The 67877-nt window shown below is 34.9% G+C and overlaps 3 protein-coding genes and 3 pseudogenes across 6 annotated transcripts; 5 read left to right on the top strand and 1 right to left on the bottom strand.

Annotated features, from left to right (window-relative positions):
• Positions 1-7957: 7957 nt before the first annotated feature.
• Positions 7958-46674, top strand: OR6C76 (olfactory receptor family 6 subfamily C member 76). Of its 4 annotated transcripts, XM_070270280.1 has the most exons (5): positions 7958-8153; positions 8793-8886; positions 13884-14034; positions 36637-36697; positions 38634-46674. In XM_070270280.1, the coding sequence occupies exon 5, from the start codon at positions 45195-45197 to the stop codon at positions 46134-46136; it is 942 nt and encodes a 313-aa protein (XP_070126381.1). In that variant the 5' UTR covers positions 7958-8153; positions 8793-8886; positions 13884-14034; positions 36637-36697; positions 38634-45194; the 3' UTR covers positions 46137-46674. The 4 variants fall into 4 exon arrangements, with proteins under 4 accessions (XP_070126381.1, XP_070126380.1, XP_070126382.1 ...); XM_070270281.1 differs by lacking the exon at positions 8793-8886 and having other exon boundaries at positions 7987-8153; XM_070270282.1 differs by lacking the exon at positions 13884-14034 and having other exon boundaries at positions 7987-8153.
• On the top strand, positions 9117-10036 carry OR6C352P (olfactory receptor family 6 subfamily C member 352, pseudogene; annotated as a pseudogene).
• OR6C71 (olfactory receptor family 6 subfamily C member 71) lies at positions 18513-19469 on the bottom strand. The gene has a single exon (XM_001489686.4). It carries the CDS (start codon positions 19467-19469, stop codon positions 18513-18515), a length of 957 nt encoding a protein of 318 aa, XP_001489736.4.
• OR6C339P (olfactory receptor family 6 subfamily C member 339, pseudogene) lies at positions 29129-30062 on the top strand (annotated as a pseudogene).
• On the top strand, positions 38805-39548 carry OR6C358P (olfactory receptor family 6 subfamily C member 358, pseudogene; annotated as a pseudogene).
• An 18693-nt stretch (positions 46675-65367) lies between the features above and the next one.
• OR6C2 (olfactory receptor family 6 subfamily C member 2) lies at positions 65368-66318 on the top strand. Its single transcript, NM_001390933.1, is given in 1 exon segment — positions 65368-66318. A coding segment is annotated over 1 exon segment (951 nt).
• The last annotated feature ends 1559 nt before the right edge of the window (positions 66319-67877 follow it).

Genomic DNA, 67877 nt, shown 5'->3' with positions numbered 1-67877 from the left:
TCTTCCTGAAATGTGGAAATTGTTTTTATTTTTAGGAATAATAAAAATAATAGTATCCACTCTCTGAGAGTACATACTATAAAATTTTCGTATAATTTTACTTTTAATTTAAATTAACCCTCATAATAATTCATTTTTTAAAATGAAAAACTCTAAAACTCAGAGAAAATTGCATTTTTAATCCCTTTCTCTTTAAATGCAAAGCCCACAGGTTGTCCCTATAATCTCACACATTGTAAATTAACATTGTCTGATGTCATACTTCTTATGAGAATTCCTTTTCTTTTTAAAGTTAAAAATTATCTTCAAATATAGATACTAGTTAACAAACTAAGACAATTAGGGTATAAGTAGAACATCTCTATAAAAATCTACAGATTTTGAGATTGATTTAAGTACTCTTTTTCCTTCATGATTCCTATTCATGCTGGTTGGTGCTTTTGTCTGACTTGATCTAACTTGCCTTTCTATTGGGAAAAAAAAAGAATTCCCTTTTTTTTCAGAGGACTCAGGGAAACAGAATTGTGAACCAATTTTAGGAATATTCTAAGGCAGTCCTAAACTAATAATCTAAAAAAAAAAAGTTGTCCCAATTAAATACCGAGGAGGTCAGCTATTGCTGGAAGTTCATTGAGTACTATTTCCTTCCTCGTAATGGAACTATAATTTCTACACTAAATTGGAAAAATTTGAAAATATTAAAGTTTACACTTGATTGATAATTGTTGGTTCTTAATCACTCTAGAAATATGTATCATAAAGATCAGATACTTGTAGATCTGGGAATTAAAAGAATTGTAAAGTTATTACAAAAGATATGAGGAAGTCTATGCTCGTATTATTGGATGACTCAGCTCTCCCTATAACTCTATACCAACTTCTTAGTGGCTATTATAAATGTTTGGAATCTGTATGAGCATTTTGATCACCATTATCAGAGGTCAACAAACTTTCTCTGTAAAGAGGGATATAATAATAATTTAGACTCTACAGGCCATAGAGTCTCTCAGGCAGCTACTCAGCTCTCCCTGTTGTATGAAAACAGCCATAAACCATGTGGAAACGAATGGGCTTGGCTGTCTTCCAATAAAACATTTTTTAAAAAATTGATGATGGGCCAAATTTGGCCTTGGAAGCATAATTTGCCCACCCCTGTCTTAGATTTTTCCATAAACATTGACCCACTTATTATTTCACATTGACTATAAGATTACTTGACTAAAATGTGAAAAATCAATAATAGATATGATTTTAAAATTTAACTCCAACTTTTATTTTTTTATTCTGAATATGAATGAGAATAATCTTATAACACATTTCCAGAGAAAAAGAAGAGGTAAGCCTTTCTAACTAATTTTGTGGACTTTGATATCATCCTTGATATCAAAAGACAATACAAGGAATGAAAAATCACCAGCAATTTGATTCATAAACTAGAAGATAGAATTTTAAAAGAAATCAATAAACCTACTACTTCATGTTACACATGATTTTATTCCAAAAGTAATCTATGATTAGAAAATCCATTTGTGGGGTTTACCACAATAATAGATTAAAGATGAAAGAAAAGTAAAATAAAAAGGAAAACACATTCTCTGACAAAATGCAGTGGCTATTTATGATTTTTAAAAATGTTTTAGTTTAATAGAGAGAACAGAACATTATTAACCTGATAAAGGTTATCTACCAAATCAGTAGCGTAAAATACCTGTGCAGATATCACAACCAGATATGCTGTATGCTGCTTGTTTGCCTCTAATTTGAACAAGTCAACTATGAAGTGATATTTTGGAGGCAATTACAGGTCATACAAGTATGGGCAAGGTATTAAATGATAACCAAAGATTTTTTTGTTAATTTTTCCAGCTGTGTAAATTACATTGTGGTTAAGCAAGAAAACAAGCACACATTTTAGAAATTCACACTGAAAGTATATAGGAGTGATAAGGTACAATGTTTAGGTTTTTGTTTAAAATACATTGGCAAAGGGAAAGAAACTAAAAAAGATAAAGCAAATATGAAAAATCTTCAATTATTCAAAATATTTATTGAGTCTGCTTGATCTGTACATGGGATTTTTTTCCAGTTCTCTATCCTTGTGCGTATTTGATAATATTCATAATTAAAAAGTACAGCAGACACCATGCTTAAATTTTGAAACAATAGCAGCATCCTTTGTAAAATCAGTTACGAGACGAAAACGCCCACTGGCACTGCTTTCATTCAGTACTCTGTTGGAAGTTCCATCTGGGGCAACAGCACAAAAACACAAATGTATTTTAAAATATTGGAAAGGAAGAAGAATCAGTCTTTATTTGCAAGTAACATGATTTTCCACCCAAGACCTTAGTGCATTTACACTAAATGTTTCTTAAACCTGAAATTCTGCTCTTCCAGGTAACGGCATGGCTAACACCCTCAACTCCTTCAGCTCTCTGTCTAGATGTCACCTCAGTAAGGCCTATCCAATGACACTTTCCAAAATTATAGTAGCTCCCCAATTCCAAGTTTTTAAAATTTTCTCCTCCTTTACAAAATACTTATTATCTTATAAGATACTATATAATTTACCTATCAATTAAATGCATTGTTAATTGTCTGTATTCTCTCACATCCCTCACCACATGAAACCAGGGATCTATGTCTACTTTGTAGACAAAATTATGTGCTCTCAGCTGTGGTGTGTGGAGCCTGCCTGTATCACTTCCCAAGAGCCAACTGTGCGTGTCTCTCCTCAATTCTTTATTCAGTGAGGTCTTTTTAGCAGCTTGAAATCTGCCATCGTGGGAGACTTTACATCATAGAAATTAACAAACTCTACACCTCTACCCCTCACTTCTATCCCCTGAGAGGCAGTTGTTTGACATTTACCAGAAGACACCAATCCTCTTCATTTAGAACATGCGTCTGCCATGTGGTGGGTCTTCAATACATATTTTTAAAATAAATAAATAAGTTTAAATAATTTAGAATGGTTCCAGGGTGACAGCAATCAAAAGCATTGACTAAATATTTTATCCAACATAAACACTATTTATATAATAATGTATATAACATTGACTTAGCTTTTAAAACAATGTTCAAATAAAATGTGTCTTTCATCATAGCTAGAAATAATTAATTGAATATTTTCTAAGGCATTTGGTGTTCTTTTTACTTGTTTTATTTTCCATTAGGCCGTTTGACAGCTGCTTTTTATTTTGTATGTATTGACTTTTCATGAAGTCAGTAATAGCTCTCACATTTTGAGCATTCTAATGGTACGAATTTCCAAATGGTGCAAATTCATATTTGTTTCATAAAAACAAAACATCTTTTAACTATTTGGGTTACACCTGGTAATAGATGAGATCCAACACCATCTGACAATAAATGCATTTCTGAGATTATAAACTCAATTTATAGAATAAGAATTCAATTAAATGAGGGTCCTCAGTAAATGGTAGGCCAGTCAGGCATCCTGCTGGTAGGCTTGCCTATAAAGGCTAATAATATATCACTGGAATTAATTAGTAACATGTTCTGGAATTCATCAGCAATGTAATGTCTCAGCTCACACCTTAAATAAATGTCCATTTCATGGTAGATTTAAGTCCACATTTTTCACATTTTGTGTTTGTTTTTATGGGTGATTTCATTTCTTAAAATGGTTCTCAAAGGACAGTACTAAATCCCTGAGGCTCTTATGAGCAAAATCACTGGGACGTGATTCACAGAGAAAACACCTGTTAGGTGGGTTTTTTTAAGCATGAGTCCTAGGTCCTTTGGAGGTGAGTTTAATGTTAATGAGTCCACAACGTAGTACATCCAGCAAAAGGACGAGGAGATCCACTGCTCTGTGTGAGGCCTCTCCTGAAAGTGCTGGATAACATCTGCAGCGTGTGACGATGCTGGGGAAAAGATGGAAAGCAGATAAATTCCAGATTCATATGATGGAATAAATTTTTGTTTAAGAAAACATAGTGGCAGCTTTGTTGTGAGGTTGAAAGCCAAAGAAATATATGGTCATGTTACCAACTGTTATGAAAATGTTAAACTCTTCACAACTGCTGCTAGTTGGCTAAAGATTTACAAAAGATGACAAGGTGTGAAAAACGTTAAACTTTCAGGTGAGGCAGAAAAACAAGCTGTGGAAGAGTTTTAAAAGAATCTGCTACATATTATTCAGAAAAAGATTATGTTGAAGAGCAAGTTTTCAATGCTGACGAGACTGATGAGACATTGGCAAGCTAACATATACAGCAAAAATTATGGGAACCATATAATAACAAATGGTTTTGGTTGATGAAAATGTTGTGATGGGGCCTGGCCCCATGGCCTACTGGTTAAGTTGCCAGTTCGCATACTGCGTGCGGACATGGCGCCACTCGTCAGGCCATGCTGAGGCAGCATCCCACATGCCACAACTAGAAAGACCCACAACTAAAATATACAGCTATGTACTGGAGGAATTTGGGGATAAAAAACAGAAACAAAAACTGCAAAAAAAAAAAAAAAACCCTCAAAATGTGATAGAGGCTTGAAGGAATTCAATACTCTATTTGCCTAGGAGCAAGAGTTCAGTATTGCTAATTCTGTGTTTCTGGCAACTTTATGGAACATAACTACCTCAAATAATGAGAATTAACTCTCCCCACAGACACATTGGTATATAAATGTAATAGATATGTGTGCACATGGATTCATGTGCCTGCAAAGATTTCCCATCTCTGTTCACTAATAGATCCTAGGAAGAACTCAAATTTTTTTTTTTTTGGAGAGATTAGCCCTGAGCTAACTACTGCTAATCCTCCTCTTTTTGCTGAGGAAGACTGGCCCTGAGCTAACATTCATGCCCATCTTCCTCTACTTTATATGTGGGACGCCTACCACAGTATGGCTTTTACCAAGTGGTGCCATGTTCGCACCCGGGATCCGAACCGGCAAACCCTGGGCCGCCGAGAAGCAGAACATGTACACTTAACCACTGCGCCACCGGGCCAGCCCCTCAAAGTTTTTTTAAAAAAAAGATAAAGTCAAGTTGAAAGGACTTAGGAGCCAACTTAAAAAGGCGGCCAGTGGCGAAAGCTGAAAAATTTTAAAAATAAAATAAGGAATATACTATTGAATTATAACCCAAAGAAAAGGAATTAATATTCATTAGTGCATATTGTTATGAATAAATGATTAAATAACTAATTAAAAGTGGAAAAAGGTTAACTGTTTCTTACAGAAGAATGCCAAACAAGAAATGTAGAAAAAATGAAGGAAATACAGAATTGCTATCTTAAAAAACACAATAATAATTTCTGCAGCAAATCACTGTAGAATGCTACAATTAGGAAAATTAGAGAAAATATTTCATAAGACTTTTTATCTGGTGGGGGAGAAGACTTTAGGATGTACTAAGGAGCGTTACTTTGTTTACTATAGAAGATAAAATGAAAAAGCAGAAAGGAGTATATTAATATGCAATATACAATTTTCACTCATTTTTTTAAGTTCTCTTTTGTTTCTTTACAGTTTACACATGTCTATTTTATTAGTTTTTATTTTTTAATTTTGTAAAATGAGGGCAAATACCAAATATCGTATATTTATTTATTTTTGTGTGTTAGGAAGATGGCCCTGAACTAACATCTGTGGCCAATCTTCTTCTTTTTACTTGAGGAAGATTGTCACTGAACTAACAACTGTGCCAATCTTCCTCTATTTTATGTGGGATGCCACCACAGTATGGCCTGACAAGCAGTGCTAGGGCTGCACCTGGGATCCGAACCTGCAAACCCCAGACTGTCGAAGCAGAGCACATGAACTTAACCACTATGCCGCTGGGCTGACCCTCATATAGTTCATTTTTTTACTATGCATACTGGATAACTAGCTGATAAATAGCACCACTTCAATCACTGGGGAAAAAATATGGTCTCAGGTGTGAATTTGAAAGTAAAGTCGAGCTAAAATACTATTATATGGATTTTTTGGGGGGGGGGATGAGGAAGATTGACCCTGAGCCAATATCCATGCCAATTTTTCTCTATTGTGTATGTGAGATGTCATCACAGCATGGTTGATGAGCTGTGTGTATGTCCGTGGCCAGGATCCAAACATGCGAACCCCGGGCTTCTGAAGCAGAGCACGGGAACCTAACTACCACTCCACCTGGCCGGCCCCCATACATGGATCTTATCGTTAGTAAACCGATATGACATACCATGGGTTTAAGACAATCTTCAATGGATTTGTTTTTAAAGGGTGCTTTAAAAGATTAAATTGCTTCTTAACTTGTTTATTTATTTATTCTTAATTTAACAGATTTAATGACTTATATTCTGTCAACTTTTATGCACGTTCCATTAATTCATTACAGACAATATTGATAAAAAGCAGATGCTGCTAAAAATTTTGAAAGCACATAAATTGCTATCTGTTATTGTTTAAAATTATTATTAAAACCACTTGCTTTGCATACTGTACTGGTTTACATAGTTCCCTTCAAATATTCACGTCATCCTGGAATCTGGAGATATAAGCTTGTTTGGAAATAAGAGTCTTCACAGATGTAATCAAGTTAAGATGAAGTCATATACATTAGAGCAATTTTCCATGTATCTTTATTAATAACATGTTCTCCATAATGTATAATATTAAATAACACTTTGGCCTACAGATAGACATCATATAAACACTATTGTGATACTGTTTGTAATTAAATATGAGCTTGTTTATGGCACCTTATTCAAGTTCTCAACTTTGAGCAATAATAATATAATAGGTTGAGTTAAAATAGCTGCTGTGTTTTAATAGGCTCTTTCCTCAGTATGCCCTCTGCACTGCTTAATTCACACATCCTGAATAACCTCATTTGTCTCCCAAAGAAACAGTAAAAATCAATTTAGAATCTTTGTTCAGAAAGAGTCTGGCATTTTAAGGTTATTAAATACTCCAGTTTCCATTAAATTAAACTATTTATATGTCTATGGAACTCCTAAATTAAATGTCAAAGTAAATATGTCTCAAATAATGAATATAAGGCAACTATTATAGTTGTCTTTTCAGATCAAAGCAGTGAGTAACAAGATGATGCCAGGGGAGAATATTGCTTGTACTGAACATGAGAAAATGAATCTGAGATTTCAAAAATAATGTAGAATTCTCACACTTTTCCGTAAGAAGTGAAAATTGTGCCAAGAACTATCTTTCTCATCTCTGTATTCTCAGAACCTAAGCTTGATCCCAACACATAAGCATCCAAAAAAGTAGTTATTGAATGAATTAATGATAGTGATTCCAATCAAAATCAGGTTTTTCTATGTCATCATTCAGTGGAGAGACGTAAAACCTTAAAGACAAGCCTGACATCTCCTGTGGTGTAGAATAATGGAGACCTCAGCCCCAGTCTAAAACATCACAATGAATTCTTTTTTTTTAAGTCTGAAATGGTTTTTTTTTTTTAGATTGATGCCTGAGCTAACATCTGTTGCCAATCTTTTTTTTTCCTCCTTCTCCCCAAAGCCCTCTAGTACATAGTGGTATATTCTAGTTGTAGGTTCTTCTGGCTCTGTTAGGTGGGATGCCACCTCAGCATGGCTTGATAAGCGGTGCTAGGTCCACGCCCAGGATCCGAACTGGTGAAACCCCAGGGCCACTGAAGCAGAGCGAACGAACTGAACCACTCGGCCACTGGGCCAGCCCCTACAATGAATTCCTAATATTTTCCTTGAGATTAAAGAAAAATCTACCGTTCACAACTTAGTCTGTTGCCATTTAGAAACTGCTAACCTCTATTACTTTAAGTCTCTTCTCCTTGTGAAGCTATGGATTATTATGAAAATGTCAGTACTCCTCTATATTTTTTGCCTCTGATTTCAGGCCACTATCACCCAAATATCGTATTCTAAACTGTGTACTAATTTGGACTATTGTTTAAGCTTGGTGACTTGAGAACACCTGTCTCCATGGTGCCATTTGTTTGTTCATCAACAAATCCCCCTGAGTCCATTGTAAATGAAGCAGAAAGAATTGTGGCTAGGGCTAGCCGGAATAACATTTCCTCTGCACACAAGATCATATCATCCTGCCCACCAAGCTTAGGAAGACATTACTCAGCCTTCAGTTCAACTATAACTTATTTCATTTCAAGTACCAAGATAATACTTCTTAAGTGGCAACAGGTAAGGTATCCCAGAACCTCAGATCCTTAGAGAAATCTGGGCTGATGTATAGAAATGTAACATACACCCTTTTTGTAAATGTTGTAGAGGAGTTCTTGGAATTATTCTTTATTATCAATATTTTGGATATTTGATTACAAATATAAGATGACAGAAGAGAAATAGATTGCAAAGCTTTTTGAAAAATCCCAAAGCACGTTATTTAAACAAATTAAAGAAGCCATTAGAAATGACTTTGACTAAACCAGTCATATTTACCATAAAAGTAAGTACATCTTTGATAGTTTCTTTGAGGAATATATTTTCTGCTTTAATGGTGTACAGTTATACTTTATACAAGTAACATCAATTATGCACGGCATTATGTATAAATAAAATTAAACTGCACACTTTATACGAAATATATAAACGAAGGAAAGTGATGATTGAGTCATCTCTGAAGATTGTAAAAGTTTGAATGGGGAAGGAGAAAGAAATGCTTATTTAAAATGGAAAAAATAAAAAATGTATATGCAGAAGAAAGTAACAACAGAAAAGTATCTTCAAAAAGTATTATGGTATATTGGGAGTAAACTCTCAGAGTTTTACTTGAGAAGGTTTAATCTCAGGGGTTTTAATCTTTTTTTTCTTGTTTTCTAGAATATATAGAAACATTCAGAAGACAGAGATTTATACTTAAATATGTAAGAATACAATGCAGGAAACATAGAAATAATGAGTTATACGCCATAAGGTATAACAGAGTTTTAAAAAATATTTTGTTTCTATGTACTAGAAAATCATTTTTCTCTAAAAGCAAAAGACAGAAATAATCTTTAAAAAAAATGTATGTCCATGTACAGGCATGAAAGTTTGTGCGTGTGTGAGTTTCTTTGCTGATGTCACAGCTTTCTTATTTCTTCCTCTATTTTATAACTAAAACAGAGTGTATCAGTATAAAAAAAGAAAATAATGAGAACTTACACAGAAGTAACAGAACTTATTCTTCTTGGATTGACAAATGACCACAGTGGCAGGTTGTACTTTTCCTGTTTCTGCTTGCTACTCACATGCTAAGTGTAACTGGGAACCTGATCATTATCATTCTCACCCTTTCAGATCCCCATCTGCAGATTCTGATGAATTCTTCCTTCCAAACTTCTCATTCCTAGAAATATCATTCACATCTGTCTACAATCCCAAATTACTTGTCGCCATTGTGACAAGGGACAGAACCATTTCCTATAATGGTTGTGTGGCTCGGTTATTTTTTCCAACTTCCTGGGGGTAATAGAATTTTACCTTCTGGCCGCCATGTCCTATGACCGCTATGTGGCCATCTGCAAACCTCTACATTACACAACCATAATGAGCAGCAGAGTCTGTATCCTTCTTGTCCTTAGCTCATGGCTTGCAGGATTCCTGATCATCTTTCCACCAATACCCTGCTGCTGCAGTTGGATTTCTGTGCCTCCAATATAATTGGCCATTTTATCTGTGACTCTTCTCCAGTTCTGCAGCTTTCTTGCACGAACACTCGCTTTCTAGAACTCACGGAATTTTTTTAGCTGTGTTAACTCTCATGGTCACCTTAACACTAGCTATTCTCTCCTACACATATATCATCCGGACAATTCTGAGAATTCCTTCCACGAGTCAAAGGAAAAAGCCTTTTCCATGTGTTCTTCCCACCAGATAGTTGTCTCCCCGTCTTGGACAGCTGCATCTTCACGTTCATTAAGCCTTCTGCAAGGGAAAGACTGACTTTAAGCAAAGGGGTAGCTGTGCTCAATACCTCAGTGGCTCCTCTCTTGAATCCTTTCATATACACACTAAGAAATGAACAAGTGAAGCAAGCCTTCAAGACCCTGCTCCAGAGAATGGTCTTTTCTTCAAATAAATGAATGTGATTATGTGAAAAATGTGCCCCTGAAAACAAAGCTGAAGGAAACTCAATGCTCCTCTCTATGCGCATTCTGTCAACACTTCATTTCATTGTTTCAGTTAGGCATATTTATATATCATCAATGCCTCTTGTTATTAGCCTAAAAACGAGGTTCTAACTATTTTAAGTTATATAGAAAATGGTCAATCTCTCACCTGTGTAATCAAATTTTATATGTCAATAATTTCCATTGTTTCTCATATAAAAGTGAGGTAGATTGTGAATTCATCCAGAAAAAACAAATTGCTAAAACATAAGAAGCTTGAAACTTGAGGATATTATGCTAAGTGAACTAAGACAGAGAAAGACAAATACTGCTTGATCTCACTTATATGTGGAATCAAAAAAAATTAAATTAAATAAAAATAAATTTAAAACCCAAACTCATAGTATAAAAGATCACACTTGTGATTATTAGAAAGTGGTGGACAGGAACGATTGGATGAAGATGCTCAAAAAGTACCCACTTCCAGTCATAAGATGAATAAGTACTAGGGATGTAATGGACAACCTGATGACTATAGTTAACACTGCTGTATGATATATAGGAAAGTTGTTCAGAGAGTAGATCCGAAGAGTACTCATCACAAGGAGAAAAACGTTGTTTTTCTTTTTTTGTATCTATATGAGATGAAGAAGTTTAACTAAACTCTTGCGGTAATCATTTCATGATATATGTAAGCTGAACAACGTAATTGAAATGAACTATGGGTATCTCAATTAAAATATAAAAAGCATTGCCTTGTAAATAGTGAACATGCTTTATTTATATTAACAAAAAAACATAAAACTATTCAGAAAATTTCTAAGTATATTGTTGAGAGACGACTATACAAATTTTTGAAAATTAAAGATACGTTAATTTCAGAGTTGACATTTATTTATTTAACAAACATAATTGAGCGACACTGTACCACACAGTGCCGTAGGCTTTGAGAACAGTATGTTGAACTAATTATAGCCCCTATTTTCACTAAGTTTACATTCCATGTGTGAAAAGATTCTTAACTATTGAATAATTGATATTTGTATGTGTATTTATACGTGTAGGTATATTTGTATGTATGTGTATCCAGGTAGTTGTAGTTTTCTGTAAAGAAAAATTAAGATAAAGTGAGAATGATGAAGTTGCTATTTAAGAAATTACATTTTAAACAATAAAATGCTATGTTTTCTTCATCACATTGTCTAACTGAATATGTATTTATAAATATATATGCCTTTTGTTGATGACGTAGAGACCCATGAACTCACACGTATTAGATGAAAAGTGGTGGCTTAAGAGAAATTGGCCTCTCAATAAAGATAGAAGAACATTAATAATTATTCTGAGCATGGCATTTGGAATATAAAGAAAAGAATTCCAGAGGCTGGAAAGAGTATGTATAAAGACAGACTAGTGAGAGGAAATATGACACACTGCAAGATGGAAAACAGTTCCGTATCAGTTAATATACATGTGTGTTTTGTTTTTGGGGGGAAGATTAGCCCTGAGCTAACATCCACCACCAATCCTCCTCTTTTTGCTAAGGCAAATGGCCCTGAGCTAACGTCTCTGCCCATCTTCCTCTGTTTTATATGTAGGACACCTGCCACAGCATGGCTTGATAAGCAGTGCGTGGGTGTGCAAACTTAATCACTGCACCACAGGGCTGGCCCCAATATATATATTTTGAAAGTCTCAAACGTACAATTGAGTGGTCTCCTAGAGTTTTACAGAACCAGTCTTTGCCTACTAGGATGCCTTTCCAAAGTTTTTCAGACAGCTGTCATTTATCCTCAAATTTCCAAGTTAATCAATGCCATTACATTCACATGGAAAGTCAATATTTTCCCAGGTGTTTTTGCATAAGATTTGAATTTTAAAACCTAGACACAAATTTAAAATCTAACATTTGTTTGCTGTTTGACACTAGGATAATCTACCTAGGCTCTTTAAATTAAATTCCAATATAAAGCCTGCTTTTCTAATTGAAAAAAGCCTTCTTTGATATACCATAGAATAGAGATGTGGAGATATTTTTTAAGTATCATCATCAAACTTGAACATGAATACTTCTATTTAGGTTCACTATTATGTTTCTGAAAACATCACATATTTAGTTAAATATTTCCTAGAGAGTTATAAAACCAAATTAATAATTTTAGACTTCACAGGTGATCTATATTCTGGGCAGATATGTTAGAAAAACATAGCGGTATTACGTTTCCAAAATGAATTCATAGTGGAATGTTTTGAAGATGAACAAATCAGAGAAATAAATTAAAAAATGAAGTGAATCTAGCCATGCATAAGAGAACATCACAGATTGAAATTATATGATTAAAATGATAAAATTTTAGCAATAGATTAAGTATCTATTTGTGGGTGACTTCAATCACTGTCATAACATAAAAATAGAGAAATGAATATGAAGAAAGGGTAGCTGATATGGGCTGTAGTTTTCAATAGGCTTTAGTGGTATTCTTTTATAAAAACCAAAGGTAATATTTTAAAGTAGTAAAGATGCATTTTTTTTTTTTTTTTTTTTTGCTGTATCCTTCAGGGCTTGTCTTGTTTATTTCTTAGAGTATATATAAAAGGGCTTAATGCAAGTGTAACTGAAGTACTGAGTACTGATACCCCCTTGTTTAAAGCTACCCTTTCCTCTGCAGAAGATTTAATAAACATAAGAATACAACTACCATAAGAGACAGAGACAACAATCATGTGGGAGGAACAGCTAGGAAAAGCCGCTTTCTTCTGCTGGGCAGAAGGGATCTTCAGATTTGTTCTTATGATATTTGCATAGAAAACCATTACCAGTGCCAGGAGTGTGACAGTGGCAAAAAATAGTCACAATTTTATGCTTATTTTGTCCAATTCCAGCACTCTTCGTTTCTTCGTATAGATCCAAGTTCTGACTAATATCATATTCCTCCTGTCTGAAGAATTTTCCTTAGCATTTCTTGTGGATTATGTCTTTGGTTAGTAAATTACTCAATTTTTATTCGCATGAGAAATTCTTTATTTCTCTTTCTCTTCTAAAGCATATTTTTGCTATGCAGAGATATCTTGGTTGACTTTTTTTTCTTTCAGAACTTACAGATGTCATTACATTGTCCTTTCAGTTTCAAGGTTTTGTATGAGTCTGCTCCAATTCCTATTCTTCTTCTTCTGAAACAATCCTGCCTCTCGCAGCCTTCTCAATTTTCTCTTTGTCTTTGGTGCTTGGTAATATGAATATAATACGCCTAGGTTTGTTTTTCTTCATAATTCTCCAGCTTGGTATTCTATAAACATTTTGGATTGGTGATTTCATATCTGTCACCAATTTTGGAAAATTCTTAGCCATTAATTCTTTAAGTATTTCTCCAAGAAATTTTGTATTCAGCTAGTCAAGAGTTGAGCTCTGTTTTAAGTTTGTTGTGGCTATGAGGTCCTTCAGTCATCACGGATTTCAGATCCCTCCAGTGACACTTATGTTTATTGTGCGGGCTATTTTACCAGAGTGTTTTCTGAATATGTGTCCTCACTTGGCTTGGGTGCTCCTGTGTGATTTTGGCTGTTTTCTTTGCACCGTTCACAGAGAATCTGTCTTTTGCAGCTCTTCTAGCTGTATTTGCTGTTACGATTACTCAAGTGTTTGTTAGCGTTGGATGAGGTGGGATGCAGAGGAAGGTCACATTCTCTGATGTTCTAATTGAGCCTGAGTCTTAGGGAGATAATGAGAACCTGGATTTTGAGCATTTTGCCTTCACAAGTGTTTCTTTTCATTATCCTCATTTAATGCTGGATCTCTCACACATTTCTACCCTTTTGCCAGGACACAGATTTTTTTCCCCTGTTCCTCTTTGACAACTCCATGGATTGCCATCAGGCCATCAGGATACAATTTTGTGGCTCTACTCCCAGAAGTTTGAGGTGTTTTTTCCTTAATGGATATGTGGGAGATAAGTCTTGTCTGAATTTCACAGGTAATTGACGTTCCTCTCTCATAGCAGGGGCCCTTAGATTACATTTTTTTTCCCCTCCCTTGAAGATTTGGTTTTTGTCTCATAGACGATTTAGGGCAATAAGTCGGAGGGGAGTTTCAGCAGCGGTGGCTGCTCCACTCCCCAACCCACAGCACCATGGGGAGTGCTTGCTCAAGATTCTCCCTCGTGGGCTTCCTAGGGGAAACATGTGGAAGAGAGTTCAAATCTCCCTCTGTTGGCAACTTCTACTGGCTCTACATTCTCCTGCCAGCCACACTTAGCGTTTAATTCGTTAAAAGTTTCTAGCTGCATACTCAAATATTTGCAGGCTTACGTGATGTTTGCTTTATTTCTGGCACAGAAAAGCAAATATTTGGACTCTCTTTCTGCCTTAGGGTGCATATCTGTCTTTAGAGTTAGGATTAATTGTTTGATTAAAATCTTCAGTTCTTTCATGAGTTTAGAAAAGTCATTAATTTGTAGTTTATCAATTTTTTATATTGCTGTGAGAGTGGGAAATTTTTTTCAACCTTTTTACTGCTATGAGCTAAAGTAGAGTCCCTTGATTATCTTTTAATCACTCTTAGTTGTCTTAAGTAATGTCTCCAGAGGCCACCTAGTTAAAAATGTTTCTGTCTAAATATAGTGTGAATTCCATAGTGTTTTCTCTCTCTTAGGATTTTTTTCTTTGATTTCCCTGAAAATAAATTCCCCATGTTCATTTAAAGTTATTCAAATGAAATATATGTGATTTTATCGTTGAATCAAGCTTTTCCCCAGAAAAATCACAGAAATGATTAGAGATAATAGTCTTCAGATAATCTTCTCAGTAATTTGTAGAGAAATAAATTCGTAGATTGTTTATTATATTGTACCATATATCTTAAATCATTGTTTTCTAATATGATAGACATCAATAATCCTGCAATTTCTGTCAAACCATCCCCCCTCATGATTACTCAGGTACACAAATTTGACAAAATTAATAAAGCTGTATGATCAAAAGAGTGTGTCTTATACTATGTCTTTTTATCTTACTTAAAATAATTATAATATTAAAAATTGGGAAGGGGCATTTTAATCACACGATCAAGTGGTTGGCTATAAGATAACACCAGAACATAATCTATTATGTTATACTTTTTCTTTCATAAAGTAAGCAGTGATTTCTGCATATAACTTCAAAGTGTATTTTCAGATCCTAAAACAAACACTAATTTCTAGTGTGAAACATATTTAATGATTAAATACATCATTTAATTTTATGCTAACACAAAGTTAACTCATTTTCCCTGAATAAATATCATGTTAGTGGAAGCTGTCGAGGGTGAATATAGACTTTGACTTGATTTGTTTCATTTTTATTAAGATTAAATTAGGATTCGTCATTTCATATAACATTCCCTATGATGTGTCTACCAAATATAGTCTGAGTTTTATTATGTTTATTTATGTCTAATTAAGTGTGAAGGATTGGCGTTTTCTCTGAGTGCCAGTAAGAAATTAATTATTTTTGAATTGCATAAGAAACTGTGGGAGGTGAGGGATTTTACAATTTTAGTGTTTTTTTTTTTAAATAACTTCTGTAGTAAAACACAAATAAAGTAGGAAAATTCCTTTTAGGGCTTCAGAAATATTACTTTCATCCTTCATTGACAAATATAATATATGTGTATCTAAACACTGTAGATTTAACTTTTGAAAACAGAAGTAACTACTGTAATATTGTTTCTGTTTATCTTTAAATTCATTTAAGTGAGTAATAACTAATATCCTCAGACTTCTTTGTAAAACAAGTAATGTTTTATTTCCACTTCTATAATTTCTCTACTCAAACAGACCCTCTACATTCCAACTCACGCAGGACAAGTGTCAACTTAGGCGTTTAGAGTGGCCCTGGTAATGAGAAAATATCCAGAAATTGCGTCTCGTACCTTTAAATACACAGCTTGCTTTATTAGATCCCCAGTGTAAATAGAAGGGGAATTGATCACAGAAATAGAAAATTAGAAACTTTTACTTAAACATCACAAATATACATTGTTCACTATTTCCTCTCCTTCTGAAAATCCATAGTAAAATATTGTAAATTGTGAAAAGCATACATTAATTGAAGAAGAGAGCATTAATGGGGCCAATATTGGGTAAAATCTTTCGGTAACTTTTGGAAGGTGGAAAGATGAAGAATTGTGGATTGATATAGTTAAGTAGAAGAAGCTAGAGCTTTCTAGATTTAAAAAAGAACCTGGTTAAAATTTTCCTCTGACCCCTATATTCTGTTTCCTTTTTTTTTTTTATTTATTTTTTTTTTTGAAGATGATTAGCCCTGAGCTAACTACTGCCAGTCCTCCTCTTTTTGCTGAGAAAGCCTGGTCCTGAGTTAACATCATGCCCATCTTCCTCTACTTTATATGTGGGATGCCTACCACAGTATGGCGTGCCAAGCGGTGTCATGTCCGCACCCGGGATCAAAACTGGCAAACCCGGGCCGCCAGGAAGCGGAATGTGCAAACTTAACCGCAGCGCCACCAGGCCGGCCCAACCCCTGTAAGTTCTGAAGTGTGAAATAGTCAAAGTGATGTTTTAGTACATAATCATGTATCTCTAGTAGATAGATATGGCCACACTCTTAAAGCGTGAAAGAAGTGCGTACTGTGTGGTGAGCAGTGGTGGTCACTCAGTGGATTTTCAAAAGTATTCACACACAAATACAAGCTTTATTGGGAAAAGTGTTGGGCATAAACCATGTTGATAAGACTTTTTTCTTGATTGATTCCTTTAACCCAAAGGATCAAATAAATAGGCAGAGGAAATAGTAAAATGAGTCATACACAAAAAATTAGTAATGGGAGTTGTATACAACACACTGTCTTACAAGGCTGTACCTTTAAATATTTGACTGTGACAAGAGAGGAGAAGAAGAAAAAAAATAGAGCAAAAAATTAGTAGATCTATGAAAAAATAAGAAGAGAAAGAAAATATATGGAAAATAACTGTCATCCAACACAATCAAAAAATAAGAAAGGAAATAAGAGCGGAAATAGAAAGAAAGAGAGGGAAGAGAAGAGAGGAGAAAAGGAGAAAAGAAATTGAAAAGGAAAACAAGAAAAAGAAAAGGTAAAACATATTTCTGAAAAATCACAAATCCAGAAGAATATTTGAAAGACTGCTTAGTAAGTTCAATACCTTAAAAGAACATAAGATTAAATTAAAGGATAAATAGGGACCGGCCCCGTGGCTGAGTGGCTAAGTTTGCGCGCTCTGCTGCAGGCAGCCCAGTGTTTCGTCAGTTCAAATCCCGAGTGCGGACATGGCACAGCTCATCGAGCAACACTGAGGCGGCATCCCACATGCCACAACTAGGAGGACCCACAACTAAGAATATACAACTATGTACCGGGGGGCTTTGGGGAGAAAAAGGAAAAAAATAAAATAAAATCTTTAAAAAAAAATAATTAAAGGATAAATAGAAAGCCACACAAAAAGAACAATCTAATTATAGTAATAGTAACAAAAATTAAAAGGAAACAAGAGTATAAGAGAAGGTTTAAAAGAAAGATTGATAATATAAGAAAGTTCTACAAAGATGTAAACTAAAGTGGAATCACAAGTCAAATGTATAAAAAACCAAAAATCTAATGTTGCATCAGTTGAACGTTGTGATTAATAGAACAAACATAACAAAGCTCTATCAAAATTCAGAACATGCTTTAAAATGACAAAAAATAATTTAATAGATGTGTAAAAAAATAATGGAGATTCTAAAATGTGGTACTTTAGCATTATTGCTGGAGGGAAAATTAGCAATGGAAAGGAAGAGAAAAGACAGATAAATACCTAAGAGAACGGATTATAAAAGCAAAATATAATCACTTATGTTAAACTATGATGAACAATGTGTCTCATAGTTATTAAACACAAAAATTAAAGATAAATATCATTAGATTGAGCTGAAAAGGTAATTAAAATGAACAATCAGTAACCTCAATTAAAATATAAAAATCTTTGCCCTGTAAATAGTGATATGGAAATCTTTTAGGTATTATCTTTAATTTGAACATGAATACTTCTATTTAGGTTCATTATTATGTTTCTGTAACATCACATATTTAGTAAAACATTTCCTAAAGGGTAATAAAATCAAATTAATAATTATAGAGTTCACAAGTGATCTTTGCTGTGGGCACACAGACATTTTGCTATGTTAGAAACATAGAGGTGTTAGCTTTCTAAAGTGAATTCATAGTGGAATATTTTGAAGATGAACAAATCAGAGTAGTAAATTAAAGAGTGAAGTGAGTCTAGCAATGCTTAAGAGAACATTATATATACGGATTATATGATTAAAGGATAAAGATTTAGCAATATTTTAAAACCTTATTTGTCAGTGACTTCAACTACCATAACATAAAACTAAAAGAATACGTTAAAAGAGTGTCTGAGATTGGCTGTAATTTTCAATAAGCTGTAATGGTATTCTATATCAAAGCCAAAGCTAATATTCTAAAGTAGTAAAGATGCATTTTTTTTACTGTATCCTTCAGGGCTTGTTTCACTTGTTTATTTCTTAGAGTATAAATAAAAGGATTTAATACAGGTGCAACTGAGGTAGTGAGTACTGCTACCCCCTTGTTTAAAGCTACCCTTTCCTCTGCAGAAGGTTTAATATACATAAAAATACAGCTGCCATAAGAGATAGAGACAACAATCATGTGGGAGGAACAGGTAGAGAAAGCCTTCTTCTGCTGGGCACAAGGGATCTTCAGAATTGTTCTCATGATATTTGCATAGGAGAGCAATACCAGTGCCAATGTAATCAGGAGTGTGACAGTGGCTAAAATAAAACTTAACAGTTCTATGACTTGGGTGTCTGTGCAGGAGAGTTTGAGGACAGGAGAATAGTCACAGAAAAAGTGGTCAATAGCATTGGCATCACAGAATTCCAACCTCAGGCCCATGATAAGTCCAGGAGAGACTGTTAATAACCCAGCCAACCAAGAGGTAACAACCAGTTGGGTGCAGACTCTGTTGCTTATAATGGTTGCATAATGAAGGGGTTTGCAGATGGCCACATAGCGGTCATAGGACATGGCAGCCAACAGGAAAAACTCTGAAACACCCAAAAAGATGGTAAAAAACAACTGTGTCACACAAGCATCATAGGAAATTGTTTTATCCATAGTCACTATGCTGACCAGGAATCTAGGGATGCAGACAGATGTCAAGGATAATTCTAAGAAGGAAAAATTCTGAAGGAAGAAATACATGGGTGTGTTGAGGTGGGAATGCAGCAGAGTGAGGAGGATAATGGTCAGATTTCCAGTGACACTCAATAAATATGTCAGAAGTAGAAAAAAGAAAATTATAATTTGCCAGTTTGGGTCATCTGTCAGTCCTAGGAGAATGAATGTTGTCACCATTGTATCGTTTATCATGGTGAAATTCCTTCTAATACCATTAGATCTAGGAAAAAAAATAGATAATCCCATGTTTAAAAATTCTTCACTAAACATAGATTTAAAAGTGATGTGAACAACCAAGTAACACATTTTATCTAGCAGTCAGAACCACAGGCTTAATCCTACTTATTTCATCTCCTTTTCTGGATACCCATTTTCCTAATTCTCTCAGATCTTTACTTTGCAAAAGAATGGCTATATTATCTCCTGTTTTAAGAATCTGCAAGTTTCTCTGGTTTAAACTTTTATCTAAGATACTGAGAAGGAACTTTACTGAATCTTTCTGACATCTTACTGAATCCACAAGAAAACATTCTTTAGGTTGGCTTGGTTAATCTCCTTATTGTTAAAATAATCTTCTGCTCACTTTGTTTTGGCAAGATATATCTTTTCTGTATTCTTTTGCATTTTAAACAGGTAGTCAGGACCAAACTTTCGTAATTAATCTTTTCTTAAATGGTTACTTTCTGACGATATATTTCTGCTTAGTCTTCAGGTTCCTTGGTACTGTCAATTAGAACTTTTTTCAGTGGAAAGAAGTTTTTATGAATTTTAGTATAACATGAATCTCAAAATTGCTATGTAGAAATTAAGGTGAAATTTTACATGGAATTTGAAGTTAATTTATTAATTGTTCAGTGAGCTTCATCTTCATTAATAGTTTTATCAATGTGAGGAATATTTTACATTCAGTCATATTAAAGTACCCAATCATTTACTAAATACGTATCACCCAAATTTTCAATAAAAACTTTTGAGAATTGTTGTTCTTCTAATAGATAAATTCAAACACTCTTTAAAATACATACATTGAATCTTGACTCACGAGTTACATAAATATTTTCTTTGTTCCTCAAATTCTAGATTTAATTGGTTTAAGCTGTGGTCACACATTCCAAATAGAATGGATTATATTGTAATTGCTTTGTACACAAAACAACAAAATACTGAAAATACTTACTTTCCATAAATCCTGCAGGAGTTTTGTTTACTGATGCTTTGTGAAATTTTTTTGTATCATTAACCAAAAATATAATATGAATTATTTCCCCAAAGAGATGTGTATTTCTATCTATCCCATAGTTTTCTTTGCTTCCTCACTCTTCAAGGAGACCTTGTTTACGTTAAAATCTAGGAACGTTTAATAATAAACTTAAATGTGTGTGAACCTCTCTCTTTCTTCCTCTCTCTCTATGTCCCTCCATTCATCATACAAGTGGTGTTTGCAAACACATTTTTCTGATTTCCTGACAAATAAAAATGAATAACATCTGGGTTCAGCCTAACTTAAAATCTGAATATCTAAGTTACTTATCTAGAATCAAAAGAGTAGAGTTTGTGTGTGTGTGTAAAGAGAATGCCGGTCACTCACTAGAGACTCTCAATCTTTCTTGAATACAAATGGTTTTGCCTCCATATAGCTATAGATTTATCTTTGTTCTTTAATAATGAAGAGAGTATTTACTCAGAACTTGTATAGGACCCTGGGGATTCTTGTGGAGAAGGTATTAATTGACTATTTTCATCATTAACTAAAAACAAAATAACAAAGTTAATCAAGAGTTAGTTATGATATCTATATGGAGTCTTAAATGTTGATGTTAAAATAGACTCTAGTGAGGATTAAAAGGACATATAAAGAACTTTACACTTTTCAAAGTGTCTGAGCTGAGACTGACCCAAAGAAAGAAGAAAACTAGAGCTCTCTCACTTTCCATTCCAAATGTAGAATCAAGATAGTAATATTGACATCTCTTTAATGACAACATTGTCTATAACCTCTAATTCACTGAATATTCGTTAATTACATATGTTTTTTCCTTAGGCCAAAAATACGTGTTTGTTATTTTCTGCACACAACCTATTAGCCTTTCAGCCTTAGTAAAACAACCTTTTTTATACCAGTAAATATTAGCATATTTATTATATATTAATGTGGTGACCAGGAAAAAATGGCTTAACTGACTTTTTAGGAAGTAATTAATAATAAAAATGTAATTAAATAAAATCCCTTTAGAAAAAAGTACATCTATATTTTTGTCCATGTGTCCTCTAATCCAAGGAAATGATTTATTCTCTCATGAAATATTATGTAAAATAACAGAAAAATAGGAAAAGTAAATCTTTCATGTTTACATTTTACTAAGAAAACTAGCGAAAAATGTGTAAAACTTGATGAAAAACAACTTGAATTCATAACAGAAGAGGCTAGAGTGATTTTCTGCAGAGAATGATATCAGTAATTGATTATGGTACATATATAGAGTAAGAGATTTTCTTTGGGGAGGATTAATTATATTTTAGAAAATGTCAAAAATTTAAATGCTAAACCAGCGAGGAAAATTTTTTCACTTTTTATGTACTAATATATCCTTTTTACATGAGCTTTGAAAATAGCAGAGGGGGGGCTGGCCCAGTGGCACAGAGGTTAAGTTCGCACGTTCCACTTCTCAGTGGCCCGGGGTTCACGGGTTCCGTTCCTGAGTGCAGACATGGCACTGCTTGGCAAGCCATGCTGTGGTAGGCGTCCCACATATAAAGCAGAGGAAGATGGGCACGGATGTTAGCTCAGGGCCAGGCTTCCTCAGTAAAAAGAGGAGGACTGGCAGTAATTAGCTCAGGGCTAATCTTCCTCAAAAAAAAAAAAAAAAAGAGCAGAGGAAGATGGAATACTTGTGAGAGTTTGATAAGAGAAGCAAATCTCTTATGAGTGATATTGTACAAAAGAAATTTTAGAGAATAGACCTACTAGGCCATGCATAATTGTGGAATTGTTGAAAAAACATATGGAAGATTGTTACCTCTGTTGACGATGGTACTCTGAAGTTGTATAGAAAGAGCAGGCAGTTCAGAAGAAAGCCTGATGTGAGGCAAGAGGAAATCTTACTTTTAAATATAACAGATTATTGAAGAAGCAACGTGGACTCAAGAAACTAAAATTTCAGAAAGAGAAACTTTCAGAGGAGATGCCAGTATCTTCATGTGCTTTTCACTGGGATCACTTGCTATATCTGACCAATGGTTAAAGATGAGAATTTGGGCTTGGCACTGGAGAAGATTGCTTTTGTGAGTGAGATAAATTAAGAAAACTATTGGCAGTCCAGTATACTTGGAGTGAAAAGTGGGAAAATTGAGGACATCAAACAAATGGCTAATTTTACCACTAAACACCTATGATAACTTCTAAAGTTGTGTGGTATCTGAGGCTAAAGAGTAAAACAGACCCAGCAGTCTCCCTCAAGATATTTGCCAGATTTTAAAGATGAATAGAGAAGGAGTCTAAAGAGCTAAACTGTACATTTCTGAAATGTACACGGACCCCGGGAGCTCAGAAGACACGCATCCCACCCCCACCCCCACCCCAGGGTATTAATGAGACTCTTTGAAGAGCCACACATTATATACAGGAGTAACCCAGAGATAGGTTGAGTCTAGCTAAATAAATCCAGCTTGAATTCAACATAATTTCCTTTTGGGATGAACTTGATTAGCCTCACCTTTATCTCCAAATCAGAAAAAAACAATAACTTACCAGAAGCATACAAGGATTTTTAAAAACAATGTCTGGCATCCAATGCAATATTTAAGCCAGTAAAGATATAGGCTTATGGGACCAATAAGAGACAATAGGAAAAAATGATACAAACATTGGAGTTAGGATATAATGATTGTAGATTTATTATTAATGGTACGTTCAAGGGAATAGAAAAAAAGAATAAAATGATTAAAATATGGAGACTGCAATAGATATTGGAAACCCATACAAAGGAATCAATGAACTTCATAGAAGTAAACAATGCTATATCCAAACTTAAGAACATATTAAGCCACTTTAATAGCAGTCAAAGGCTAGAATTGTAAATTAAAAGACAGGTAAATAATAAATACCCAAAATAAAGAAAGAAAATGAGAGCATGGAGGATACAATACATGTGAGGCAAAGTCAACAGTTCTAACATATATATATATATACGTATATATATATATATACGTGTATATATATATATATAAATTGGAATCTCAAAAGAAGAAGAGAGAGAATGTAGGGAGGAAGCAATATCCAAAGCAGTAACTCCAAAGAATTTTCTAAAGTGCTAAGAGATCAAGCCACAGACTCAAGAAGCTAAGTGAAGCTGAGTGAAAACCACGCTTCGTGGTCTCCTCATTGAAATTTACTGAAACTGAATACAGGCAAATCATGAGTTCAAAACCCTTGGTGATGAGTTTTATTTATTTCTCCAGTCAGTAATGAAACGTACCTTTCTGAAGTCTGGGCCATTGGCAAAGGGAAGATAGACTAGTAATGGAGGGATGATGTATAAAGACCCTATATAGTAATAATTTTTGTGATTCAACAATATTTGTTTCTTCTCTGTATCAATTAGTGTCCAGAAAGGAAAAGAGAAACATCACTAGAGGGAATTTCACACAAGGAACTGCTATTTAGGTTGAAAATGGTGAAAGACAAAAAAGGCACACTGAGGTAACCCGGAGATAATAACTATACCCTCAGGGATGAGGTTAAAAAAAAGGAAGTGTATGACATCTGAGGATAGATCACCAGAAGCATTGACCCTTCCATCTTGACTCCTTGGATTGCCAATTCTGGGGAAAGAGGTGTATTTCTAGAACACAGGTGCTCAAAGTAGGTGCTGCATGGAGTTGGTGCTGTTACTTATAAGGATGTGAGGCCGTGTGGATGCTTTGGTCCCTGGGAACTCAGAAAAAGGACCCCATATCTCTGAAGATGAGGCAATGCCTACTCCTGCTTACACACATGAGAGTCATGATGTGGCTAGTTCTGAAAATGGCTTATTCTAAGATAAGCTGAAGCCTGGAGCCAACTGCCTTTATGAAGTCAACTTCCACTGCTAGGGCTATCAGACAAATACCAAAACTAAAAAATTGGAAAAAATAAACCCCTTTGTTTTCTCCCACTTTCTAATTTTTCTGTAGTGCCTCTCATTGTCAGTACCTATCAGGAAGCCTGATTGCAAAGTTTTCAGTGTCTGATCCCCAACATCACAGAGTGAGGTAATAAATGGTGGATTTGAAGCTAAAAAAAAAATCAATAAAAGTTAGCATACTTTCCTTTCTTTTCTAACATTTGCTATGATTTTATTTCCTTATATTCAAGATTATAAATATTTTCACTTTGCTAGGTGGGGCCATCAAACATAAATAGAAATGCTGTGTCACTTACAAATGCAGGTATATAATAGCCTCTACATTATTCTCTACCTTAGCTTCCTCCTGACTGTTACTGACGATATTTTAAATGATATTAACTTGGGTGCCAGAAGGAACAAGATGGGGAGGAGAGTCTTTAGTCAACATGCATTTGACATGTGTTGCGAAGGAGAAAAAATTTTGTTTTAACCATTGAAATGTTGATATTTGTTAATGAAGCACACCATAGACAACATTCAATAGTATTCCAATGATAGCCTCATGAACAATTGCAGAAAAACAATTCAGTAGTAGCTACCCATTTGTTTCCCTTGCTCTGTTACCTCTCTACATTTTCACAACTATTTTATACAGAAAAATATGTTGGCGGTGGCCCTTATAATTTAGACATAATTTTGCAAGATATTAAAGAGAGGTTTTCACTGAACTACAATAGGAATGAATGTCACCTAAAGAAAAATAAAACTGATGACAATTTCCCCTTTCCCTTGGTGAAGAGATTGACTTGCTTTTGATTGTCTGAGAGATATTGGCTTATATTAGTACGTTGTTTTTTTAAAGATGCTCTTCTTGATATTTTATATGCGTTTTTGATATTTTAGAAGTGTTTTATTGATGTAAGAATTAATGAAGGAGCCTATGGTAAGTGGCATGAATTTGCTAATCAACTTTTTTTCTATCTTCTTAGTTGAAGCCATGAAGAGGAAAAGTACTCTTCCAAGCCTTAGCTTCTTTTAGGAAAATCTTGTCCCCCAAATAAAACTCTTCCCACACACTTTATAAAAACAATGGATTAGAAGAAAGAGTAAATATGATTACCGGTAGCTCAAGCCCTCAGCCTAAGTAGAAGACTAGAATAGCCATCTCTAAGTCCAAACCCAAACAAGGAGGAACGTGGGAATGTTGTGGAGTGTAGGAAAGTTAGTTAGTCTTAGATGTGGCAGAAAATTTAAAACAAAAAATAAACACAAACTGATAAGATCAATGACAGTTCACTACAGAAAGAACATCTCTCATTAAATGGAAAAATAATGAATCTAGTGCGTCAGTTTGCAAAATACTAGGGAGTCCAAAGGAAAAGGATTGGAAAGCTTGCAAGATCTGAACTGGCTTTCTTAAAAAGGCACCACTTACAAGGCAGAAAGGGGACCTTGTGTAGTAGTTTCGTAGGCTGCATAACAAATTACCACACATTTAGCACCTTAAAACAGCGTACATGTATCATCTCACAATTGCTGTAAGTGAGAAACCTGGGCACTGCTCAGCTGGGTGATGGTCTGCAAAGCTACAATCAAGATATCATGAGGGTTGGATCATCATCTGGAGGCTTGACTGGGGATGGATCCACTTCCAAGATTACTCAGATTGTTGGAAGAATCGCATTTTTTTATGGCTGTGGATTCCATAGGAGCTTATTTATTCAAAGACAGCAACGGAGACAGAGACTCTAGAGCAAGTTTGCCAGCAAGAGTTTTCTGTAACATGACAAAAATCACGAGTGACATCACATCATCTTTGCCCTATTGTGTTGGTTACAAGCAAGTGACAGGCTCTGCCTACACTCACGGAGAAGAGACTGCACAACAGCACAAACAGCAGGAACTGGGAATGATGAAGACTGCCTAACAATCTACCTGCCATATCTTGGAAAAGAGATATTTTCCAGGAAACTGGGTGGTGAAAAATTTTTTTTGAAATGACTGACACACTAAATCATGCTAAACATAGCATAATATTTACAAAATATTAGAAAAAGAGGGAAATGTATCATTCTTGGTTAAAAAAATATTGACCTTCATTTAAAGTTCTCTTGAAATAAAACAATCACCCTAAGCCACCAGTACTTCTCCCCCACTCCCACGGATTCACTTCTGACAGCAAGTCCAGGAAAATAGTGCAAATATGTAATTCTAAGGACAAAAAAAGTCAAATTTGGCATTGATAGAAAGCATACTGAAACAAGAAGACAAAAAATGATAATCAAATATCTGAGTATCTGAAAACAATGTACCAGACCCCAAACTGTCTAAAAGGAATAATTAGACAAATAAAACAGTACACACACTTTTCTTGCTTCGTTTTCTAACGTGAAAGAAACAGTACCTAAGAAGGTTTTTCAGATACCCAGTTTCATGAGTTTTAGGTTTATATATCAACCTCTCAGTTTTTACTGTAGCTTGATGATGTGTCTATCTACTAACTTTATCTTAACTAAAGTACTTTTTCAATATATTTTTTATTAACAAATAAAACATTGGAATGGCAAATTTTGTATCCTTTTGACCCTTTCCTCTTGCTACCTTCTGCTTCTTCACAAGTTTACACGTAATTGGATTGTATTGCCTTGGGAGACATTTATTTCAGGTAAAAATAAATAACACTGACAATACAAAACCCAAAAGAATTCAAAGACTATTTCCTCTCTATTGTTCTTTGCATCGTACACCTTTCTGACATTCAGTATTTTTTTTAAATCATTTCCCAAGGATATCTAATTAAAATTATTTAACTAAATTTAGGGTGCATTCCTCATACCATATCTCTCCAGAGACATGCTAATTCTGCTTCCTTGCAACAATCCCCTGTGACTATTTTGAGAAGAAAACAGATAAAACCAGTTTGTTTTGGAAACAATAGTTAGAAAACAAGACTACCCACTGGAAGTTCAAGACAGTTAAAAAAAAAAAAAAAGATAACCCATCTTTCTTTCCCAAAAGTTACTGAGAGCCAAGTAAGATTCTATTACTAGGTTCTCCTGGCATCTAAGCTTAAGACCTTGGTATTTTTATGGAAATTTTGGAAAACCAGAGATGCTCAATGTCTGGCCTTGGTTTTGCAAGTTGGGATAGTTCCTTGCATTTCAGGATTTTGTTTCTACAAACTTTTACTCACAGGCATGGAGCTCACCTCTTTTCCATAGCTACTATTTCTTGATTCACACTCATGTTTTAAGTCCTTTCCTTACAAAATAAGAGCTTCACTTCATTAACCAGCAAAATATGCAAGTTTATCACTTCTATTTGCCTGTTTCACTGTAATTAGTGCCCTGATCTCACCTTTCTTTTCTTTTCCCCTTTCTTGTATCTGTTTAGTTTTTGAGAGTCTTACCCACATTCTAGGAAAGCGTAGTCTCTGGTTCTGCTGTGTCACCAGTTAAAAACCCAGGACAAGAGTCCATTTTGCTACTGCCCTACCCCATTTCCATGCCTCTAGCATTTCTCCTAAATAGCAAGTTAGTATCAGAGACATGGTTACCAGCGAACAATTTTGCAACACTACTTGAGTCTCAGAATTTCAGACTTAACATGAGTTGATCACTGGGGACTGCCCACAGAGCTTTTGCCACCATATCACTGACTCTCATGGATCACAAGTTGCGGGACCTCTTGAATACTCTGCTTGCAGTCTGAATGTAGCACCTTCCACCAGCACCTGGGCCTGTGTCACCTTTCCATCAGGCCCTTCTCGATTTAAGGAATGAATTTTCTACACGACCTATTATTCAATATGTTCCATCTCACTCTTTGCAACCAGAATCATCCTTCCAAATTCAACCTGCACATGATATAAGTATGTTATTGCTAAGAAAATCAAAGGCAGAAACAAGTTGTGAAGTCCATGAAATGCTCCAAAAGTGAAGCATCAGGCACGGGCTCTCAGTTAAAGTCAGGCAGCAGAGCTTCTGGGATTCAGCAGGCAAGTGGCTACCACATGGGATTGTATCACTGTCAGTATATTTTTCATTTCTCATCTCATCTACTTTTTCCATTTTCTAATCAATTTATAACTTAGATCACTTAACTTTGCCTGTTAGAATCTCTTCCAAATAGTAATAGATTACTATTTAATTCAGAAAGGAAAAACTGTAAATTCTGAGTTTGTTTAGGAGTATATAAATATTAGTTTTGATGGCCCTGATTCTTTTGTTAAGTTATTGATCCTCCACATAGACAGAAATGACATTAAACATCTTGGAAAGATTGTGGAAAATAACTCCCTAAAAAAAGCAAACTGCAAAATGTTTCATTTCCAGAAAATCATGAGAACATGTCGTCAGTGGTAAAATATTCTAATAAAAATAAAATAATATTTTACATTTTATAATGTTCTACCTAATTTTCATACACATATGATCACATTTTTAAAAGAAAATAAAATGCATTTGATAAATATATTTTTCCTATAGAGATGCGTTTATTAGTTCTAACAAGTGACTCCCTCAATAGTAAACGGCTAGTGATCTACATGGTGGATACTAGATATAAGTTTCTTTGTCCTGGCTCACATATATTTTTAGAATTCAGTAACTTGGTGGCTAACTTACTGGCCTATTTCATTATATTTTTCTTAAATCAGCAGAAGTCATTAAAAAATGTAATCCTGTACTCACTAAGTCATCATTTCTTGTTTGCATTTGCAGACCTCAAAGAAGTCAGCAGTAAGAAATGAAAAATCAAACATTTGTGAAAGAGTTCATTCTTCTGGGATTGACATATGACCTGGAGCTAAATGTTTTGATTTTTCTATTTCTATTTTTCACATATATACTAAGTATAACCGGAAACCTGACAATTATCACCCTTACTCTGATAGATTCACATCTCAAGACTCCCATGTATTTTTTCCTTAGGAATTTCTCTTTCCTTGAAATCTCATTCACAACTGTTAGTATTCCTGATTCCTGGTCAGCATTGTAACAGGCGATATGACCATTTCCTATAACTCTTGCATGGCCCAGGTGTTTTTCTTCATATTCCTTGGTTCAACAGAATTTTTCCTTTTGACTGCTATGTCCTATGATCGGTACATGGCCATCTGTAAGCCATTGCACTACACGACAATAATGAATAGCAGAGTCTGCAACCAGCTTGTAATTAGTTCTTGGCTGGCTGGATTTCTCACTGTCTTTCCACCTGTGATCAGGGAACTTCAACTGGAATTTTGTGACTCTAACATCATCGACCACTTCAGCTGTGACATCTCTCCTATGCTACTGATCTCCTGCACAGACACAGCGTTCCTAGAGCTCATGGGATTTTTCATGGCAATATTAACACTCATGGTAACCTTAACATTAGTGATTCTTTCCTATGTATTCATCCTTAAAACGGTTCTGAGAATCCCCTCTGCCTAGCAAACGAAAAAGGCCTTTTCCACTTGTTCCTCACATGTAATTGTTGTCTCCATTTCTTATGGAAGTTGCATTTTCATGTATGTCAAAACTTCAGCAAAAGAAGGAATGGCTTTGACCAAGGGGATAGCCGTGCTCAACACCTCTGTTGCCCAATGCTAAATCTTTTAATTTACTCCCTAAGGAACCAGCCGGTAAAGCAGTCCTTTAAGAACTTGGTAAAAAAATGCTTCTCAAACAAATTGTAATCATAAAGAAATTCATGGCCTGAACTTTCAATGAAATCGTATGTCTAACACAATATTAATATTGTTATATTTCTCCACCCACTACTGCGTTCAACTTCCTTTTCCTTCAGGTTTAATTATAGATTTATTTCATTTTGACCTCACTTAGTTCAACTATTTTTTTTAAATTTACATTCCTAAAAAATTTCTGAGCATGAGTGATTTGACATCACATAAGTGAGAATAACCTTTAACAGGAATGCCAGGATTAAGTTTTCACAATCATTGAAGAACTTTCCCTTGGACACTAATCAAAAGTAAATAAAAATTACCATCAAGCCATCCTAAAAAATTATTTCTCCCGGTGCATAAGCACAGAGTATTAAAAGAAAGTCTTCTGGGAGATGAAGTCTCCTACCTCTACTGTGCTTCTGTTTGTCCTTGTATCTCCTTTGGTTTTTACATTATAAATATTGATCTATGCTATTTGAGGCAGAGGTGTCATATCTTCATTGTGAATTCCATCTTTTAATATTACAACATATTGTTTAATAATATTTTGCACCAAATTCCCAAGGTGCTAGGAGTATGGTATTGGTATTTCTGTAAGACATCAGTTCATTCACCATGGAGCATCTTTAATGAGCTACACTGATGATTGCTCCATAGCCACTACTTCCTTTGAATTTGCTGATGGTGAGTCTAGAGGTCATCTGAGCTCAGCTCCCTTAGAAAAAATCTGGGTTGCTTTAGGTTTCCTAAGATCCAATCTCCTCTCTTTGATTTTTTTTTTTTTTTTTTTTTTTGGCATTTAAAACCATAAGCTGTCTATCTCCCAGGTATTTCTTAAAATTTCTGGTACATTGATGATACGCAAAAATGTTTTACAATGTTTGTATGGTTTCATTCTTTTTAAAAATATATGTCTTTCAGAATTTCTGTAGACATTGGAGAGTGTGATTTAAGCATGTTTCCACTGTCCAGACTTTGACATAAACCTTTCCTATGAGAAGTTCTAAATTACAGCTCTCCACATGGAAGAATTAAACTTTGCTTAGTATTCATCCGTTTGCTTCTTTCCTATCTTCCTCCACAAGGGACGCATGAACACATGAGATCATTTAATTTACCATAAGAACATTTTTCTTTAATATTCATTTGAATTCTCAGGGTTTGGGTTCTCTTTTCCCACCACTGAAAAATGAGTTCTTCTAACAAGTATTTGTAGAAGCAGAGTTACACATAATCAAAAACAGATGAAAATTAACAAATTCTATCTGAAAGTATGAATGTCTAAAACATCCATATGATATTTACATTTTGGATCTCAGGAAAAACGTTTAGTACATCTGGTTGTAAAAAATATTTTGCTAAATTTGATAGTAACTTCAGGTAGAATTGGGAAGTATACTGGACTTTCTTCTTAGACATCGTAGATGAATTTTCCAGCTATCCCAGAATTACGTTTTTCTTTTTCTCTTTGATTTACAAGTCTTTTCCTTTTTCCAGTTGTTTCTTTGGAGATTCTATGTAAGTCTAAATACTTGCTTTGCCTCTATTGATGCTGATCTGACTCCAGCAATGTGGTGCTCAGGAAAGTCCAGACCCTTCAGTGCATATGGGCAGAGAGACAGTGTGCTGGGAAGTGTTTAACAACCAGTTATCAGAAAAAATACACAGACATATTATAAATTTTCCTAACATAAATTACAAGTAATAATAAAACACGCAAACACACAGTTATAGTCAGAAGTATCAATACACTCAGGATAATACTTCGTTGAGTGGAAACAGATGGGGTATCCAAGGACCTCAGATCCTTAGAGAAATTTGGTTGGATGCACAGAAATGGGTAGATATGTCCCCTTGTGAGCATTGTAGAGACGCTCTTGGGATTTTTCTTTACTGCCCATGTATTGGATATTTGGTTACAAATAGAAAGAGAAAGAGGCAGAACAGTGTGCAGAGGCTTTTGAAAAATTCTGAAGCTTTAAATTTAAACAAATTAAAAGAGCAACTAGAACTGACATTTTGATTTATCAAATCAGGTTTACCATAAAAATAAATGCATACTTTCATTGTTTTTTGAGAAATATAACTTTCTGTTTAATAGTAAATATTTACGCTTTATACAAATAATCTTAATTAGGTACAACATTAAAAGCTGTCTGGACATTGGAGTATTTAAAAAAATGATATTAAGTTACAGCACATCTAGGCTTTTATGGTAGATAACTAAACCTGAACGAACAAGTAAACAAAACTTGAATAACATCAAGGGTGATATAGGAAGCAAAAACCGAAGGAAAAAAAATCACTGTGTCATCCAAAACATATCTTGAGTGTTGAACAATTCTCATTCACCACCCCTCAAGAAAAGGACACTCAATATTGTGGAGAAATGCCACATCGGTCTGGAAATAAGAATACCGGGAACATTTGCAATTTTCGTAAATGCAGTTAGGACTTAAGTAAAAGTACTACTTTACATAATGGAGAGTAGATTCATGACAGGTAGTAGGCAAATAAAATCATATATCCAAGAAGAGTAAATTTACAATCTAATGAGCCCATGGCAGTAGATTATTAACTAAAAATCTAATAACTTGCATCAAAAACATTAGGATTAGAGTGGAAATCCCTCCCAGACATTAAACATATCTGCACACCATTATCAGAGACAGATTACTCCACCAGAGGAACACCTGAGTTAATTTCATTGATTGTAAAAATATGAACAGCAGAGGAAAAATAAATGATTATTCAAAATAAAAAAAGAAAGGAAAGTAAAATAGAAAATCAAATAAAAATATGCTGATGAGTGAGCTCTCAGAATTTATTAAAAGAGCTTTTAATCTCAGAAGTTTTAATCTTTACTTCTCATTTTCAGGGAATAGATTGAGTCTTCAAAAGAGATTTATATTGAAATATATGAGAATACAATGAAAGAAATATAGGAATAGTGAATTCACATATAAGGTGATAGAGTTACAATTATTACTACAAAATTGTTTTTCTCTGAAGGAAAAAGGCAAAGATGATTTTTTTTAAAGTGTGTGTGTGGTGTAAGATTATTTACTTATGTCTTAGCTTTGTTATTTCTTCACATATTTTGCAGCTAAAATAAAGAATACAATGTAGGGCCTGGGCCTTTCTTGCTGTCAAGAGCCCACAAGCCCATTGCAACCAGGTATCCTCCTTGCCCTCTTCTGGGCAGGATGCCCAGCTGCTGGGGTTTGTGATGATCCATGGCCTGGGCAGCTCAGATCTTACCTTATCTCACTCAGAGAACATCATATCTTAAAGGAACACAGAGCCCTTCACGTGATCTGCTGTTGCCGGGAATGCTGGCCATACCGTGGAGATGCCCTCTTAGCAAACACATAGCTTTGGTGGCCCTTGCCTATACAAACAACTCCCTTCCCACCTGTGATAGCGGTGCATACTTCTGTCCAGCTAGCTGCCACTAGACATTCCCCTTGAATAAGTCCCAATAAACCTATATGTCTCGTTCATCATCTCTTGGTCTTTTTTTGGTCTCTCTGCAATCTGTCCCGCAAGGCTTACCCAATTGGGCATGTGGCCAGACAATAATAATAAAGAAAAAAGTAATGAGAAATTGAATGGAAGTAACAGAGTTTATTCTTGGAATGACATATGACCACAGTAGCAGGCGGTACTTTTTATGTTTCTACTTGTTACCTACATGCTAAGTGTGACTAGGAACCTGATCATTATCACTCTCACCCTTTCAGATGCCTATCTGCAGAATCCAATGTATTTCTTCCTTTGGAATTTCTCATTCTTAGAAATATGATTCACGTCTGTCTGCTTTCCAGATTCCTTGTCCCCGTTGTGTGGGGCAGAACTGTTTCCTACGATAGCTGTTGGGCTCAGCTATTTTTTTGCATCTTCTTGGAAGTAACAGGGTTTTACCTTCTGACTGCCATGTTCTTTGACTACTCCATGACTCTCTAGAGATTATCTTAGAAATGAGAAACAATTTATGTCTTAGTTTTCCTTTATTACCAAGGCCATAATACTGCCTTTATCCTTCCTTTATCTCTTTCACAGTAGGTCCCAAAACTCTATCCTCATATTCAAGAAAAAGACTTTTGGAGGTATGTGAGAACTGAAAAAAATAAGTTGAAACCAAGTTCCTACATCTAATGAGTTGTTCAACTCCAACATCTCATTAATAAAATTGATTGTCTCTGGTTAATAGCTATGAATCTGACTAGATACGAAGTAAATTGATTTGATCTTGGTTTCTTGATTTTCAGCCTGGTCTGAAAATAAGCATTTTTTTTAATTTTTAAATTTATAACTTTTTATTGATATATAACTGACATTGACACAATGTACAACATACATTTTTTTCTTCTGATGAGAACTTTTGAAGATTTACTGTCTTAGCACCTTTCAAACATATAATACAGTATTATTGACTATATTCACCATGCTGTACATTAGCTCCTCAGGACTTATTTATCTTATAACTGAAACTTTGTGGCTTTTGACTCTCTTCACCCATTATCTCCACCTTCATTCACACCAATCTGTTCTCTGTATCTATGGGTATGGGGGTTTTATTGTTTCATCTTTTTTTTTTTAGATTCCACATACAGTTGAGATCATATTTATTTGCCTTTCTTTGTCTGATTTGTTTCACTTAGCATAATGCCCTCAGAGTCCATCCATGTTGTCATAAAAGGCAGGGTTTCCTTCTGTTTTTATGGCTGGATAATATTTCATTGTATATATATATATATATACATACCACGTTTTCTTTATCCATTCATTTTTCAATGGACACTTAAATTGTTACTATTTCTTGGCCATTGTAAACAATGCTGCAATGAACATGGGGGTGCAGATATCTTTTCAAGTTAGTATTTTCGTTTCCTCCAGATAAATATCTAGAAGTGAAATTGCTGGATCATATGATAGTTCTATTTTTAATTATCTGAAGAACCTTCACACTGTTTTCCATAGTAGCTATGGCAATGTGTGTTCCAATCAACAGTACACAAGGGTTCCCTTTTCTGTATATCCTTGTCAATAATTTGTATTTCTAATATTTCTGGTAGTAGCAATTCTAACAGGTATGAGATGATATATCATTGTGGTTTTGACTTGGATTTCCCTGGTGATTAGTGTTGCTGAGCATGATGGCCATTTGAAGGCATTGTCTGGAAAAACATCTATTCAATTCCTATGCCCATTTTTTACTTAGATTATTTTTTTGCTATCTTTATATATTTTGGATATTAACTCCTTATCAGACATACAGTTTGAAAATATTTTCTCCCACTCTGTAGGTTGACTTTTCATTTTGTTTGTTGTTTCTTCTGCTGTGCAGAAGCTTTTTAGTTTGATGTAGTCCCACTTGTTGATTTTTGTTTTTATTCTCGTGTTTTTGGTATCACTATCAAAAAATCATTACCAAGACTAGCGTCAAAGAGCTTTTTCTCTGTTTTCTTCTTTTTCTTTTATGAATCATTCATGAACTATGAGTCTAAAACAACGAGCACAAGTACTCTTTCCAGGTGAACTTTTTTCAGAGATTCAGTTCCTTTTCTTTAATGTGACTCAATAAAAGAAAAAAGAAAGAAAACCAAGCGAGAGAAAGAAAGCAAAAAAAATCAAATTCAGTTGGATAACACCGTGTGTGTCTACTGTCCAAAGGTCAGGGATTTCCTGGCTGATATTGGTATAAGAATGAGATAACTTCTATAGACAGACTCATGCTATCAGGCTTTATATTGTCTTTACCACTGCCTGATAATTGGAGACCACTGATTACCAGTCATTACTTCAAGCCCTACAAATGCTTGCTATTTATGCAAAGTAACAGGAATTGTTTTAGCTTTGATTATCACAATAGAGCATAAGCCACATGGTCCGGCATTTCTATGACACCATTAATTGAAGACTACATTGCGCTAGTGACTTAGTAAAAATTAAACTACAAAATACCCAATCTTGGGTCACACATTTAATCTATTCTTTCTAAACCCAAGTACGCAAGTATTTATTTTAAGAAATCTCTAATACTTTGCTAAAGTACTCAACTAAAAATGCGTGGCCTTTGCCAAAGAGAGCCTCACTTCAGCTGTACTCAATAAAATATTTCATCCACGTTTGTACTGTAGAATCACCTAGGTTGGGATATCTTCTAGGTCTGAATTAAATTCCAACCTCATCATGCATGTTTTCTCATTGAAATTTATGAGAGTCAAGGTGAATGTCTCTTCTTTTAAAATAATAATTGGAAGAATAGTCTGAAAAATAATCAAGGAAGAAATAATTTTTTCATCAGTCTTCCTCTTTGCTTCATGTAAAGCATAATATTACAGGTAGAATTCTACATTCCTCCAATACCTAATGGCTCCCAAGGGAACCCAATTAAAAAGTGTTCAGATCCCGGGTGCGAAACCCAGGCCGCCAAAGCGGAATGTGTGAACTTAACCACTGCACCACCAGGCCGGCCCCAAAGTTGTAAATAATTAATATACAAAAGTTAAGTAGTTTTATAAAATGTGTTAAGAAAAACACTTTTTTTATCTGAAACATTATGTTTCCCTTATTACAGATAATCAGAAAAATATCTAGGTTTAAACTCTGAATCGGATCCATCAAGGACTATCATAAAAGTAAGTATGTTTCCTTTCTATTCACATTGTTAATTTATCTTTCTGAATCATTGAACTCTAACAATTACTCTCTTTGAAATGCCTCGTAAGGGCATTTTGTTAATTCTTGCATTATTTTCTCCACCTATAACTTGCTAAATTTTTCACTACTGAGCTAATGAATGTATCACACTTGTCTCAGGAAGGAGTCAAGTAGCTTTTTTTTAGTAAGACCTCCCTTGTTTAACTAAGTATAATCATACTAGCCACAGGATGCATTATCCCATGCCATTGTCATCTGCACATACCTAACATCTCACACTTTGATTCTGTTATTAAATCAGATTACCCTCATAGTTCACTCAATTATCATCAAACTGGTTCCCCTCTTTCTACTAATGGTAGCAGCACTCCATGCTGAACTACACGAGTAAATATATTTAACAATATTAAGCATTTATGTCACTGAGATTCTAAGATTCTCATTACCTAAAATTCCCGTTATGTTGACACACACGATTATTGGAATCTTTGTCCGTCAGGATTGACTAGTTCAGAATAATTGATCTATGAGTACAGAGCTAACCCATAGAGCTAAGGAAATCTCTGGATGTTGAGGCCAATTCTAATATGAGTTGCATATACATTCAATCATTAATTTGTTCTTTAATTCATTAATTAAAATTGAATTAGAATCTGTGTTAAGAACCAGGAATGGTGCAATAGAAGACAGACATGGATGCCTATCTATCTATATATACTGCTTATGTGACCTTGTGCAAGTTACATAACCTCTAGACCTCAATTTCATCATCTGGAAAATGAGTATCTTTGGCTGGCCCACTGGTGTAGTCATTAAGTTCATGTACTCTGCTTTGGTGGCCCAGCATTCACAGATTCAGATCCCAGGTATGGACTTACACACTTCATCAAGCCATGCTCTGGCAAGATCCCACAGGCAAAATAGAGGAAGATTGGCACAGTTGTCAGCTCAGGACCAATCTTCCTCGCCAAAAAAAAAAGAGACTCTTAATAGGACCTACAGAAAACATTTTTGAGCACAGGGTGAAGGCTGTTTAGATCTTTGCTTTAACATTAATAATAATGATGATAATGATAAGAATAATAATAGATACTAATAAGACATTTTATTTTGTTACATGATTGTTATTGCTGTGTTATTATCTTCCTTTGGCTATATTTCCTTTCCTATCACACCCTCAAAAACTACAGTTTAATAAACATGAAAGTTAGATTATTGTTTTTGAAAGCAAAGCTTGATAAAGACTGTCAAGTAAAAATTTTCTGAAATAATATATTTCATCTTACAGGGAATAATCTTACTTTTTTCATTGTTTATATGATTGACTATAGTTAAATGATTGAATTAGTAGTTTTACACTATGATCTTGTTTATTTATAAGGGCTGGCATTATGTTTGTGGCAACTTTAGTCAAAGAGGAGCTAATAAGGTCAATTTTGCCTAAATGCAAAAGGGAATGAATTGCCTGAAAATATAGTATTTTCTGTTTAACTTTTTACTGTGAATAGAAACAAAGAGTTTTTTAGAAAAATATTTCATTCTGACTCAAAAATACCTTTTCCCATGGCGACATTAGCATGTAGAATTTTATGGGAATTAAATTTTCAAAAATACTATATATTTCAATACCTTGTTTAATCCTCCCAAATGAATTACTTCCACAATGAAATAAGCTAAGCATTTATCATTATTGCCTCTTTTTATGACTGTAAAAAACAACTTACAGTCTTTTAAGTAAGTAACCAAAAATATATATTAGGAAATTATCAAAGCCAGGATTAAAATCTGTTTTTTAAAGTAATAAAACACAGGGTAACATTTCCTTACTAAAGACATTCTGAGACAAATTTGCAATTCTTGTAGGTAACCATTTTGTCACTTCTTGTTAATGCCTGTTTTATTGTTCTTTTACAGAATAAGAGCACTACAAATTTGTTTGCATTCGTATCAGGAGTTGACTTCTACTCTTATTTTTCCCTGGAGGTGTACAGAATTCTGAGTTTAGTCATGCCAAACAAGACATCAGAGAATTCCTCCTTTTATGACTTACAGATTACGCAGTTACAAGCTGTGATATTCTTCTTTATGTTGTTCACCTACTTTTTGAGTGTAATTGGAAACAGGACCATTGTCATGTTAAAACACTATCTAATGTTTATTTGAAGACTCCCATGTATTTCTTCCTCAGGAATTTCTCTTTCTTAGAAATTTAATTCACAACAGTCTGTATCCCTAGGTTTCTGATCAGCATTGCTACAAGAGATGTAACCATTTCCTGTAATGCTTGCATGACACAAGTATTTTTTTAATCCTTCTGGGTTCCACAGAAATTTTTTCCTGGCTGTAATGCCTTATGATCAGTATGAGGTTCTCTGAAAATCTCTCCCTTATACAACCATCATGAGTAACAAAGTCTGAATTCAGCTTGTAATCAGCTCTTGGCTGGCTGGTTTCCTCATTATCTTTTCACCAGTGATTATGGGCTTCCAACTGGATTTATGTGATTCCAACATTATCAACCATTTCACTGGTGACTCTTTCATGCTGCTGATTGCCTGCACAGACACAGTTGCTAGAGCTTTTGGCATTTTTCTTAGCTGTATTCACACTCACTGTAACTCTGGTCTTGGTGGTTCTCTCTTCCACACTAATTCTTAGAACATTTCTGAAGATCCGCTCTTCTGAGCAAAGAGTGGAAAGTGGCCTTTTCCACTTTTCTTCCCCATATGATTGTATTTTTCCATTTCTTATGGGAGTTACCTCTTCATGTATGCAAAAACATTTGCAAAAAATTTGTTGACTAGGGTGGTCAGCATCATGGTAAAGTGAGCTCTTTCCTTAGATTCTCCCCACAAAGATAAAATGAAAAGGACATTCATATACAAATGGATGACATGCACACAACACAAAATACATCTGAGAGACCCACACAGCCGTAAGTCTGAAGGTGGAGGTGCTGAACCCATGAGAGGAAGTGGAAGGAGGTAAGGGGATCTCCTCTCCCTCTATGTCAGTCATCCGGGATGTGGGGCTGCACACAGCTCTGAGAGCACAAGGGTGAGGGGTAGCAGTCCATGGGAACATCTTTGCTCTCCAAGCTCCCTCACAGCCTGTGGGAAATCCCCACACAGAGGTGGCTAAGTTATTGCAGGGGTGCCTTTATCAAGCCAGCACCCCAAGAGAGCAGAGGGTGAGGGCAAAGTGAGTATGCCCCAGGGATTGCACATGTGAAAGAAAGTGCCCATTCTCCACCTATAATCTCCAGCTCAGCTGGTAGGCCAGAGCACCCATGCATGCAATAGAAAAGCTACAGCTGTGAGTGAGTGAGCTATGGATCATGGCAGGCTCAGAATGCACAACTTGACTCCCACCCAGTGGTGGCAGGTGGAAGCTGTGACCACATACTATCACTGTGCAGAGGCGCAAATCCACACCATCAAACAGTATGAAGAAATATATTAACACACCAGACGAGAAAGCAAGTGACAAACACCCAGAAATCAATCTTGAAAGCACAGGAATTTACAATCTAAAGGACAGAGAATGCAAAGTAGCAATCATAAAAAGACTCAATGAGATACAAGAAAATACAGAAAGACATTTCAATGAAATCAGGAAGAAAATTAATGAACAGAGGGAATTCTTCACAAAAGAGATTAAAGCTAAAAAGAAAAACCACTGAGAAATGTTGAAGATGAAAAACACAGTGGGTGAGATCAAGAAAAATCTGGACTTCCTAAATAACAGAGCTGATATTATGCAGGAGAGAATTAGTAGTCTGGAGGATAGAAATATAGAAATGTTTCAGAAGGGGGAGGAAAGAGAACTAAGACTAAAAAGAAATTCAGAAACTCTCTGAGAAATATCTAACTCAATTAGGAAATGCAACATAAGGATTATAGATATTCCAGAGGGAGAAAAGGAGGGTGGAGCAGAAAGCTTGTTCCAAGAAATAATACCTGAGAATTTCCCAAACCTAGGGAAGGAACTGGACATAAGAGTAAATGAAGTTTGGGCTGGCCCAGTGGCGCAGCAGTTAAGTGTGCACATTCTGCTTCAGCGGCCTGGGGTTCACCAGTTTGGATCCCCAGTGCCGACATGGCACCACTTGGTAAGCTGTGCTGTGTCAGGCTTCCCACATATAAAGTGGAGGAAGATGGGCATGGATGTTAGCTCAGGGCCAGTCTTCCTCAGCAAAAAGAGGAGGATTGGCAGCAGATGTTAGCTCAGGGCTAATCTTTCTCAAAGGAAAAAAATAAAGAGTAAATGAAGTTAATAGAACTCCTAATTATCTCAACTGAAAAAGGCCTTCTTGAAGGCATATAATATTAAAACTGTCAAAAGTCAATGACAAAGTCAGAATATTAAGGCCAGCCAGAGAAAAGAAAATAACTTACAAAGGAATCTTCATCAGGCTTTCAGCAGATTTCTCAGCAAGAACTCTACAGGCTAGGAGAGAGTGGAATATGTTCAAAATATTGAAAAACAAAAACTGTCAGCAAAGAATACTCTATCCGCAAAGTTATCCTTCAGATATGAAGGAGAAATAAAAGCTTTTCCAAGAAAACAAAAGCAGAAAGAGTTCATTGCCACTAGAACTGCCTTACAAGACATATTGAAAGAAGCCCTCTTACCTGAACCAAAAAGGCAAAGGTTTACAAAGCTGTGAGAAAAGTGATAAATAGAATCAGAAAATTACAATTCTATATCAGAATAGGTCAGTAAACGATTATAACACGAAGGATACAGGGAAAGAAATCATCACGAATAACTATCTCTGCTTCAATTTGGTCACAAATTCACAACACAAAAAAGGATAGTTTGTGACAACAAAAACATGGAAGGGGAAGAGGAAAAGGATAGAAACTTCATAGACTAATGGAGATAAGATGCTCTCAGCAGAAAAAGGACAATTTCATCTATGAGATCTTTTACAAACCTCACGGAAACCACAAAACAAAAAATAAGAGCAGAGTCACAAATCCTAAATAAACAGAAAACTGAGAAAAACATCATAAAATATCACCAATCTGAAATGGTGGACATAAATATAAAGAGAAAAAAAAGCACAAGGGAAATATAGAACAACGAGAAAACAAAAGACAAAATGGTAGTATTAACCACTCATATATCAATAATCACTCTAATTGTAAATGGATTGACACAGGGTGGCTGCAATGGATTAAAAAACAAAACTCAACAACATGGTGCCCTTGGAGACACATCTCAGCTCTAAAGACAGACATGGAAGATGACACTCCAAGCAAATGGCAAGCAAAAGAAAGCAGTTGTAGTCACACTATATCAGAAACAACAGACTTCAAGACAAAAAAGATAACCAGAGGCAAAGATAGGCATTATACAAAGATAAAAGAGACATTCCACCAAGAAGACATAACACTTATTAATATATGTGCACCTAACACAGGAGCCCCAAAGTATATACAGCAATTATTAACAGACCTAAAGAAATAAGTTGACAGCAACACAATACACTGCAAAGCTATAGTAATCAATACAGCATGGAATAGCAGAAAACACACAGCTCAGTGGAACAGAAGTGAGAGCTCAGAAATAAAATCACACATCTATGGACAGGTAATCTTTGAGAAAAGAGCCAGGAACGTCAATGGAGAAAGGAAAGTCTCTTCAACAAATGATGCTGAGAAAACTCGACAGTCACATGCAAAAGAATGAAAGTAGACCATTATCTTACACCATACACAAAAGTCAACTCAAAATGGATTAAAGACTTGAATGTAAGACCCGAAACCATGAAGCTCCTAGAAAAAAACATAGTCAGTGCACTCTTTGACATTAGTCTCAGCAGTGTCTTTTTGAATACTGCGTCTCCTCAGGCAAGGGAAACAAATAAAAACAAAAAAGAACAAATGGCACTATATCAGTGCAAAATCTTCTGCATGGCAAAGGAAACCGTCAACAAAATGGAAAGACAACTCACCAACTGAGAGAAAATATTTGCAAATCATATATCCCAGAATGGGTTAATTTCCAAAATTTATAAAGAACTTATATAACTCAATGAGGAATTGTTTCATAGACCGTGGACCCAGGTACTTTTTCCTTAATAGTCCTCTGCCTGATTGGCCTTTCATGTGTTTTTCTTTTTAAGGATTGGCACCTGACCTGACATCTGTTGGCAGTCTTCTCTTTTATTTTGCCTCTTCTTCTCCCCAAAGCCCCCAAGTACATAGTTGTACATTCTAGGTGCAGGTCCTTCTAGTTGTGCTGTGTGGGACACCGCCTCACTATGGGCTGATGAACAGTGCCATGTCCACGCCCAGGATCCAAACCTGCGAAAGCCCGGGCCACAGAAGTGGAGCTCGCTAACTTAACCACTTGGCTATGGGGCTGGCCCCTGGCCCTTCCTGTTTTAAACTGATTCCCCACAGTGTTAAGAATGATACATGGATCATAGAAAAATGTACATCAGAAAATGTTGGTTTATTTTTGCTAAGCTTTCCCCCTCCCCAAATACCTGACCACTATCCTGCTGGATAATTGCCTCAAACCTCTCCTGGGACACAGATCCCACAACAAGCCAATTAAAATATACTCCCCAAAGTTGATCTTGTGCATGATTCATCAGTGCCCTATTAGTAGTTTCCCAAAGTCATTAAAAATTTTTCTCAAAGAGTATTTCAGAAGCAAAAAAAAATTTCTGTAGCAGAATACTTAAAGGTGCTTGGTTTACTTTTTTCCTGAGGAAAATAAATAGAAATGATCCTCTATCAGAATAGTCTATCAAAAATAATTGTAGAATGTTTTTCTTCTGTAACTTTCATCTGAAGATTTGGTGTTAAGATTGCAGGCGGAATATTTCAGGATTTCAGATTTTGGAAAACCTGAGGAAATTGTTCCATTAGCTATTTTGTGGAGAAACGTCAAGATTATTGTTTTTTGAGGAAGATTAGCCCTGAGCTAACATCTGCTGCCAATTTTCCTCTTTTTGCTGAGGAAGACTGGCCCTGAGGGACCATCCATGTCCATCTTCCTCTGCTTTATATGTGGGATGCCTATCCAGCCTGGCTTGACAAGCGGTGCGTAGGTCTGCACCTGGGATCTGAGACAGTGAACCCCAGAGCACTGAAGCAGAATGTGTAAACTTAACTGCTGTGCCGCTGGGCCCGCCCCGAAACATGAAGGTTTTTGTGATGCAATATACAGCTTTGTGGGAAGAGAGGTAAAACAGTTATTTCTCCAGGAAGCATTAGCCTACTGCTTGTCGTCTGATTTAAGATAATTGAGCACACTAATTTGCATTCAATATTTAACACTAAACCTCAATCTTTTGACAATATGTAACTATTCTCAGCTGATTTTTATCTGATATTTCAACTTCTATTCACTGTACAGCATTGATTCTGCGCTCTGGTGAGTTTCTCTTCCTATCTCCATATATTCAATTAATAGTAAAATCAATAAACTGAAATTTAAAAATATTTTAAATGATGATTTCTATCAATTAACTGAATAATGTGGAACATGGCATAATTAACTTTAGTTAGACCTGATGCACATTCCTGGTGTGGGTGTCCAAGATAGTTCTAAATAATATATGTCAAGTATTTGTATGTTTCATATCTAAATTCTATATATGAATACTCCTATATTTCGTTAACAGATCTTTTGAACATATTGTTTCATGCTTAATGATTAACTAGATTTTTAAAACGTATTTAATTAGGAATTTTGAAACAGTAAAGTTAAAATTGGTAAGTTAATTGGATTTTCATGGAAAGGCACCTTTTATAAAAAAAAAATCAAGAATGAAGATAGGGGTTCAGAGGCTCCATCGCCATTAGGAAATAGAATGCATAGTGGATTGAAAAAATATGGATACTATTTATATAAACCATTGTTTAATATAAATAAAAGTTGGTAATGCAACATTAGAATGACTTTCTGATATTTTTTATATAAACAAAAGGTCAATAAACAAACTAATATTGGTAGTATTCACTATTTCCAAGAAGAACATTTAGAATTTTCACTAGAAAACATCGGTTAGGCTTGGTTTGATCACTGATTTCCATCATCAGTAGGAATTTTATGCCTCAAAAGACAACACAAGAAAATCATCATCTCTGTATTTTGACTCTGTTTCTTTAGTATTTAACAACAAAACACGAGAAAAGTTTATGATCCGTTAATAGATTTCCCATGTAACAATTGTTAAGCAACGGAGGCAAAGTAAACATGCAGTAAGTAATCAGAGGACATTATCCAGAGAATAAGACTGATATTAAACACCAAAGGTACACCAGTAAGATGTATAATAAAGTTGGGGAATGTATCTGTAGAAGGATTTTTTTTTCTAAAGACCCAGATCCTTCTTCTGAAAACATAACTATTATTTGAAAAAACAGGTGCAGACATTTATGCTTTTCTAACTGGTTTATTACTGTCTGTCTTGATTCACCAGTAAGATGTGTTAAAAATCAACCACTAGAAATGAAAAATACAACATCAGTGACAGATTTCATCCTCCTGGGCCTGACGGATAATCCAGAACTACAGGCTGCGATTTTCCTCTTTTTATTTCTCACTTATGTACTGAGCGTCACTGGAAATCTCAGTATCATCATTCTTACTCTTCTGGATTCCCACCTGAAGACCCCCATGTATTTTTTCCTCAGGAATTTCTCCTTCTTAGAAATTTCGTTTACTTCTGTCTGTAATCCTAGATTTTTGATCAGTATCCTAACGGGAGACAAATCTATTTCCTATAATGCTTGTGCAGCTCAGCTATTTTTCTTTATCCTCCTGGGTTCAACAGAGTTTTTTCTTCTGGCCTCTATGTCCTATGATCGATACGTGGCCATCTGCAAACCTCTGCATTATACAACCATCATGAGTAACAAGATCTGCTACCAGCTTGTAGTCAGCTCTTGGCTGGCTGGCTTCTTAGTAATCTTTCCGCCATTGACCATGGGCCTGCAGCTGGATTTCTGTGACTCCAATGTCATTGACCACTTCACCTGTGATTCTGCCCCTTTACTGCAAATCTCCTGCACAGACACAAGTACTCTAGAGCTCATGAGCTTTGTTTTAGCTGTGCTTACTCTCATGTCCACTTTGACGTTAGTAATTCTCTCCTACTCTTATATCCTCAGAACAATTCTGAGAATCCCCTCAGCTCAACAAAGAAAAAAAGCCTTCTCGACCTGTTCTTCCCATGTGATCGTTGTCTCTATCTCTTATGGGAGCTGCATCTTCATGTATGTGAAAACATCAGCAAAGGAAGGGGTTGCTTTGACAAAGGGGGTAGCTATGCTCAACACCTCTGTCGCTCCTATGCTGAATCCATTTATTTACACCTTAAGGAACCAGCAGGTGAAACAAGCATTTAAGGATGCTGTGAGAAAGATACTCTTCGCAAAAACAATGATCTGACTAGAATGTATAGATGAAACATACGCAATTTTAACCAGAGAACCAATGAATAATTCCTTTTTGTAAATATCTTCTGTCTTCTTGATTTTATTTCCTCTCAGAAATACAATTCTTCATGCTATTTTGGCTTTAATGTTCTTACATTGCAAATCTTTCTTATATGAACTTCAGCACAAAATCATTATGTAATGTAATGATCAAATGTAATGCATTTTTATACAATACAACTGAAAGTCAGCACTGAAGTTACTTCACATATAAACATATGCACTTCAAATTATACATATGGTGATGATATTAATCAATGCCTAAAATATTTGAGCAGAATAAGGTTTATTTAGTTATTAACTCATGTATGTCTAGATTCAAATGCATGTGCGTATTTATGTACAAACATATGTATATATATGTATATGTGTGTCTGCGTATATATACACATACCCTGTTTTTAATGCTGTCTTTGAAATGAAACACAGAGGAACTCAGCCATATGGATACAGAAATAACTGGTATAAAATAAACAGTAAAATAAAAGTTAAACGTGAAAAAAGAGTATGTTAATTTTTGTATTGAGCATGAAATTTAACAGTTTACTTATATTCTACATAAAAATTTTAGAAATATATTACATATTTGTAATTGTGACAGCAAATCAACACATCAAAACTTTATGCTGGCTTTTTTCAGTTTTTAGAGCAATTTATTGTGAGTACTTAAGTAAGAAAAATAATTAATAAAGAAAAATAATTAATACGATGAACTGACTTAAAGAACAATTTCATGAATGTAGAACTTTTATAATTATACGTATTACTTAAAAGGCAATAACATATAAGCACATCTCTATAAAATATTTCTACAGGGAGCTAGCAACATTTGGATTGCGAATAATACTCTTCTCTCTGGGCAACTTATTTTACCTTATTTGTGAATAAGGACTCTTTATCCATATGAATACTGGCTAATAGTACGGTTTTCTCTATTATCCATGTCTCAGTCTAACACTGATAAGATTTGACCATTGTATGATGTGAGATTATATTAGTTGCCAAATAAACATTAAACATAAAATCATGCTATGTAAAAAAAGATTTACTAGAGTGAAAATTTTAGAAAGTCTTGTAAGATCTTGTAAATACTCTTCTTAGCTCAGGAGCTGGAAAGATAGATTTATACCATGACTACATATTGCTCATAATTTCTCTCACATACTTCCCTCTCTCTGTTTTTAACATACAACTTTATTTGGCTCAATTTTGTTTCCTTCTTCCATAGAAGCTTGTCTTCTGTCTTGTGATAAATAGTACAGTTCCTTGTAGACTTCAGTTCATTCTTTCAGTTCATGATAAAAAGTAGTAAACTTTTTGTCACCAAGTTCAATAAAAGTATCAGTCGGAAGATGTTGATGGATACATCTTTCCATAGGTGTCAATTATTGAGCCATCTTTTTAATACAAGAGCATCGATTATATGTTCTATACTCATAGTGTGTTTAACTGTATGTGTGCTGGAGTTAAGCTGTCTAGATTTGTCCTCTGGCTCTGTCATTCGCAAGCATGAGATTTTGAGGAAATTTTAAATTTCTCCAGGATTCAGATTTTTCACGTGTGAAGGAGGTACAATAATTTTACTTAATCATAGATTTGTTGTTATGATTACATATAAGTTAAAATATCTAAAACATTGCCAGTAATCCAGTAAGTACTCAATAATGTTAGCAATTATTATTGTTATTGTTATAATAATTATTTTTATTCACATAGTCTGGGTCATATTATCAATTGAGAAGTAAGGTGGGGTGACAGATAATCTTGCTTGACACGAGGGAAAGATAGTTCTTGGGTATAGATGAACCATTCAAATTTATTTCAGCCAACTCCATTTGACTAATTTGCTTGTATGGAAAACAGGGCACTTCCCAAGCTAACGGCCACCTGGGGATGTTCTTTAAAAGGTAGCATAGACTTCATAAATTTATGATAGCAGAGAATTGGCCCTTTGCCTTGTGCAAGTGTCCTATTTTATCAGATTTGAATTCTTACCGATCAGAGTCAAATGATAGTCAAACGTATAAGACAACGTGAATTAATAACTTAAAACAAAATGTTTCAGTGGCTGAAATTTTCATGTGTAGGGAGCCACATTCCAAGCATCAGTATACTAATGAGGTAGAGTATATTTGATAGCAGATTGGTAGAGAAAATGAATATCATTGTTTTTTCTTGTTACTGTTGTTTCTTTTTAACTAGACAAACAGATATATGAAGAAGCGTCCCTTCCCCTAAAACCACTTGTCAAGTCTACCTGCTCCAGACCTCACGTGTTTCTTCACTATATTGTGCTAAATCAATACTGCTAGACTCTGACATCTATTTGATTTGTGCACCTTGTTTTAGCTGTGATATAAGCTAAGCATCCCTAAATGATTTGCGCAAGTTTATCTAACCGCTCCTTGCCTTGATTTTAAAGAACACATTTATTTCTTCTCTCTTCCCTTATGTAGGGCTTTCTAGCCCAGTTTACCCATGAGATATTTGTCTTCTGTAACTAAATGTTGATTATACTTCTGTACTCTTATTTTGTACAACTCCTTTTTAAATATGTCTCAGATTTTCATGTTATATTCTGTGATAATGACTCTAGATCTATGAATAAGCCACTTCTTTCAAGTGCCGAAGGCCTACATATCTTTCTTATTTTCACCATGAAGATGTCGTTTGGGTAGTAGATAGCAGACCATGTTCTGTTTTGACTCTTAACTCAATAAGTAACTTCAAATAATGATATATTTGAAGTGAGAACAGCATCCTATTTAAAACACCTAAAAAGTAATTAAACTAGTCATAAGCCCAGATATGACTATTCCCCTGACAAGTCATCCTTTCACACAGCATGTCTGAGACTGCAACTGCAATTATCCCATTTATACTCCTGTGTAGATATTTGACTCCTTATCAAAATCAAGACTGGAAAACTGGAAATATCATCCTTGCCCTCCTACTGAAACTTCTCCGTATTCATTATCTTGCTTGATGAATTTTAGCTTACTTAATTTGCCAAACAGAAATCTGGAATTCATCTTTTATCGCTTCTTTGCCTATTCTTAATCAAAGTTTTCATCAAATCCTGTTGGTTCTGCTTTCAAATGTTTCTCACATCTTCTTACTGATCTCTGTATCAAATGGGATTATGTGGAGAAAATAAAAAATACTCATGACTTTTCAGAAATTAAGGGAGTTAACACAGGGAATTAGAGAGTACATAACCAATGGAAGAACCAGGGAAACAAAAATCAAAAAGGAAATAATAGAATTGCATAAAATACTTGAGTAAGAGAAAATATCTATCAGTGATCCTGGGTATCTTCAGCAGTGAAGCTGGTAATTCTCAGGATGTACGGAAGTCGCTGGCAAATCTCATGTTGGCTGACTGCTGACTCCTTCCTGCTGGTGATAGTCACTGCCAAACTATGTTGGCTTCTTATTTTCATATCTCAAATTCCATGAGCTCCTTTATTAGGTGAAATCTTGTGAAAGAACACTGTTGGAAGGCAGAATCTTAAAAAAGTTGCTGTAAATTTAATAAATTAGTTTAGCTAGTTTGCAGGATACAAAGTCAACTTGCAAAAATAAGTGTATTTTTTTATAGTAGCAATAAATAGTTAGAACTCAAAATAAAGTACACAATATCATTTACTGAAAAAAAAGAAAGAGGAAATAGTTCTGTGTAAATTTACCAAAATCCTATGGGATTGGGAGGCTGAAAATATAAAACCTTGATAAAAGTAGTTAGAGAAGACCTGAACCAAAATGAAGAGATACATTGTTTTTCTGAGTTAGAAGACAATATTTTTAAGATGAAAATTATCTGCAGTTTGACCTATACATACATTGCAATACCAAATTCCTAACAATTTTATAGATATTTACAGCTTGATTCTAGGTTTTATGTGGAAAGGTAATAGAAATAGATTAGACATAAATAATTTTGAAAAAGAACAAAATGTGAGGACTCACATTACAAATTTCAAAATCTGCTGTAAAACTACAGTAATCAAAAGAACATAGTATTGGTGAGGAGATAAATACACATCAATCAAAGAGAATACACATCCCAAAATAAATACAGATATATGTAAGTGATCTTTGACAAGGGTATATAGACAATTTAGTCGAAAAACTTACCTCTCTAATGAATACTTATGAAAGAATTGTGTCCATATTCAAAGAAATAAACCTCAATTAATCCCTCACATCTTATATAAAAATTAACTCTAAGTAAAGTATAGACTCAAAGTCAAAATGCAAAACTCTAAAACATTTAGGAGAGATTACAGGAGAAAATACATGACCGTGGTTTTGTCAGTTTTCGTATTTGACACCAAAACCACAATCCTTAAAAGGACAAAAACCTGATAAGTCGAAGTGTATTCAATTTATTTTTTAAAAATCATTGAAACAGCATTGCTAAGGGAATGAAAAGATAAGCCACAGACTAGGAACAAAAAATTTTTAATCACATTTCTGACACTTGTATCTAGAGTACATAAAGGACCCTCAAACTTAAAAATGAGAAAACAAGGCAATCCAATAGAACCTGGGCCTAAGACTTGCATAGACACTTTACCAAAGAAGATGAAGTCACGTGTCACTTAACAACGGGGATATGTTCTCAGAAATGCCTCATTAGGTAATTTCGTCATTGTACAAACATCATAGAGTATACTTACACAAACCCAGACTGTGTAACCTACTATATACAACTAGGCTACATGGTACTAACCTTATGGGACCACCCTTGTATATGGGGTCCATCATTGACCAAAACTTCATTATGTGGCTCATGACTGTATGTAGATTTCAAATACAAATATGAAAATACTCTTGAATTCATGAATTATGAGGGAAATGCAAACTAAAACCTCAGTGAGATACGACTATATGCCTATCAGAAGTACTAAAAAAATACTGATAGATCTAAATACTTATAAAGATGTGAAGCTACTGAAACTCCAATACATTGCTAGTGAGAATGCAAAATTAATTTTGGAAACCATCTGGCAGTTTCTTACAAAATTAAACATACATTTACCATATGAGCTAGCAACCCAACTCTTTCCCTAAAAGAAATAAATACGTACGTTTCCTCCAAAACATGTATGTGGGTGTTCATGACAACTTGATTCATAATCAACAAAAGTTGGAAACAATATAAACCTTCTTCAACTGTTAAGTGGGTAAACAAACTCTGGTACGTGCACATACTGGAATACTACTCGTCAAAATAAAGGAAGAAATTATTGATTCATGTAACAACAACGATGGGTCTTAAATGAATTTTACTAAGTAAAAAGTCAAATTTCAAAGACTATAGATTTTGTGGCCCATCCCTATGCAAAGTCATGCTTTTGTTTCCTACGAGAGATACAGGGCATAATACGCTATTTTGGTAAATGCTCCACATGGACTAGTAATGGAATGTATATCTTTTGTTTCATTTAATTATATGTAAAATGAATAATTTACTACACAGATAGAAAAGTTCTTTAGTAGCTTACTTAATTTGCTATTTGGCCAACTATTAAGAGAGCTGCAGTAAAACTTCCTGTTAAAGTTGTGGAATGATCTATTTCTCCTTTTAATTCTATCAACTCTCGCTTTCTGTTTATATAAAGTATGTATGCGGATGCAAAGACACACTGAATTTAACGTGTTTCTCATAGATTTGCTTCAATCATCATTATATCATTTTCTTCTTTATTTCTAGTAATGGTCCTTATCTTAAAGTCAACTTTTACCTTACTGTACTTAGGTAAGTTTCAGTTAGTGCATTATCACATTTTTCATTCTTTTAATTATGTTTTTTCTGTGTACTTTTGTTTTGTAGATGCTTCATTTATGTAGCTTTCAACATTTTTAAGTCATTCTGTCTGAAATCCTTTTTCTTTTATCCTGAGGATTTAATCCATTAAAATTTAATGTAATTACTCATTTGAATGTAATTATATTTACCATCTTAATAATTGTTTTGTATACAGCCATGTGATATATATCCCCTTTCCATCTTTCTGGCTTTCATTTTAATTATTTTCATTATTAAAAGTTATTTTTATTGTTCCGTTTTTTCATTCATTGATTATTAGTTATATTTTTCTATTAATGTAATGATTACATAAACTTTACAGTTTGTATCCTTGTATTACTGTACTTTAATATGAATTATTACTTTCATCCTTGCTCCAAGATGATAGAACTACACGATACACTAACTACTTTACATTATCTTCTGTCTTTTTCATTTTATGGACATTCATTTTACTTCCACACAATTTTCAATTATATAGTATGATATTATTAATATTTTAATAATTATTCATATATGTGTATCCACATATGTATCCTTTCCATTCCTTTGTGAGTTTAATGTTTCCGTCTTTCCTTAAAGAATCATTTTCATCTGCTCTAAAGTCCTTTAAAATACTCACACACACATTTAAGTAAATGTGCTAGCAGTGAATTATCTCAGTTCCTTTTTCTCCAAGAATGTATTTCATTTTTCTTAAAAAAGTATTTTTAAGAGATCTTCTGCTGGATTTAGATTTCCTCATTGGCAGTTCTTTTCTTATAGCATTATTCTATGGCCCCCATCACTTTTGTTCTAAAGTCAACAATTAGTATTTATTTTTGTTTTTTCTATAGTAATGCAGCCTTTGTCTTTTCTGATTTTAAGATACCCTTTTTAGTTTGGCTTTTCAACAAGTTGATTATGATATACTTAGGTTTGTTTTCCTTTGTAATTATCCTCTCTTTTTCCCCTTAACTAGTGCTTCAGAAAAATACATTTATCTCATTTATCTTCTTAATCCAGTGACTAGACATTTATGGTTATCTTTCTACTAAGGGTGCATCATAATGAGGGTTTAGAGTTTAGGCAAAGTGATCATTTAAGTCTTCCATTTAGAACAAATTCAAATAATTATTCCATGACCTTTTGTATCCATTAAAATTGAAGACACTGGCTTGTATGGTCTACTTTTATGATCACTTATGTTACTCTACGTCTCCATACACATTTTACAAATTGACTGTCAAGTGCATGCTTCTCTCTGGCACATCAGGATTCTCTTCTTTTTCTTTTAGGTGTACATGCATATACACTAAACACACTGCAAGTGAACAGATTAACTCATATTAACCAATGACTTAGATTCCAACACGTTCAATAGCATGGGCTATTTCAACTTCAAATAAAGGGATTAACAGTTGAAGATGATGAAATAAAATGTGTTATGAAGTGACATAATGAGTTTTCCCCTATATTTCAAGTAAATCGTTATTTACCTGTATAGGGAAATCATCAGTAGCTCTTGGAATGTAAGTGTAATATGGGGGGCTTAGCTGAATCTCCTGCACTTACTTGCCTGTAATCATTTACATGAGTGAGGACCTCTTGTATTCTGGAGTTGTATTCTATAAAATAAGACCAAATGGGGTATTCAGGAATTTATTATGTCACAACTTAAAATATTACTGTATCAAATGAGATTAAGTATCACTGAGCATTAAACACTTATTTATGTAGATTTATTATATATTCAATGAAAACAAAGGAGGTAAAAGAAGTATGGGGACAGTTTGCAATGGAACAATGTCAGAAGTAAACGTACATCAGAGTAAACTATAAATCTGTTTAAAGCTCATATTCCAGCATCCTTACTATCAGATATAAAAATAGTAATTCAATTTCTTTCCTTCCATATCTGCTTTATCTGATTCCTCCTCATAAATTCACTATTTTATTTCCTATAAACTGGGCCTTCCTGCGACTAGAATTTTCTCAATGAGGAAATGTCTTGTAGTTCACCATGTTTACCAAACTAAAATCACTCAGTATGTCCTTGATGACATGAAAATCAAGTGAGTATTTTGCGCATTTTGCATCTTAGAGTATTCTATTTCTCAAAAAATATTGCCTTAAGATTTTACCTATGTCTAAGTCTTCTCTGGAAGCAATCGATGGTATCTTAATTCTAAATATTCTGAAAGATATCATGCTTTATGTGAAATTAAAATCTCAATCACCATATGTTTTGGTGTCACATATTGAAAGTGGACAATATGTCCTTTCTTATGTGTGTCCAGTTAGAAATCAAGACTAGCGTTTTCTTTCCTTAAAAAACACATTTAGAAATTCATGGTAAATGGAAATTTAATTACCATAAAAATCAATAAAAGAGAAAGAGACAACTATACGGTTATAAATATAGAAGAGCTATCCCAGAAATAGGCATAATAAACACCATTTTTTCTGTAATGCATTGATAAGAATTAAAGTAATACTCTGTACTAGTGCTCAGTTTGTGTTAAAATAGTCATTCTTATAAATACATGAGACAAAAACAAATAGTTCTGTGGAAGTTTTAAGTAGGAAAAGTTTTGACCCAGTAATTTCATTTGTGGAAAGCTACATTCAAAATGTAATAGGACAATAATATCAACATGTATATATGTGACTATTCATTCTAATATTTTATATAATTGGGGAAAATTTTAATGAGTCATATTGCCAACAAACAAAAATTTGATCATGGTACATTCATACATTGACATACTATTCAGCCATTAAAAGTGATGATGTAAATATGTATGCTGGTGTTGAATGCCTAAGTATTGCTTAGTGACAAAGGAAGTTTTCCAAAATAAGAGACACATCTAAAGTATGTGTATGGATTTCAACTAAAATTTTGGAAAATAGATATAATAAAAATACTGGGAAAAAAAACCCAAAGCTGGTGAACCTACGTTAATAACACAGCCAAGTATCCCTTAATTCAAGTGAAGAAAAAATTCCTGGGAATAAAGACAAAGTTTTCATAAGGACAAAGTTTTTTCAGCTAATATAATTATAAATTCATATGTGTTTAACAGCAGAGAAACAAAATACACATAGCAAAATCACTATAAATTTCAAGAGAAATAGACAAATCCAAGTGAAATATTTTAACAAACTAGTCTCAGCAACTGATAAAGAAGATAGACAGTAACAAATGTGTGAAGATATAAAACGTAACTTTAAGGATAAAAAGCTTGGCAAGTATACCACTTTGAACTCAGTGATATATATAAAATACTGATTCCAACTACTCTAGAATGCGTATTTCATGCAAGTACTTACAAAATATTGGCTGAAAAGAGCCAGATGTAAGGTATAAAAAAATTTAAGATTTACAAAAGAATGAAATTACCCAGAGTATAAATTCTGACCAGAATGGTAATAAATGAAAACATTGAAAATCACCATAGATTTGAAAATTATGAAATAGCATCTAAATAAAACATTGCTCAAAGACTAAATCACATCAAATATTGTGAAAAAATGTTTCATATGTCATATAAAGATACGAAGTACCAAATTTGTGAGATAAATAAAAAGTGGTGATTAGCAGTATGTTTGGAGTGAAATCCCATTAGAAGAAATGATAAAATCTTGAAATCGACAACCTGAACTTTAATCTAAAGAAGTCAGAAAAGGCATGACATTAAACCTAGTTAAATTGAAGAGTAAAAACAGTAAATATTAAAGCAGAAATTATAGAAATGGAGAAACAGCAAATAGAAAGTGAGTAGAAAATAAAGAAGACATAAAAGCCAAAAGAGAATTCTCTAAATGGACCAATGAGATCACTAAATCTCTCTCAAGAAAGATCAAAAAAAAAAAAAGAAGAGAGGGATCCATAATTACATTAGGAAATAGAGTGCACATTACTACACATAATATAGACATAAAAGTAAGAAAATGAATTACAATTTTGCCAATACATCAGTAATTAGTGTTGAAATTACTACAAAAATACAATATATCATAACTGGTACAGCAAAAAAATATAAACTCTGAATACTCATATTTATCACAAATTTTGAATCGCCAATTGAAAACCATCTCATAACGAAACTTCCAGAATCTAATGTTTTCAATGAAGTATTTAGCAAATATTGAAGAAAAACTAATACCAGTTCTACACAGACACTTCTAGGGTATAGTTGAAGGAGTATTTACACATTTTTAAAAGATGAGAACAGCATAATCTTGATACAAAACTTGACAATGATATTATAAGGGCCTTCCACGGCTGAACAAAGTCAAATCCACTAGAAAGGGAGCCTGTGAATCTCTTCTACTCTGGTCAGCCTCCCCAGATGCAGAACTGGATGAAGGAGAGCGCAAACAAAAACTCAGTGAACTCAGTGGTCCAGTAATTCATCTATTAGAGACAAAGAGGGATTTGATCAGAGAGGGATAAATAGGAGGTTTCTAAGTTACAGCCCAAGGACTGCAACACGACTGGAAATTGAACATTGGACTCTTACTACAAGCAAAGGGTCCCTCATTCAGAAAGATCCAATGTTAAAATTCCTCCCCCACCTCATCATAAATGTTTAGAACTCTGTCACTAATGTTTAAAACCTTGCCATAAATGCTTGAAGCCCACCAATCAAAACTGTCCCACTAGCATTTCTCTGTGTCAGCCTGTTCTCCCTAACTTCTTAAATTTCACCACAAATCCTGATTCAGGAAGATCTGAGGGCACATGCCCTCTCTTCTCCTTGTAGAGCTCTCTCACAGAATAAAGCTGATCTCTTCTCCCAAAAACTGATGTTATAATTAATATGCTTGTTTATGCACATCGGGCAAGTGAATTCCAATTTTGTGCAGTAATATTAGATCAATGATTTTAATTAGATGAACTGTTTTGGAGTCATCCATGTAACCATGGTCTTACTCAGCGTTGACTGTAGGCACAACAAACAATGTGTCTGTCGTATATTTTGTTGCTGTTTTTCAAATGTTGGCAAATGCTCCTGTGATTAAAAAATATACAAATTCACTCTCAAATATTGTGACCACAGGACCAGGAACATAATTTGTCACCCCAAAATATGCCTCTTTGGCATAAGAATTATTTTAGGCTGATTATCTTTAAAAAATAGACACAGGGAAAGTTCTGAAAACCTAGAATTTACGCATTTGTAAGGGCAATTTAAGTTTTTAAGAGAAATCTGTATTCCTAAGGATGCCCTCCACTCTGACCTAGGAAGCAGAAGAGGACTAACTCTCTAGAAACTCTTATCTGTAGAGAGGAACGTGACTTAAATCTACATAGCAACTTCACCCTTGTTTACTGTGCTGACCTCATCTTAAGAACAGAATTTTAAGGTTATTTTTCAGGAGCTGCAAGCCAGCCAGGAGGGTGCACAGAAGAGAAAATTTTGAACACTTTGATCTGCCAGGGGAAAGTCATCCTGCCAGCACTTCACATGCCAGCCTGCCCTCCTTGATTCCTTCAACCTTACCCTATACCCTGGATCCAGGAGGGACAGACTTGAGAGGACTTCTCCTGTCTCCTTACCAATCAGTTGCATAACACACTTTCTTCCCTCAAAGACTGGTGTACACAATATCAGCTCTGTGCACACTGGTGGAGAGAGCCCTTGCTCAATAACAACTCCATTGAATACATAGTAATTGTTCTCAATGTGTATTTTTGTACTAAATAGATATTTAACAAACAATTATGTCGTGGGAGATTAGGTAAAGCAAAATATTTTTATTATTAAAGTCTCTTAGCTCAACATCCTTAGAAACTGTAGTAGGTAATTGAATCAGATTGGTGCTTTTTTTCTCATTAGTCAAGTTCACATCTGGCCTCGGTCTGATGTTGTTGTTCTATCTCCCTGTCTCGAAGGACCATGTCCCTGCTGCCTATTTTAGCTGCTTTGCCAAAGTTCATTATGCAAAAGGTTCAGTAGTGACATTAGAACCTCGGTCACTAAGGATCCTTTCCTTTATTGATTCAGGTGATCCCAGTCCACCTCCAGACGACTGAGCAGAAGAACATAAATATCATTAATTTTGGAGTGGGAAAGCCAACTCCCTGCTCAGAATGATCAAAGCTCTTCCAAAACCCAAGGAAGCTCTTTTGTTCTCCTGCCTAAGATTAGGTTTTCTTCCTTTCATGACAGAGAACAAAGGAAAATGTTTGCAATGCTTAAAATGAGAAGATTCTCTAATGAGAGTCTCTATATAATATGAAAATGGGAAACTCAAAGAACTAAAAACACTCCCGCAGATTCCTGCAGAGCAAATTCAGGTTGATGATCCTGTTAGACCACTGCAGTCTCACGTCCCTTAACACAGTACAGGTAAACACAACAAGGAGCTGCCAGCTGAAACCATGAAAAAGTATCAAAAGAGTAAGTACCACAAAGGTAGATATGAGAATTACTTTCCATTTTGAGAGATAGGAGAAAGAAATATTTGTTGGCACTTTTTCCCTAATGTGGTTAAAGTTTTTTCAAATTTTAGTATGAAAAATTGTAGTAGACATGTCAAGTACTACTCAACAGACCTTTGTAAGACTAAGGTCATACCTAGGGCTATATTTTCACCCTATGTAGTCACCCATGCAGTGTATTTTCAAGAACATATAGATATATACCTTCAAAATCCTTGGATTTTATACTCAAAAAGAATATTACAGTGCTTAAAATGTCAACATTTTATAAATTGTAAATAGTCTTTTTTTAGAAAAATTTAAGCAGAAATGATTCCATCCCTCTTAAGCATCTATTAGTTCAACGGACATATTCCCTTAATATCTGAATTACTAAATAGAGAGCAATTCGATGGCTGAGGAGAAAGAGACACTTTTTGTTGTTGTTCATGAAGCACTGCCCAGAATAGCAAGGTTGAGAAAAAGATCTCACTAAAACAGTTTGTACTTGGTGTATGTTCAGAAGAGGAAGTATGAAAAAGGAGATGACAAGGATGTCCATTTTTAGCTACTTCATAGTTTGTTCTACTCACTGCCCTTTTTGTAGGTCTGAAGTAGTTGAGAGAGAATTAATTCTTAGATAAACCAAAATCAAAGGACAAGGCAAAGAATAAGGCATAGTAAACTATTAGTCCACTACTTTACTTGCATGAAAGAGAAACCATTCAGAAATTGATCTCATCTAACAAAGCAAAAAATAGAATTTGCATAGAAAAAGGATTGAGGGGATATGGAAAATCTCAGAGAATTTGAAAACAAAGAACTCTATTTTTCTTTTCTTATATAAACTGTTTAGTTGTGTGAGAGGCTCACAAAGAGACTACTCTTTTCGGGGTGGAAGGGTCATCAAAGGAAACAATTTCTATTTTTTATCAATTTCTTGAAAACGTGAAGAGATTCACTGGGAGGCCAGTAGATATGATAGGCTATTGCTGTATATTGTAGGCCAGTAGCTGTGTTAGTGTCTTCATCTTAGTTGTACTAGGTTTGAACCATTTCTCTTATTAGAGATTTTCTTTAGATTTCCTGCATAAGTGTCCATTTTCCAGTGATAATCCCTTTATATATGGCCTCGCCATATGTACCTCATGGGATTTTATAAAGCATATGTCCATAGGAAGAGAGGAATTGATTTTTCCAGGCTCAGAGGACTCAGATCATTTGCAGGAAATATTTTAAAGCTAATGGAGGGAAAAGTCATTCATGTAACAAACTATTGGATGTCTCCTGGGGACATACCATTTCATTCAGTGATAGCGAAGTAGCAGGAACCCTAGAGACTGTTTTTTCAGCTAGAACATATTTGCAGAACTACTATTAAAAATAATTAATGCTGGTTAATGAGTAGTAGTGGTTATTGCCCCATGAATAGAACTAGAGTCTTGTCCTCTGGCTGAGGAATATACATAACAGATGCAGATGATATCAACAATGTAGGGCTCATAATACAGCAAAAAGAACCCAGTTAATATTTTATTCATCCATCATGTGTATCAGAAATTATAACATAAGAATACAAAAGTTAATACTAATGATATAAGGGGCAGCACTGATTGAGAGGGGGGTGTTGATATAAGCAATGATGTAGAGGTTGGGCAACAAACTCTTTAATTGTCTAGGTGGATCTCAAACAGCAATATGCATATTAACTCTTCATCATCATACTAATAATATTCTAATTTTTATTTTTCCACTAGCACCCAACCCCTCTCCTCCACTGCTGGATAAAAGTTTTTAGGTCTCTCTGAGTTCAGGAATCTACATGGTGAGAAGCATCCTCATGCTAATTCAGAGAGTCACCCTCATTAAATTACCTAGTTAAAGACGAGTATTTGTGGAAGAAGGAGGGAAGACATCAAGTAAGTAACTACAGTGACAATTTCTGTGTAAATCAAATGAGTTTTATGATACAGAGCCTAGCCCAGTACTTAGCAAATAATAGACAGCGGACAGAATATTTCCATTAAAAATAGGTTGCCTCAGGGGCTGGCCCCGTGGCCGAGTGGTTAAGTTCGCGCGCTCTGCTGCAGGCGGCCCAGTGTTTCGTCGGTTCGAATCCTGGGCGCGGACATGGCACTGCTCGTCAGACCACGCTGAGGCAGCGTCCCACATGCCACAACTAGAGGAACCCACAACGAAGAATACACAACTATGTACCGGGGGGCTTTGGGGAGAAAAAGGAAAAAATAAAATCTTTAAAAAAAAAAAAAAAAATAGGTTGCCTCAGGGGCCTGCCTGGTCGCATAGCTGTTAAGTTTACAAGCTTTGTTTTGGAGGCCCGGGGTTCAGCAGTTTGGATCCCAGACGTAGACCTACATACCACTTATCAAGCCATGCTGTGGCAGGCATCCCACATATAAAGTAGAGGAAGATGGGCATGGATGTTAACTCAGGGTCGGTCCTCCTCAGCAAAAGAGGAGGATTGGCAGTGGATGTTAGCTCAGGGCTAATCTTCCTCACAAAAAAATTAACGGCTTGTCTCAGATTTTCCTATCAGCAGATGGAAGCAAGTCCTGACATAGAATTAAGTGGATGGGCTCTAATAGGAGGGAAGAGAGAGAGAAGAGTCCAGAGTTGCATCATTGGTTGGGGAGAACGAGCTCAAGAGAATGTCAGAGTGCAGCACTGCACACAATCAAGGCCGAAGCCAGTACACCATGGGGAGTCAGGAAAAGGAGGTTGGGAGCGTAGGCTGGTGAGATGGAGAACAAAGGCTAAGGAGGCACTTGACCTTGTCCTAATTTTGCCTACACTGCATTTGTGGAAAGATTTTTGAGAGAATAAGACCCAGATAAATTAGTAGAATGAGAGGAATCTTATCTTAAGAAAAAAGAAGTTATAGTCATTCTTACATAATAAAATATGAGGAGAGAAAAGAGGATTAAAAGTGATATTGCATTTCTCAAGAGGAAAAGAGAAAGGAAGCTGGTTAAAATTAGTTTGGATAAAGGATCATGTTAGAAAGTAGAAAAAAATTAACAAGCAAACTATAGGTCAAATAGTTATGTAGGTAAATTTTGTGTTTAAGACACTCAGAACTAACATTTTATTCTTTTTTCCAAATGATATGGCTTCTGTAATGACTGGAGTTGTGATTCACCAACAGTCCCTTCACAAGGGCCTCAGATCCGTGAATGTGGGAATGGAACAGAAAGCTATTTTGCAGTATGTGCCACAGCCTATTAATAATTAAGAATATTATACTTTATTTGAATGTTGTTGTTGACCCCTGCATAAGTCAGAATTTGTTTTTGGATGTGTCTGATTCCAAACTCCTGAGATTTCCACTGTACCAAAGAATCTCAAGCACGAGCATGCATCCTGGGGGTGATAGAATCACCAGCCTATACCTGGCTCCCCATTAAGAATCATGACAAAAAACAGCAATCGATTGCTACTATGGTATTTGATTCCACATTGCAAAGTGTGAGTCCAAATGAAGACTAGAATGCTGTGTTATTTTAAATTGATTGGTGGATGAGGAGATGTAGAAATGAGAGTATGGACAAGGAATTGAAAATTTGAATAGCACAGTTTTTAGAGGCTCCATGATGGTTTACAGATACAGAAATGGAATGACATGGTTTTTCCCTTACCACAAGTTGCTTGGTTGATTTTTCTCTATGCTTAAGTACTTTTTTCTCTAAAAAGATTATTCTTTGAGGTTGGTTCTGGACAGATTAAAAAAACAAAACAAAAACGGACAGCTAAATGAACCTTCTAATGTGTGCATTAAGAAAGGGATGGAATTAATACTATGAATATTAAAGGTTATCTCATTAATTAATTTCGGGTTATATTAGCAAATGGACTGGAACTGTAAGCAGGAAATAAACAGGTTTTAGAATACAGGTAGTGAAGTAAATTATTTAACCGAAAAAGAAAGAGATTCCATCTTGGTACAATCCCAGGATTGACCAGCAATTCTAATCATCCTGATGCTGCAGGCTGAGCCTTTTAGTTATCAGGATTGTCTGAAATTTTCTCTACTTTTTGAAAGATTAAAATCTAAATTGATTTGAAATTCCATATGAGATACATTAAATAATTCATTCAAAAATTATTGAATATGTGCTACTTGTCAGGCAGAGTTTCTGTAGCAAGAAGAGATCTAACAAAGAAAGAACAAATTCCCTGTTTTCAGAGTTTATTTGTTAGTGACCTGAATAATTGAATGATACTAAAAATATTACTATATTCTTGAACTTCTGGATTGTCTCCATATGTAGTATCTATGTGAATTCCTGCTGATTTTAATGAAAACTATACAAACTAATTCCTTGAATAAAGAACATCAGTATTTCTTATCAGAGGAAGGGTGCTGAGGGTGGAAATTGAGGTGGGAAAACTTAAGATAACATGCCACACTCCAGCCCCTCTCTTAGAGGAGGAATGAATCTTTAGACACAGGGAAAGTGGTTTCAGTTTTGGAAAAAAGAGAAAGCAGAAAATAAAACAACTTCAGTCTCTAAAAAATATTGTATGGGGAGCACATTCAGGACAATGGGAAAAATGTAAGTACCTAAAAGCAAGGGACTCAAGAAAGTATTGCGGGAAACAAACCAACAAGCAAACAACAGTGGATGGAGAATTATAATATTAAAGGTGAAGTAAAGACTAGTTCAAAGGCCAGAGAAAAAGTCTGGAAAATGAATATTAATAAATATTAGACTTTTCAGCCCTTTTGTGTAAGAATGCACTCAAAATTACAGGCATTTTTGAAACAAATATGAAAATAAGAATGTTGAACCAACTGACCAGAACAGGCATTAAAGAATACAGCTTAGTCTCAGTACATAGACAACTCTGTTTTGTTTCTGCAGTCTACAGTTACATAACACCCTACAGGTGCCAGATACAGGGGAATGTAAGGATATATAAAATATAGACTCTAGTTTTAGAAGTTTACAGAAACATAGAGGAGAAACGTAAGCCTACTGAAGTATACAATGTGATATATTCCAAGACAGGGTATGCAACAGGCACTTGGAAATAACACAGGATCATAATCTCACATACTCTGGGTGGGTCAATGAAGAGTTCCTTGAAGAACTGATACCTAAGGAGAACCCTGAAGGACCAAGAGCCATGAGACAGCCAGAGGATGGGCCCTTGCAGAGGGGACATGTAGAAAATAAGAACTACTAGCAGTAAATGTTAGTGGAACTTAAGCTATGAGGAAGAAAGGGGAGGAAAGTGATGAGGTGAGGAAATAAGGAAGACCCTGTTCATGAAGGGCCTTGCAAGCCACACGAAGGAGATTAATCTTTACCAAGAAATAGTCAACACTGGAAGAGGAGAAGGCTTGGAGAGGGAGCAAGATTTCACTTTGAGCGTACAGCATGTGAGGTGTCTGTGGAGCATCCAACTAGTGATGTATACTTAGCAACGTTTCTCATTTGCAAAGTTGTGGACTTTGGAATCCTTCACATAAGTGACAATCAAATAAATAGCACCGAGTGAAATCATCCTGGGAGAGTATGGACTCAGAAAAATAACAACCAGAAAACAAGAAGGGATAGGCCTCAAGATGGAATATTGGAGAACACAGTATTTCCTCAATGAACAGAGAATGAGAAGAGAGGGCAGGACACTAAAAAGAGAAATCTAGAGTTAGGAGGAAAATCAGAATGACGGCATGGAATCTATTTGAAGAATGACTGAAATTTAATTTTAAAAAACTGTTATGGGGATGACTATAAAAATTGGCCATTGGTGGGGCCAGCCCGGTGGCACAGCTATTAAGTTAGTGTGCTCCACTTCGGTAGTCTGGGGTTTACCGGTTCAAATTCTGGGCACAGACCTACACACAGCTTATCAAGCCACACTGGGACAGGTGTCCCAGATATAAAATAGAGTAGGATGGGCATAGATGTTAGCTCAGGGACCATCTTACTTAGAAAAAAGAGGAGGATTGGCAGTAGATGTTAGCCCAAGGCTAATCTTCTTCTTCAAAAAAATTGGCCATTGGTTTCAACACTGAAGTTTTCCTAGGTGTTGGAAAGCAGTAGGGGGTTGGAAGTGAAAGTCATATTGCAAAGGCTTAAAGTTAAACTGAGCAGGGGTAAGATGAGAAGGTGGAAACACTAGTATATTTTCAAAGGAATTAAAAACATAATGAAAAAAGGCACAGCCTGGAAGACTATATTCAGCAGAATTACATGAAGTTTAAGCTTAAATGACTTTGAGAGAAATGGGACCGCAGTCAGTTAACTGAAATGCAATATGAATGTATATTAGGATATTCCTCCTGTAAATATCTTGAGCATAATATTTTTGCACATTATAGATAAAATAGTTGTACATCAAACCATCTATGTATTAAGCATAAGGGATACAAACAGAAAAGGATAAAAAGCCAAAGGAAAATCTCAGGATCCAGTGTTGTGTTTGGTTGTCATTGGTGTTTGTTTGTTTTCCAAGGGAAAAGCATCTTGCCCTTAAAAAAAATGCTTTGACAGCAACAGTTGAAAGGATTTCATCCTCTCAGTCATCTGGATATGTCCTATATCTAGGATTTGTCTCGGATAAAGGACGTTTAAGTACACATGAAGCAATATAATCCTTTTTTCCTCAAGTTACTTTTAAATCCAATTCATGTAATGAATTACAATCAACTACATTCTTCAATTTTGATGGGTAAAGAATGATCTGAGAAAAAGATGGATTGTTTTACTACAACATGAATTCTGAAGGAATAAACTACTGCTCATACTTATAAAATTCAGGAAGGCTGTTGGAAAAGTGGCAATATTGATCATGCTGTAAAAAGAGGAAATAAATGTGAACCGGTTTGCTTGGCTTTTCTAGCAATCTTGTGCTACAGAATTTGAATATTTACCTCCTCATAAAATCTCTTAATTTTTCACATGACGACTGAATAGATTTCATAAGGCAGTGATGAGAAACCACACAGTAATAACAACTTTTATCCTGCTGGGACTGACAGAGGACCCACTACTGCAAATCTTGATTTTTATCTTTCTATTTCTCACCTACATGTTGAGTGTAACAGGTAACCTGATTATTATCACCCTCACTCTGGTGGACTCCCATCTTAAAACGCCTATGTACTTTTTCCTCAGAAATTTTTCTTTCTTAGAAGTCTCATTTACCACTGTCTGCATTCCTAGATTTCTGTACAGTATATCAACTGGGGAAAATACCATTACCTATAATGCTTGTGCAAGTCAAATATTTTTTGTCATTTTCTTTGGAGCAACAGAATTTTTTCTCCTGGCAGCCATGTCCTACGATCGGTACGTTGCTATCTGTAAACCCCTTCATTACATGACCATCATGAACAATAGGGTGTGCACCTTATTCGTTGTCTGCTGTTGGGTGTCCGGCTTGATGATCATTCTCCCACCCCTTAGCTTGGGTCTCCAGCTGGAATTCTGTGACTCCAATGCCATTGATCATTTTAGCTGTGATGCGGCACCCCTCCTAAAGATCTCATGCTCAGACACCTGGGTAATAGAACAAATGATTATCCTTGTGGCTGTATTTGCACTCATTATCACCCTAGTGTGTGTACTTCTGTCCTACACATACATCATCAAGACAATCCTGGGATTCCCCTCAGTCCAACAAAGAAGAAAGGCCTTTTCTACCTGCTCATCCCACATGATTGTGGTTTCCATCGCCTATGGAAGCTGCATCTTCATCTATGTCAAGCCCTCGGCAAAGGACCAGGTGGCCATAAATAAAGGTGTTTCAGTGCTCACTACTTCTGTTGCTCCCTTGTTGAACCCCTTCATTTACACCTTAAGGAATAAGCAAGTGAAGCAAGCTTTTTATGACTCTATAAAGAGGATTACATTTCTCTCAAAGAAATCAAAGTTTTGTTAAATCAGAGTAAAATGAGAGAAGAAAGTCCTCTAAATATTTATCTACAGCTTCTAACTTGTTTCATTGCTTTGTACCTATAATGTAGTTGATTAATCTGTTCAAAAACATTTAACGCTGACTCTTAATCTCGCTTGAATCAAACTCTTTCTTCTTTCTTCAAACCAAATTCACACATGGTGTTTTCCCTCATTGTGAAATATAAAATTCTCTTCCTCTATAACAAAGTTATCAAAATTAATATCATAAATCTAAGAATCAAATAAAAAACAGAAAACAACAGAAAATATGTATTATAAATAAATTAAACCACGTAAGGCATCCCAAGTCTGTTAAAATAATAAAAACAACAATGTGAAACTCAACGGGAAACTCAACGGGAGTTTGGGAATAATCAGAACTGAAGAAATGGAAACATCTTTACAATCATTGATAAGATGTATTACCTATTTATACTTAGTCATGAGAGAACTTCAATTGAAAGGCAGACATTTAAATAAAACAAATTTAAACATAATGCCACTTATTATGAATTGCAAAATTAGGATAGATGCATAAGAGCTAATTGGAACACCATATTTTAAATGCTGGTGAAATCAGACAGCTATTCACATCAACACAAGGCTAACTGAATGATTTAAGAAAATATCAAGGATATCCAACCAGCAGAAATAGGAAAAAATAAGGAACTATGAAAGTGAATAGATATTAGAATTTTAATCAAGGGGACAATTGAAGAAAACATTCCTAAATTGAAGAACTTTGAGTTTGGAAGCAAGTAACAGTGCACTTGCCAATGAAAAAAGAAAAGAAACAAAGAAAAAGGAAAGAAAACAAACTTTCACTGATAATGTCCCTTCTGCGAGGGGATGAACATCAGAAACTTCTATTGTCATCTTACCCAAGTCCTATTTATGGTTATCTTTTGCTTTCTGTGTCCTATCTTACCATCACTTAAATTTATCCCAGGAGTTTTATGTTCTTTAGTTTTCCTTTCTTACCTCATTTAGTTTCAGTTAAATATATTTTTATTTTGTTTCTGTTAACTTATTAACTCTACATTCAGTCATTATTCTTGTAAGCCTAAATTTGATTTTTTGGTTAGGTTCTGTTTTCCAGGTCTTGCCACTGATGATTTTAATTTTTTAGTTAAGCGATAATTTGAGAATTTGTTTAATCCTGTTCCTCATCATTTACCAACTAGTTTTCAGTTCTATTGAGATTTTCTAACTCCATTGTTCCTTCTATGCTTGTTATTTCACATTTTACTGTAAGAGAGCTTTTTTGGTCCTCTTTTATTTCTTTACTCATTTTTATACGAGTAAAAATTTTGTATATTTTTATCGTATTCTGTGAGTTATAATACATTCTTCTCTTTATAATCTGATTCTGTTTTTTCCAAATGTATCCGGTTGGAGCCTCTTTAAGCTGGTCCTGTGTCTTTTTGATAAGCTTCTATCACTAAAAAAATTACTCAGTATACTTAAGAAGTTCAATACTGCATCCTGTGCCAAATTCTGGATATTGTTTCCACATGCAATTTATTCCAATGGGTTGATTCA

The sequence above is a fragment of the Equus caballus genome, chromosome 6 (assembly GCF_041296265.1).
Source record: "Equus caballus isolate H_3958 breed thoroughbred chromosome 6, TB-T2T, whole genome shotgun sequence".
Lineage (NCBI taxonomy): Eukaryota > Metazoa > Chordata > Mammalia > Perissodactyla > Equidae > Equus > Equus caballus.
Note: the sequence above shows the minus strand (reverse complement) of the source record. Positions and strands in the feature narration are given on the sequence as shown.

Coding starts and splice junctions, on each gene's coding strand:
- OR6C76 (XM_070270280.1), top strand. CDS start 45,195: ATGAAAAATACAACATCAGTGACAGATTTCATCCTCCTGGGCCTGACG.
- OR6C71 (XM_001489686.4), bottom strand. CDS start 19,469: ATGATAAACGATACAATGGTGACAACATTCATTCTCCTAGGACTGACA.